Source organism: Rhamphochromis sp. 'chilingali' (genome assembly GCF_963969265.1).
Source record: "Rhamphochromis sp. 'chilingali' genome assembly, chromosome: 15".
Classification (NCBI taxonomy): Eukaryota; Metazoa; Chordata; class Actinopteri; order Cichliformes; family Cichlidae; genus Rhamphochromis; species Rhamphochromis sp. 'chilingali'.
The window spans coordinates 1,752,118-1,813,065 of record NC_137942.1 but is presented as its reverse complement, the minus strand read 5'-3'; the positions used below and the strand labels follow the sequence as shown (position 1 = coordinate 1,813,065).

At 44.6% G+C, this 60,948-nt stretch overlaps 5 protein-coding genes across 8 annotated transcripts; 3 read left to right on the top strand and 2 right to left on the bottom strand.

The window, feature by feature from the left end:
• Positions 1-6,537: 6,537 nt before the first annotated feature.
• amdhd2 (amidohydrolase domain containing 2) lies at positions 6,538-13,282 on the top strand. The gene is made up of 12 exons (XM_080904157.1): positions 6,538-7,037; positions 7,581-7,734; positions 8,069-8,205; positions 8,483-8,622; positions 9,046-9,100; positions 9,258-9,470; positions 10,092-10,180; positions 10,276-10,420; positions 10,619-10,726; positions 10,895-10,963; positions 11,119-11,220; positions 11,913-13,282. Exons 2-12 carry the CDS (start codon positions 7,652-7,654, stop codon positions 11,990-11,992), a joined length of 1,221 nt encoding a protein of 406 aa, XP_080760283.1. The 5' UTR covers positions 6,538-7,037; positions 7,581-7,651; the 3' UTR covers positions 11,993-13,282.
• Positions 13,283-16,519: 3,237 nt separating this feature from the next.
• Positions 16,520-33,598, top strand: LOC308412039 (calpain-15-like). Its single transcript, XM_080906110.1, has 13 exons — positions 16,520-17,562; positions 17,648-17,835; positions 24,060-25,110; positions 25,392-25,600; positions 25,708-25,891; positions 26,945-27,168; positions 27,262-27,387; positions 29,123-29,275; positions 29,594-29,755; positions 29,885-30,105; positions 30,726-30,871; positions 31,119-31,297; positions 31,583-33,598. The coding sequence occupies exons 2-13, from the start codon at positions 17,675-17,677 to the stop codon at positions 31,758-31,760; spliced, it is 2,994 nt and encodes a 997-aa protein (XP_080762236.1). The 5' UTR covers positions 16,520-17,562; positions 17,648-17,674; the 3' UTR covers positions 31,761-33,598.
• Positions 33,599-35,040: 1,442 nt separating this feature from the next.
• Positions 35,041-38,641, top strand: LOC308412040 (E3 ubiquitin-protein ligase CHIP-like). 3 transcript variants are annotated; one of them, XM_080906112.1, is made up of 8 exons: positions 35,041-35,239; positions 35,794-36,004; positions 36,156-36,354; positions 36,457-36,622; positions 36,717-36,804; positions 36,925-36,981; positions 37,075-37,191; positions 37,350-38,641. In XM_080906112.1, exons 2-8 carry the CDS (start codon positions 35,885-35,887, stop codon positions 37,473-37,475), a joined length of 873 nt encoding a protein of 290 aa, XP_080762238.1. In that variant the 5' UTR covers positions 35,041-35,239; positions 35,794-35,884; the 3' UTR covers positions 37,476-38,641. The 3 variants fall into 3 exon arrangements, with proteins under 3 accessions (XP_080762238.1, XP_080762237.1, XP_080762239.1); XM_080906111.1 differs by having other exon boundaries at positions 35,041-35,218; positions 37,350-38,640; XM_080906113.1 differs by lacking the exon at positions 35,041-35,239 and adding an exon at positions 35,262-35,490.
• Positions 38,642-38,949: 308 nt separating this feature from the next.
• On the bottom strand, positions 38,950-44,239 carry jmjd8 (jumonji domain containing 8). 2 transcript variants are annotated; one of them, XM_080906114.1, is made up of 9 exons: positions 43,950-44,223; positions 42,865-42,960; positions 42,724-42,772; positions 42,518-42,614; positions 42,372-42,440; positions 41,705-41,824; positions 41,427-41,494; positions 39,860-39,994; positions 38,950-39,426 (listed from the first exon to the last, which is right to left on the bottom strand). In XM_080906114.1, the coding sequence occupies exons 1-9, from the start codon at positions 44,045-44,047 to the stop codon at positions 39,346-39,348; spliced, it is 813 nt and encodes a 270-aa protein (XP_080762240.1). In that variant the 5' UTR covers positions 44,048-44,223; the 3' UTR covers positions 38,950-39,345. The 2 variants fall into 2 exon arrangements, with proteins under 2 accessions (XP_080762240.1, XP_080762241.1); XM_080906115.1 differs by lacking the exon at positions 38,950-39,426 and adding an exon at positions 39,438-39,720 and having other exon boundaries at positions 43,950-44,239.
• A 6,726-nt stretch (positions 44,240-50,965) lies between these two features.
• On the bottom strand, positions 50,966-57,620 carry LOC308411987 (tryptase-like). The gene is made up of 6 exons (XM_080906060.1): positions 57,474-57,620; positions 53,988-54,008; positions 53,232-53,394; positions 52,877-53,142; positions 51,846-51,988; positions 50,966-51,262 (listed from the first exon to the last, which is right to left on the bottom strand). The coding sequence occupies exons 1-6, from the start codon at positions 57,520-57,522 to the stop codon at positions 50,993-50,995; spliced, it is 912 nt and encodes a 303-aa protein (XP_080762186.1). The 5' UTR covers positions 57,523-57,620; the 3' UTR covers positions 50,966-50,992.
• Between the last annotated feature and the right edge of the window lie 3,328 nt (positions 57,621-60,948).

Below are 60,948 nucleotides of genomic sequence, written 5' to 3'. Positions count from 1 at the left end.
GAACAACAGTGCCAGCAGACATGTTAGCCCAAGCATCTACAATCCATTGGCAAATTGTGGCGTAACTCGCCCGGCGCTGCCTTCCACTCTTGGTGAAACTGTGGTCTCCATCCGTCATCCATCGCTGGATGTGTTTGTCGCCGATGTGTTTGCTGCAGTAGGAGTGGAGGATGGCCAGCTTTTCCTTATAATCCGCTGGAAGTTGCTGCGCTACCGTAGTCCTGGTCCGGATGGAAAAATGGCACCGTTTCATAAAAAGTGAAAGTGAAACTGCTTTTAGCCGAATGGTGACCGTCGAAACGCTTCTCCCGCTCGTTCTTTGCTCGATGATCCACCGCTCGAGTCTTTCCTCCAACTCGGGCCACCTCGCCTTATGTCCGCGGAAACTCAGCTGCGTTTTCTTGACCTGCCGGAGCTCGTTTTCTAGCTTCCTCCATTTGCGAACCATCGATTCGTTAATCTTAAATTCTCTCGCGGCTGCTCGATTTCCATGTTCCTCCGCGTAGCTGATGGCCTTCAGTTTAAACTGTGCTTCGTAAGCGTGTCTCTTTGCCACTTTCAGGGTTGTTAAAACAACGATGTCCTGCATAACGCACATACCTGTTCTTTTATACAGGTATGTGCGATAAAGTCAACGCACACACTTCACCCTTTAGCGTTCTCATGGTGTTCTCTACTACGTCCTCCTTACATCACACAGGGCGCACTGCGCTATAGGGCGCGCCGTACTTTTTGAAGAAAATCTAAGACTTTTAAGTGCGCCTTATGGTTGTGAAAATACGGTAATTGATCGCCAACAGGATAAAGATGGCCCCGCCCCTCCCCGTGCATGGCTCTGTTGGAGGTTTCTTCCTGTTAAAACAGAGTTTTTCTGTCCTACTGTCGCCCGTTCTTGCTAACAGGGGGATTTGGCACTATAAAATAAAACTCAACTGAATCAAATTGAGAATATGATGAGGTTAAATTCGTGCAGAGTCAGTCTTCAGCCCTCTGTGGTGAAACGCTGACTGATGCAGATCATTGGATGAAGCTGGCCTTTCGAGACATTTTTAGAATATGTTTTTGAAGTTATGAAGAAGAAGGACCGACACTGTCCAACGTCACTGTTCAAAGCTCTACGAGACACAGACACCCACTGGACACCTTGCTAGAATCCGACCTCCTGCTGAAAACATTTCCTCAGAGATTTTGGTCCATGGTGACATCATCACACAGCTGCTGCAGATGTGTCGTCTGCATCCACGATGAGACTCTCCCGTTCCATCTTAAAGGTGCTCTGTTAGACTGAGATCTGAGTACTGTGAACTCATCGTCATGTTTCAGAAACCAGTTTGAGATGATGACAAAGACCCTGCCCGTCACTGTGACTTGATTAACAGCCTAAATTGATCTGAGGTCAGAAAAAGTTATGCTGACCTCACAGTTGGGAAGCAAAAACATCCAGTTTTCCTTTAACTTAGCTGTGGACTTTTTCTTCCTCCTTTCCCGGATCTTCCCAAAATTAAGCCACAAGCGACATTTAGTTCCAGGTTTGGTTTAATATGTGATCTAATAACGTCTGCGGTCCTGGAATGATTGACTCGAGGAAAGCTAAACTGACAGTTCAGCTCCTATACAGTTTCACTGCAGGCCTCCGCCAGCCTGCAGCCAATCAGGAGGGAGTTACGGCCTCCCCTTCAAATCTGTTCAGCATGTATCTGCACGTCCGCTGCCGCCTGCCCGTTATCGTGATGTTAAAGTCGCCTTTACAGCTGGGTGAGCTGAGGAGGGGGGTGGGCTGCTGTGTTTGTGTGGGGTGATCTTTACACCCCCCGCCGGGGATCAGACAAACACTTATTAACTGAGAGGAATGCAAACAGACGCAGGACAGCAGCACGGAGGGCCGGGGGGAGTAAAAGGGGAAAGGGAGAGTGAAGACTCCTCCTCCTCCTCCCACATTTACTCCTTGTAAACCACCTGCTGATCAGGAGAAGCCTCCAGAGTTTTCCAGAGGAATGCAGTTTCAGTGAAAGACGAGACAAACAAGTATTCAGGTCTTTAAAAAGTCTGAATATTCAAACTGATGCTGTTCCAACATTAAATACCCCTAAAATCTTACTCCAGGCATCCGTCGGTCTAAAAACAAGACCAAGTAATCTGTTAGTGAATGAATTTACCTGAAAACAGCTGCAGAAATATAGAACAGTATATTCTTACACCTGCATAAAAGTGTGATGGTGTGTTTATTTCACACAAATCCTGAATTAAGAAACTGATCTGGAACTCCAAATGAACAATCTGAAAAGAAAAGATCTGAAAACACTGAAATAATTTAAATAACTTGTGATTTCAGTTTGATGCAAACTTCTAAATATAATAAGAAGAAAATCTGATTATTACAGACAAAGCAAATAAAGTAATTTAAAGAAGGAACATAAAATTCCTGCCTACTTCCTCCTTTGAAGCTTTGAATCTACATATTTGCTGACACCATGTTGGATTTTTGGATCCAGAAATGACCAAAAATCCTTGAACTTCACTCACAAACCTGGAGCTCAGCTTTGTTTGTCTGTTGCTACAGTAACCTCACATAGTATTGGTCACATGATGCCATTGTGGCTCCAACAGCACAAACACGGTCCAGAGGTCCAGTTCAGGTGAAGCTAGCAGCTACAGCCACCTGTCAGTCACAGAGGCCACGCCCCGGATGATGCAAACAGTTTGTGTATCAGGCTGTAAACATGTTTAGTTCTGCTGTAAAGTTTTAACATGGGAGTCTATGGGGACTGACTCACTGCTGCCTCTGCTGGACATCAGAGGAACTGCAGGATCATTGTTAAGCCTCTGAGGTTGCTGCCTCTGATCGTCCCGTAATAATAATCATAATATTACAGTTTAAAGCACCGAAGCAACCGGTTGAAGCACAGTGAGACTCAGAGATCATTGAAAGCAGCGCTGAATCGTCCGCAAACACACGTTGAGGGTTGTTGGGAAAAGTTAGAATCCATTAGCAAACAAAGATACGACACCTGACGTCCCGAGCGCCTCTCGCGCAGTCAGATCCTCCGGCACTGACCTGCTAAAGCTGTGGTCATTAGTTCTCCTTCAGCAGCCACCCTGACCCACGACGTCCAGATGTTTACGAAGCTCTGGACCAGCCGGTCAGGATTTCACATTTTCTGATGGACAAAGTTCAATGATGTGAAGATGAGTTTTTATCAGCCTCGCTCAGTTTTTCACCCACAGATTAATAAACACGTTGGAGTATGTTAGTCTTGATTTTTCACACAGAACAGATTCAACAGATTCCTCATTAAATATCAGAATCAGAATCAGAATACTTTATTGATCCCTGGGGGAAATTATTTTTTGTTACAGTGCTCCATTATAAACCAACATTAAGACAAGACAGACAATACGCTAACTAAGAATAGTACAATATATACATATATATACATACATACATACATAAGTCACTCATAAATAAATAGCTGGAAAAGAAACATGTGTAGCTGTAGCAGTAACCAGTGTGTTAAGTGGATGCGTTGTACAGGGAGCCACAGGCAGGAATGATTTCCTGTGTCGTTCAGTGGTGCATCATGGGTAATCTCAGTCTCTCACTGAACGAGCTCCTGTGACTGACCAGCATGTCATGGAGTGGGTGGGAGGTGTTATCCAACATTGTCTTTATCTTGGACAGCATCCGCCTCTCCGACACCACCTTGAGGGAGTCCAGCTCCATCCCCACAACATTGCTGGCCTTACGGATCAGTTTATTGAGTCTGTTGGCATCTGCGACCCTCAGCCTGCTCCCCCAGCATGCAACAGCATAGAGGATCGCACTGGCCACCACAGACTCATAGAAAATCCTCAGCATTTTCTGGCAGATGTTGAAGGACCTCAGTCGCCTCAAAAAATAGAGACGACTCTGGCCCTTCCTGTAAAGTGCTGTGGTGTTTTTAGCCCAGTCCAGTTTATTGTCAATGTGTACTCCAAGGTATTTATAGTCCTCCACAATGTCAACACTGACCCCCTGGATTGAAACAGGGGTCAAGTGTTTCCTGGTCTTCCTGAAGTCCACGATCAATATGACAGAAATATGACAGATGTTCAACGTCCTCTCAGACTTTTGGACCTTTAGTGTGTTTTTATTGTGTTACTGTGAATCACATCAGAGGAGGACGGCGCAAAGAAACGTCACAGAGACGTTTTACTGCTTACGAATAATCTCACGTTCATCTTTGTGTACTTTTAGTCATAATTGAATCAACTGTGTTTTCCCCACGTTATTCTAAACTTCTCTGTGGATATAAAAGAAATATGAGGAGAAGAAGAAAGTATGAAGTTATTTAAAACTGTGTTTGGAAACTTTCACAGTAATTTGTGTTGTAGCCTGAGCTGTGTTTGCACTCGGACTAAACGTTGGTTCCTCATCTTTTAGTTCCCATCTTCTGCTGCGCCGTCCTTTGTTCTGCTCCTTTGCTCCACGTGAGCAGCGCCGCTGACCTTTCGCCGTGACCTTGCTTGGCACTCTTTCCGCCCCTCTGTGTTTTAGTCACTCGGCGTCCTCGGGGCGTGTTTTGCAAGTCAACAATTCACATAAAGCAGGACACAAATGGCCGATTTTCTTCAGTTCCTTAAAAACCAGAGGATTAAGGAATCAGGGATGCTGAAAGGCCGCCACACAGCCCTCGGACTCGGGAGTTAAGCGGCTGTGAATGAGATGTGGCGACTCCAAAACAAAAGCTACTGTGTCACTCAGACGGGAACGCTGACGTCACGGCTCACAAAAGACGGAGGCTGTAAAACACCACCTCCGAGGGCTTCTTCTGGGCTTTTTTTTCTCTGTTTGAGCCAATCAAATATCCACGAGCGCTGCTGCCAAGTCCTCTCTCCAAGCAAACAGAGCTGAGAGCACGGCTACATTTTGATCCATATTGGTGGTAAAATATAGGCTCTCTGTCTCCTCGTGGGTGGCCCGGTTTGGCCAGAGGACACAGGCCTGCAGATTCTCGTAGTGGTCTCCATGGGGATGAGCAGGACGTGGGGAGGTATCTGGCTTACTGGAAACGTGGTTTATTGTTGACTTTCAGGAATGAGGAGGGGGCCGCTGCTCTGACGGCGGGGGTGGCACATCCCGGTGGAGTGAACGCTCACACAGTCAGGCCTCACTTAGACTCTGGACGGGTTTCTGTGGACAGATGTGGCCCAAACACCAGCACACACCAAACATCTGCAAAGTGGATGTGACGCTGAGCCACATGCAGACTGTATATAAAAGATGGATGCAGGTTTTTAGTGAGTCTCATTCTGCTCTCAGGTGTTTGCTTTGTCAGCCGCTCGCTGTCATGTTTGTATTTTCAGTGTCACACTGAGCTCATCCGTCAGTCCTGTTTCTTCTGTGCTGCTGAATTAATTTTAACTCAGAGCATTGTTGCAAAATCGTCCCTCTCGTTTCAGTCCATGAATGAAACGAAGGATCGCGCTAACATGTTAAAACCTGCAGAATTTCACAGCTTTTGAGTAAAAAGCAGAAAAAGGATCCTGAGAAAGCAGATGAGTCAAATCTGTCATTTTTCACCCTTCAACACCAACCGTCATCCGTCCACTTCCTGACTGAGCAGGTTTTCCATGTATGGATTCTTCTTTTCCTCCACGATGCTGTGGGAATATCCCAGTATGACACCGCTGGGATTCATTGAGCTCGGATTGCAAAGGAGTGGGTCAGAGAGCGTGGATCGGTCACGACATAGTTCAGCCTTTCACCTTGTGAGAACCTCTGGGATGACATGATGTCATGGTTAACGTGTTTGGAGTGTGTATGAGTGGGTGTGAAAGGTTTCACAGTGTGAGTGTGTTGAGGTGTGGGTTTGTAGGGTGTGTATGTATATGTGGTAGACATGTGTTCATGCAGCTTTTATAAACAAACACACAAACATCCTGACAGTCCTTCTGAGTTAAAGGCAATAAAAATGTACAACATAAGAGACGCTTTTAAATATTTTACTTTTGGTTGTGACACAGTGACGTCAGAGGAAGAGCAGCTCACAGAGCCGACGCCGAGGAGCTACACGCTGTGTCCCAGCGCCCTCTGCTGGGCATGTCAGGAAGTGACGTAAAGCTATTTCTTTTGTAACCTGCAGTCAGCGGGTGTTGTGTTGGGCTTGTATTCAAATAAAGACACGATCTTTATAACTCAGTGCTCTCAGTATAATCGATCCACTGCTTAAAGAGATGTGACAGTTCTGTAAAAATACATTTCTGCTGCCCTCTTTGGCCACATCTGTGCTGGAAAACTGATTTTTAACGTCACTGAATTATTTTCTCAATAAATTAAATTTTATTCGATTTTTAATTTATTTTGTATTTTTATTTTATGAAGAAGTCACGTTGCAAACACTGCGTACGGAATCCAGCCCGAAAGTTGTTCCTGCATCAAAATGACGTGAATTCATTTACAGCGGACAAAACTCTTTACGACACTTAAACCGAGCCAGCCTCTGGCGCCGGCGATGTGTACCTAATAAAGTGTCGGAAGACTGTGAGCAGTAAATATTTTGCAGCCGTTTTTTCCTGCAGTCATTAAAGGAAACATGGCTCCACTGTTCCTGTTAAACGTCTGAGAATAAACGCGCTTTGTCACCTCCAACATTTACAGATATTTTAAACGAACTGAAGCTTTTCGTGACGTGAAACTTGTTTTTCTGTGCTGATCGTGGAAAACTTTGGCATGTGTCAGCAAACCGCAGCTGCTCTCGTCCTGTTTTGATCAGCTGACCTGCCTCGGTCACATGACTCGGTCCTCTTCCTCTGCTCGGCTCCTCTGAGCACCAGCGCGATCACACACCTTAAAGCGCCGCTGGATCACAGCTGCAGGGCAGGTGGAGGCACCGCGGGTGGAGGCGCCGCAGAACTCCGTGTGAAAAACGCAGTTTTAGGTTTCGGCTCTGTGGCGGCTGGAAGAGATCAGCCTGTGTTCAAACAAGAGTCCCACTGAGGGTTTGACGGAGGCCGAGACGGAGGCGTGTTTCTGGGGTTTCACCACTTTGTGTGTCACGGTAGGTAAAGAGGAGAAAAGTGAGGACGAGTTAAATTTTAAATACATTTAAAAGCAGAGTCGGGGTAGAGTCATGGAGCTGACTACAGACAGGCAGATAAGAATAGTTTGGCTTATCTCAGGATGTTTCACAGAGACCATAAACAAGATCAGAGCTCAAAGTCAGCGGCTGCACCCACAGCAATAAGATCAGACCCTCATTACACCCTGCAGCTGCGCCTCACCTCACCTGCATGTTACAAACTTCTGCTTCTGCTTTGGTTTTCCATCGCAAGCTTGAAGCACGTCCTGCTCCTAATTCCTGTCATGCTGGACTCAACTAGGGCAGCTTTGCATGATTCACAGTTCATAATAATCCTCCTTTAGCTGGTTACTTTTTGTGAACTGTAAAGTTTGCTTCTCCACCTGAGATGCCTGTGTCAGGGGAAAACTGATAAACCGGAATAAGTGTGCTCGCACTGTAAGAAGCTGTGGTCGTGTTTAACATGAACATCGAAAGATTTGTGACAGAAAACGGTTTGATTTGTTCTGCTGTGTTTCCCAGTCGTCTGTGGCTGAGCGGGCGGTGTTTGCGGTGTCCGCCTCACCTGCTGAGAGGACACAACAACCAAAAGCATGCCGTCCAACAAATCGGTGTCAGACGCTCCCATCACTCAGTTCATCAACTGCAGGATCCTGAGGGACAACGAGCTGCAGAGGTACGACACACAAAACAACACTGCAAAGAGAGCCGGTCTGAGCCAGGAAACCCAGCTTCAACTATTCTGCTGAGACGAGCGCTCAGAGCTCCTGACAGCAGTATACTCAGAGCGCCGGGTCGCAGCTCGTGGGAGTGTTTGGGGTTTTGAGCCTTTGCAGCTCAGATAAATTCAAACTTGTGCGTCCAGTTTTGATTTGATGAAGTCATTAATGATGTATGCTGTACCATGGACCAGGATGTCGTGACTGTGGTGTGTGTGTGTGTGTGTGTGTGTGTGTGTGTGTGTGTGTGTGTGTGTGTGTGTGTGTGTGTGTGTGTGTGCGCGCGCGCAGAGAGGACCTGTGGGTGCGTGAGGGGAGGATTTTAGACCCAGAGAAGCTGTTCTTCGATGAGCAGGGATACGCTGACAAACGTGTGGACTGTGGGGGCAGCATCATCGCGCCGGGCTTTATAGACGTCCAGATCAACGGTACACACACACCCACAGACACACACCTTTGCATGTGTTTCAGAAGCTGCGCTGCTGCAGTAACTTTGATACCTGGTCAGACGGCGTGCTGGAACAAAGATGACAGAACTGCACAGCTTCAAACTCTTCTTAATATTCAGTCTCTGGAGTTGAAGGTGGTGTCAGTGGCATCTGAGCTGACGCTGCAGTTTTTCAGAGTCATAGAGAGCATTGTTGCTGCTGAGGGGGCGGGGCTAGTTTACCCCGAGGGGAGTAACGGCTCGTCTTCCTGCTGCAGGAGGTTACGGCATCGACTTCTCGCAGGCGTCTGAGGACGTCAGCGATGGAGTTTCGTTTGTGGCCAAAAAGATCCTCGAGCACGGCGTGACGTCCTTCTGCCCGACTCTGGTCACCTCCCCTCCCGAAGTTTACCACAAGGTCACTGCTTCATTTTTATCAGTTCAAGTTTAGACGCGCTCGCGTGTTCAGGGGTTCCTAGTCTCTCCTTCAAAGTCATCTTCTGGAGCATCTCTGGACAGCTTCTTCCAGGCCAGCTTCTGCTTTCAGTTCCTTCACTGGAAGGTTCTGCTGCACCGCCTCCACCCGCCATCTAAAACCAAACCTGGAAACAACCAGGACGGAGCAGGGAGAGCACTGAGAGTTAAACTAAAACTGGAGATCAGGGTTGGAGGCAGCAGCACTGGAAGGTTCAGAGGTGCATCTGAAGCTGATGAAGTGAAGGCAGGTGTGAGTCGTGCATCTCCCTGAACACGCTGAGCATTTACACGTCGGGGCGCTAACGATCGGTGACGTGAAGCTTCTACGTGTAAAATCACAGCATCATCAAAATGTGTGTTCCAGGTTCTGCCTCAGGTCAAAGTTCATGATGGAGGACCACATGGAGCTGGAGTTCTCGGTGAGGTTTTACAGATGCTGTTGGTGAATGTTGTTTATCCTCATTGATCAGAAGCTGCAGACGTGTTTGCGTAAACGATCACGCTGCAGCGGTACACGAGCGCCGACCGCGGCCGAAAATGGTGTCTGTTTCACTTCCTGTAAACTTCCGTGTGCAGGTTTTCACCTGGAGGGTCCGTTCATCAGCGCCGAGAAGAAAGGAGCCCACCCGGAGAAATACCTCCGCACCTTCAAGTCCGGAGGCCTCGAGCACCTGATGGAGGTCTACGGCAGCCTGGACGACGTTGCCATAGTGACGCTTGCTCCTGAGCTGCCCGGCAGCCAATCGGTGGTGAGGGAGCTGAGCCAGAGGGGCATCACTGTGTCTTTGGGTGAGCATCGTGTAGTCACGGCAACGATTATACAGCAAAGTGATGATGATGTAAATAATAAAACACGAAAGTTTCATTTTCAGTTTTATTTACATCATTTTTTCTGTTTCTGTAATATTTGACATTTTATTTCTTAATTTGTCTTTTTTTGCATCCTTGTATTTTTTAAAATATGATTTTATTTATTTTAGATTATTTTTATTTTCTTTAAACATTTATTATTTTTGAGTTTTTTTAAAATTAAAAAAATCACATTTTTAATTTATTATTTTATTTATTTTCATTTTTAGGTGTTTTTTATTGTTTGCATTATTTATTTTAAGTGTGCTTTTATTTTGTAGATTCTTTTTAAAGATAACTTTCTAAAATGTTATTATCCTTTTTTCATTTCCATATTATTATTCAATCCTTGTTTACTTATACACTTTTCTCGTGTGCTTGTATTTTTTATTTTAATGATTGATTTCATTTTTATTTCCTGTTTCTGTTGAAATCGTGTTCCGGTTCGGTGCTGTGCGCGGTGTTAGCGTGGGCCTGTCAGTCCTCTGTAGAGCACCTGGAGCTGCTGTAATCGTCTGAGAGCGCTGATGTGAACAAAGTTTGCTCGACTGGTTCTTGCAGGTCACTCGGCGGCCGACCTGTCGCAGGCCGAGGAGGCGGTGCAGCAGGGCGCGTCCTTCATCACTCACCTGTTCAACGCCATGCTGCCTGTGAGTCCCAGCTGCTGCTCGTCTCTGAGTCAGTTTCTGTTCAGCCCGGTCGGTTTCACGCTCTCAGTAATCCTTCTGTGTCTGCTGTGGTCCAGTTCCACCATCGTGACCCGGGCATAGTGGGTCTGCTGACCAGCGACAGGATCCCCGCAGGCAGGGCGGTTTATTACGGCATGATCGCTGATGGCATCCACACCAACCCTGCAGCCCTGCGCATCGCTCACAGAGCTCACCCGTCAGGTCTGCCCGAGGTTTCTATTTCAGATCAGCAGCCAAAAGCACGAAAATCTCCCCAAATCTATTCCTAAATGTATCAGAATTTTCTTATTTTGGTTCCAGAGGTTGGTAAAAGTCTGCAAACGTGTTTAAACGTGTGGCATCACCTGGGAGTAGATGGATTTTGGACTTTCCCGTGTCTTGTGTGCTTCATACTTTCAGGTCTGGTGCTGGTGACGGACGCCATCACCGCGATGGGTCTTCCTCCCGGCCGTCACACTCTTGGCCAGCAGGTCATCGAGATCCAGGGTCTCCACGCCTACGTGGCAGGTCTGATGCTCTTCAGACGTTATTAGCTAACAGGCCCGTGGTTTCCTGAGCGATGCTGCAGAAAGGAGCAAACGCATAACTAGAACCAGAGATCGGAGAAGTCAAATAAATCGTTCTCGCGACGGTTTCATGTGTAAAACTCTGTAACGTCACTCTTTATGTGTTCAGGCACCAAGACTTTGAGTGGCAGCATCGCCACGATGGACATGTGTGTGCGCCACTTCAAGCAGGTCTCAGGTCAGTTTGTGTTACTTTAATGACTAAAACCAGGAAGTAGAATCATAATGAGCAGTGGCGCGCTGCCTCATGTAAACTCCAGCAGGTGAGACCCGGTTGCTGTGGCGATGCAGGTCAGATCATCATTGCTCTCCACTTCCTGTTCTGTCCACCAGGCTGCAGTGTCCAGGAGGCTCTGGAAGCTGCCTCCCTGCATCCGGCTCAGCTTCTGGGAATCAGCCCCAAAAAGGGAAAGCTGGACTACGGCTCCGACGCAGGTCAGAGCCGACTGCATCTTTATTTCTGCCTCCCTGCTGTTAGAGCTGCTGTAGTTCCTCCTTTGTGTCCTCAGCGTTTTCTTGGGTGTTAATTTGGACTTTTTTCATGGTGGGGTGGGGGGGGGGGGGGGCTGTATAACAGTTGACCAAAGCCTGCAGTTCCTCTAGTGTCCAGCAGAGGCTCCAGCCAGTCTCCATAGACTCCCATGTTAAGCTTTACAGCAGAAATAAACACGTTTACAGCCAAACTGCTTCGAGAACTTCGAACTCGCTCTGTTTCAGATTTACAATAAAAGTTTTAATAAGAGTAAATAAAAAAACCATATGAATGTTGGGTGAATGTTTAGCCTCCATCTTGCACATTGTCAGTTGTGCAGCGCTTCAAAGGTCAACGGCGTTGGATTAAAGTTTAACGGCTGTAGCCGTGAGGTTCTCTGGGATCGCGCCGCCGCGCTCTGACCTTTCCTGGAGTTCATGTGCTTTCCTTTAAGTGAGGCCAGCGGCTCGATTCAGGCTGAATTTGTGAGACTTACAGTTTAACTGATCCTTCAAAGCATCGATGTTCGTCCAGATGTTCAGGAGGAAACCGTCTGCGACTGACAGAACTCCAACTTTCCACCGTCTTCTGATTCTTTTCTCTCAGCAGCGCTGCCTCCTGTCTTTCTTACACTCTGCACTATTTTGTTTTATAGACCTCGTTCTGCTCGATGAGGGCCTCAACGTCAAAGCCACTTATATTTCTGGAGAGGAGGTTTGGAGAAAAGGACAGTAGGAGATGAAGAAGGAAACTGGACCGCCTGTGCCTTTGTACATGATCGACATGTCGGGGTTTTAATGGACTGCCTGAGTGCACCAGGCACTGCCGGAAAACTGGACCAGAGTGAAATATTTCTGCATTATTAGTTTATTAAATGTCAGATGATGTGGAAAATGTTTTCCTGCTTTTCAAACTACCAAAGATTTCTGTTTATTACCCTGAAAGTCAGCGTGCTCATTGATCGTGTGTTGCTGAAAGTCTGTTGTGTTAAAGCAGCTGTATGACCTCTGCAGGGTCAGGGGTCACAGTGGATGTCACTGCACACCCTCAGTTTCTGTAAGCGTCTCTTTTTCTTTGTTGCAAATTTTACTGACACCATCAACAGAGTGTGGACAGACTGCTGCTGGTGTGGCAGCAGATTGTCTCATCGTGAGAGGGTCTGGTGGTCTCTGGTTTGAACGTTTTCAGCCTTTAAAAGAAGAAATAGTCACATCGTGGACTCATAACTGTCCGCGTGAGACCGACCTGGTGACAGGCTGTTCAGGAACTCAAAAGTAAGGGTGGGAAACTCCTGCTCAGGAAACTTTGTCATGAATCGCTCTCACGGGTGAAATGCTGCCCCCTGGCGGTGAAAGGTATAGTTAAAGGATAGTGAGAACCTCTTTACCCCTCAGGTGTCCACGAGGGTAACCCTCGTTTCTCTTTCCTGATCTGAACAGAAAGAGAAAAACCTGGAAATGAATCTGATGGTCGTCAAATCTGAGACAGATCGACAGACGCTGGCAGAGTTCAGGCTGTGCTCGCTTTAACCTTTGTGACACCAGACAGATCTGAGAGTACAAAAACTGTAACAAGCTGAGTGTTTACAGCAGGGTGAGCCTGAGCTCACTCAGATTATTCGTACACACTCAGAGCTCACAATTAGAAACACCGGACATGTTTAATCTGAAAATCCAGCACAGGAACAGGAGGGACGGTGGAAAGGACAGTCCAGTTTAATAATGACACAGTATGTAGGCTCAAACAGACACGATGTCCTTTGCAGTAACAGTGTGTGTGTGTGTGTGTGTGTGTGTGTGTGTGTGCGCGCGCGCGCGCGCGCGTGCGCTCTTTATAAAGTAAAAGTCCTGCTTTCATTCAGTGAAAGTAAAAAAATTGTAAAAATACCGAGAGACACTAAGCAGCACAGATAAATACAAACTGATGACAGACTAATCTTCCATCTTGTAGTTTTTTAAAATTCTAATATTGGTGAAAATTTTCAGGGGAAAGGTTTAAAGCAAAGTCTCAATAAACGTAATTTTTCCTTTGATTCCAGTTTTATTTTTATTTAAATGTTTTTTTTAGTTTGGATGATCACAGTGTGACGTGATTTACCTGAAGCACCAATGATCGAGCAGGATCAGGTGATCAGGGACAGAAACATAACTCACATTTTACTGATTTTGCGCATGAGTGGTAAAACTTCTCAGCGCGTGTAAAAACCTCTGTGTCCTGAAGTTACGTTTCCACGCTATGATTCAAATTTAGCGCCGAGTTACACAGGAAGCATCAGTGATTCATAAAAACTAAACTTTGATTGTCAGTGTTTCCGTGCCGGTGGGAGCTGACGAGGCTGATCACATTTCAGCGAGATTTACGGCGGAGGCTGGTGCGCGAGAGCTGGACCGGTTCATCCTCCAGGACAGCACTGCGGGAGGAGACGGTCATCTTCCCGGAGAAGAGGCGCCATGCCCCGGCTGGCTGGCTCGGTCGGTGTCCTGTCCTGAAAACGTCCCCGCAGAATACAACCGTCCACGAGCCAGAGCGAAATAAAGAGGAAGTCACTTTCAAAATAAAAGCTCAGACACATTTTTTTAACAACAAATATACATAGTAATGTAGTTATAGAAGGGTATGAAAAATTTCACAACTTGCAGTATCTTTTACAAGTCATGCATACAAATACAAGTACGTAAACAAAAAAGTATACTTTAAGAGAAAACAAACAAAATAAGCGATTAAAAAAGAAAGAGGTGCTCAAGGTATAAACAAACAACATATAAATGAAGTGAAACTGAACAGTCGACACAGCTCTTGTGTTTTACATGCTTTGGAGTCAGTGCTGTCCTTTAGATTCTCTAGATAATTGGAAAGCAGGGCTTTAAAAACAAATATGTTTGGACGCTGTTGAGAAAATTTTGTGCAATGTTTGTGAAGTTCAGCAAAAATAATCAGAAGACTGATAATATATTTTTTTCCTGGATTTATTTTATCGGTATGTGAGAGGCCAAATAGAATATGTTGAAACTTCAGTTTCAATTTTGGTGTTTATAAAATTATTTAGATCAATACAAAACATACGTGTATACGTGCATTCCCAAAGTACATGACATATTGTTTCCTCTGCACTGCTGCAAAAAGTACAAAGAGTATCAATATTTTTCTTAAATTTAACCAGATATGTCTTTACCGGATAACATCTATGGATCAACTTAAGAGTAACTTCTCTGACCTTATTAGTGATAATAAATTTCCTTGACAGAATCCAAGTGTTTTTCCAGTTTATATCATTGTAAATATCCAATAGAATAAAGCTGCAGGTTTGGAAACAATATCTCTTTGAATAATTTGTCTAATACATTGATTTGTGGCTTTATCACTCAATAAAGGACAGATGTTACCGATGTATATGTTAGTGGGATTTAGTTCTGGAATAACACAATTTCTACCTTTAGGAGCAGACACCAGTAACCTTCTCACCCCATCTGGAATTGCATCAAAAACTACAGCGTATTCTTTTGGAGTGACAGCAAAATCATAAACAGACAAAAATTCCTTATAAGAAAATAATTGACCTTTATCATTCAGTAACTGACTCACAAGTAAATTTTTTCTATCAACCCATTTAAAGCTCAGACAGATCACAGACGCTTAAAGCGTGCAGTGACGTCACTTTTGCTTATTAGAAAGAGTTTGAAGGGAGACGGTCCACTAAAGCACTGCAAGTAAAATCTGTCTTTCCAAGTAATGATCATTTACATATTGTTTTTACTTTATAGGACACAAATGTAATATTCCACTGAACGAAAAAGAGTTGTAACAGGGGCAAAAATAATAATATTAACACGCTGTACCTCAGAAAAAAGAAAATATTCATTCATCCCATTATTTTTTAACAGCATGTTTTTCTTGTAAATATACAAAACATATAAATTCCTGATTACTGAGAGTTATAACCAAGCAGTAACGTGAAGCACCAAACCTGCAGTTTCTCTGACGTCCACTAGAGGCTCCAGCAATGAGTCAGTCCCCATAGACTCCAGTGTTAAAACTTTACAGCAGAACTACGTTTACAGTCTGATATACAAGCTGATTGCATTGTTAGGGGCGTGGCCGCTGCGACTGACAGGTGGATGGTGACACAGGCACTGAAATGTTCTGGGCGGTCCCGGAAACCAGGATGAATCTTTCTTGTCATTGCACTGAGGTACAGTTCATTTCTGTTCAGTGATAAATCAGATGACATGTAGAATGAGGCCTTAACGTGGCTTCCTTCGCAGATTCCTACGCAAACGTTCAGCCTCCTCTCGGGGTTTAGTAATCTTCTTCTTGCTTTATTGGGATTTGATTTTGAAGGTGCGGAGAGGAAGTGGTTCTTCCTCCCCGCAGCTTGACGGTGGGGACCGCGAGGAGCTCGATGGTGACTGTGCACATCGCTGTGTGAATGACAGAGGATGCATGGAGGTCTCCGGCAGCTGGCAGCCACAGATCCGTGTCCCCCTAGGTGCAGCAGCGGCGGCAGCGGGCATCCTCTCCGCGGTGAGTCTGCAGCTCTCCTCCGGGCTGCTCTTTGTTTTCATGCCTGCAGTCTCTCAGCCAGCCACCAGCTGTACTGCAGGTACACCAGGTTACCTAAAGTCTGCATGTGAACTTCAGGTATCAGCAGGGAAGCCTCTGCAGTGAGGGACAGAGGGAGGCACAGCAAACTGTCTCTGATCACTTCATTTAACAGCAGACATCTGCGGCTTTAACGCTCGGAGCGTATCTTTATCATTTAGTCATAAACACCAAGGAGGAGAGAGACAGTTTGAGAGCAAAGCTTTCTCTTCTGGGAATAAAATCGGAGGATTTTGGTAGAAGAGCGTGCAGCAGACTCTCAGTCAGCGTTCCGATCAGGAGCATCTGGATCTGGAGCTCCTGATCGTATCTGAAGTCCTTGTTCAAGGACACAACTGTGGAGCGAGCAGGAGCAGCTGGAGCCAGAGACACACTGATGAGTCTGATGAAGATGAAGCTGCTGATTAACATTTCATATAATCCTCCTCTGGTTTAAAACTGAAGTATGAGGATAAAAGTGATTTAGTTTAAAAATCTGTTAATAGTTAATAATAATCATAACATCACCCATTATTTAATTTTTCATGTATTACACATTTATCTTATCATAAATATCATACGTGGATATATAAGATCAGTGTACGTAACGTAGTCTTCAGACGGCTCCAAACAACCAGTTTCACAGAGTTTTTTGAACTTTTGGATCTGCATGATGTCAGAGAGCAGACAAAAGCTCCACCCACCACCTGTTTAAATGTTGCAGTTGCCCTAAAAGGGGTGGGGCTAAATCTTGTTTCAAACAGAAGAACTGTGAATCATGCAAAGGTACTTAAACTTTCCAGCACAAACTCAGCCTGACGTGCTTACTGAGGTCATAAATCAACAACTTTATTCAAACTCATCGTTACAACAAGAGGAGCTGCCACCTGCTGGCCGTTACAAATAATGCACGATTAGAAAGCTTCAGCACTTTTTCCATCTTTTATTTTCAGCGCGACCAAAACCTCACAGTAAAACAAAGAAACGGTAATTACTTCATCCCTCCTTTACATGCTCAGCCGGCGTCTGTCCACTTATGCTCAGTAAGTAAGGGAGGGAGGCTAATGACTCGTTGCTATTTGTGAATGAAGCTAAATGTGATTTTCTCTCTGGGATAATCTTTCTCTTAATGGTGGAAGTGGTGAATGATTAGGTTTATAAGGATGGATCTGCATCAATCAAACGTGGCTTTTAAGTCTGCTGCAGAGTCATTCAGACTTTGCAAATATAATTTCTTTCTGAAGTCACTCAGAAAAGAGTTTAGAACCAAAATGTATGCACAGGAACTCCAGCCTGCTCTGAACGCTCAGTTTATCGCAGCTTTCTCTACTCTTGGATCTGTATGATGTCATAGAGAGCACATATTCCGACCCACCTGCTGTTTAAACCTTTTTTTTAATGATGAACAACCAATCAGAATAAAGATGTCTTAAAGGGGGAGGGGCTTAAGCGCCTCCTTTCAGACAGGATGAACCGAGGGCTGCGGTGCGAGATAAAGAAGGATTATTTTGCTCTGTGTTTCATGCAAAGCTGCTGTAAAACCCAACAATAAAAAGATGAATGAGCTGAATGGAGACACTTAAAGTTTTGTGACACTGGTCAGAAGTGACGCACAGAATCCCATCAGCAGTGTGTTCGGCCGGGTTAACGCTTCAGTCCCAGCAAACCAAAGGAAGGAGAAGCCTGAAGACGTGGAGGAGCTCGTGCACATTAGCAGAGACGAGACAGTCAGTGAACGCAGCAGCACTGTGTTTGTGTTACTGTCCTCTGTGCATGCTCATGCCCCCTCTGCCTCCCACTCTCTTTCATCAGGGCACTTCCACCTGAGCCAGCGGCATCATGGGAAGCTCCTCCTCCTCCCTCGCTGACGAGGCGGAGGACGATGCGGCGCCCCGGGGTGCAGCTCTGCCTCCCTCTCCCATCATGGGATGCCTGAGGAGCAGCCAAAGCACATTCCTCCCTCGGCAGCTTCCCAGACCGGGCCGGCACAGGGAGCGCAGGTGAGACACGAAGGAGGCGTGGCAAAGACGTAACGATGAGATGAGAACGAGACCGTGGCTCTTTTTCAGTTTGTAATATCTGCAGTGTAATATCCTCTGCAGCGGTCCCACTTCTGCTCTGATTTTTTATCAGCGAGCAGGTTTGTTTGTGCCTGCCGGTTTGCTGGGAATCAGAGCTGCAGATAATCAGCGCTGTGCAGCTCCACAGAGACCTGCAGAAACCAGAAGAGGCAGATTTAACCTCTCCTCATCCTCCAGGCTGTCGGCAAACACGCATCTTTGCTAGGCTGCATTTTAACCACATGCTAATGAGCAGAGCAGATTTAGTCTCTTACAAGCATTTAGTTCCTGCAGCTGGGGGTGCAGGGTTAGGGGGTTAAAGTGCAAAGCCGACATGAAGAGCCCTGAATATGAGCTGTAAGCCCAGAGTCTGAGCGCAGGTGCCGCCCTTTAAACTGGCCGATGGTGAGCTAAAGGTTATCAGACCTGCTAACAATGTCTGTAATCCTCCAGGTGTTCAGTAACCATCAGCTTTACTCGATGTCCAGACCCGAGGTTGGAAATAGGGCCAAATCTAAAGTTGTAGATTTGAGTTTTACAGACCGAAGAAGAATCATTTTATTGTTTCTGGGGAAAAATAAGATAAATCGATCTTGAGAAAAGTGAAAATTGTCCTTCTGAGGTATCCGTCAGTTCCCAGCACAGGGTTTAACATGCTGTGTTCAGATGCTCGCCAAAGAAACACATTAAACAGAATTTAGGTTTAAGTGGTTTAAAAAGGAAACGGGCCACAGAGTTGACGCTGTGTGGCCGTCTGATCACAATCATTACTAACCAGCTGGAACTATACGATGTATATTTCTGATCTCGACCTCAAAGTCACCAAACCTTTCAACAATGTTGAAATGTCTGGGATGCAATCTGGAAGTTTGAATCCAAAGAAGCAAAAACAAGGGAGGAAAACCACAGGAAGCAAAGCGGAGACGCGAGGCGGCGCGAGGGGAATAGGACAGATGGGCAAAGCATCGTCTGTGTTGGGAGTCAAACCCATAAAACGCTCAGCTCAAGGCTTCGATGTCACAGAGATGGACTCTGGAAGATGAACATTAAGATCAAAGGCGTGCAGCAGTCCAGACTGAAGAACTTCCTGTTGCACAGGGGGCGCTCTTACGCTCCTCCAGAATAAACCAATCTCTGTCCTAGCAAATTTTCATCATGCTGTTGATAGAAGAGTTCAAGAAGTTCGAAATAGTTGAGTTTTTAGATTTCTCAGAAGTTTCTGCTGTAGTAAGATGCCACACGCTGCTTTACGGCATCTTCCACTTTGATTTGGGGCATGAAGCGAAGAGGCTGCAGAGAGTTCGTAGCGTCACCTCCAACCACCTCAGTCAGCTGCTTCTGCTGGGCTTTAGCTGCAGCGGGCACCATCCTGAATCGTTAACCGACCAATCAGCACAGATTAGCAGAACGCTAAAAGCTGATTACTGTTTAATTAGGAACCGAGAAAAAATGAAGTCATGTTATTTGAGTTCAGCTGGATCATTGCTGCATGTGTGGGGGCTAAAACGTGAATCCTAAATTGTTTTATCCTCTGAGATTGATTGATTCCCGCTCACTGAGGTCTATTTTCTCCCCGCTAAATTATCCAGCTTCTCCTGCAGCACATGCAATAAACACACTCATACCATCCAGACACTGAGAGTACGTACACAAGCACCGACACACAGCTTCAGGAAACACACAACAAACAGAGAAGCACAGGAGACGAGAACAAAGGAGAAAAACATCTTCAAACCCACCGTGACCAGAACAGCTGGATCCAGCACCACCACAGCTCTCCCAGCTGCTTTTGTTAATGAGCGACTATAGTAAGGCTGAATCTATGTCCGTCGTTTAGACGTTACCGTGAATATTTCATGAATCGTTCGATATGAATCAAACCGCAGCCTTCCTTATTAATTATTACTGCATTTATGTCAAATAAACCACCGGCGCTCGGCTCACTGTGAGTCATCTTAGCCTTCGGGAGCCTCGGCCGGGAGTCGAGTTACTCGCTGACAGGAAACGGAGCGCTGATGGGGAAATCCCCGGTGGAAGAGCTGGTCTGAAGAAGCCCACTCAAGCTTTCCGCTGGGAATTCAGCTCAGCAGGCCACTGCACTCCCCGTCTGATGCACAGAGATCAAAATACCTTTCATAGATGTGGAGGAGAAGGAAAAGAGGCCGGCCGTGGCATCTGGAAACACACACAGCAGAACAGAAGAAGTTCCAGGGTTCTCCGAGGAATCGCCTCCTTAGAGCTGCAGGAAGTCCAGATCTCAGCAGGTTGTTCCATGATCCACAAAACAATCTGATTCAGGTTTAGAGCTGCCTGCACCTTCAGTGTTTCTCCTCCTTATTGAATGAAATGAAATCAGTTTTCTTAAATCATTTAAGAAAAATGAAATGAAATTATTTAAGATCAATAGCAGAGTACAGGAGTTGATAAGGCGCCAAAATAAAGTCAATAAGAGAAGTAAAAATTAAATTAAATAGAAGTGAAGAGCAGAAGTTAGACTGCTGCAGAATTTCATCATATCTGCAGCTCCGCCTTCTGTTACTACAGTAACCCCACAGCAGACATACGATGTCATTAAAAAGGCTCCAACAGCACAAACACGTCCAGTTCAGGTGAAGCTAGCAGACAGCTAGCAGCTACAGCCGCCTGTGTCACCATCAGTGTCGGGGAGTAACGGAGTACATGTACCAGCGTTACGTATTTAAAATAACTGTATTCTGTTACAGTTGAAAAAGGTGGTATTCAGAATACAGTTACTTTGTTTAAATAAATGGATTACATGGCGGTCTTTTCCTGTTTCATATGTTCGGCTGTGTCCTCTCTATTTTGGTGATTCCACGCCGGTGGAAACCCAAACAAACACGCATTAAGAGGCTCTAATGTCTGTGTCTCAGTTTCACGGCCCACGTCACCTCTACTTGCAGCCGCATAATGATGTGAAAAAATATTTATTCTGACAAGCCCAGAAAAAATATTTATTTAAATATTTTTTTAATTATTATTCAAAAAATGATTTAATATGAAGGCAATAGCAGAGTGTTACATGCATCGCCCTAAAGCACGCAGCCTGATGGGCAGTGTAGTCCGTGCTGCAGGGAGAATGGACTGCCATACCCGTGATGTGTCTGTGAGCGAGGAGGGAGAAAAAGGAAAAGTACGAACTGTCACCGAGCAGAAACGGGAGCTGGAAGCATGTAAATATAATAATAACCACTGCAGCCAAACAGAGAGCCTGACGAGCCCAGTTGTGAGTAAGCTGTTAAGACTCGACTGTACACTGTGTTCCTGTTTTCCTCTGAAACAATGAGCTCCGTTGCAGCAGCCTTTCAACGCCTCTCTCTGTCTCTGCTAGCAAAGTCGACCCAGACAACCAAGTAAAACTAGTTTTCAGCTACGAGCCGACACGAGCCCGACGTATCAGCCAGAGGTCCCTTTACTACGGTTCGGAGCCGCGGACCTGTTTTATATACGCGCTGAATAGTTTTCTACACGAGATCGCTGCAAAAAGTGCAGCCTTACCTAATGTCCACCTACTGTTACTCATTTATATTAAGATTTAAAACTTAACCGTCAGTAATAGTAATAAATCACAGCAATAGCTCATTCATGTAGTTGTAAACAGCATGATAATATATTAAGTAATCCAAAGTATTCAGAATACGTTACTCTCATTGAGTAACGTATTCTGAATACGTTACAAACTACATTTTGGGGCATGTAATCTGTCATCTGTAGTGGGATACATTTGAAAAGTAACCTTCCTAACACTGGTCACCATCCACCTGTCAGTCACAGAGGCCACGCCCCTAACAGTATAAACTTTAAGCCTTAATACAGTTGAAACAGGTGAGTTATAAAATCAGGTGTTATGAAGGAGGAAATGATCGACAGAGACCAATCAGTTTGTGTTTCTGGCTGTAAACATTTTTATTCCTGATGCAAAGTTTTAGCGTTTCTCAAACAATGTCATGAGAAGATGCTGCACCAAAAGCTTTGTGTTGATTGCTTTGGTTGTCATGGTTACGGTAGTTTTTCGCATTTGTCTGCAAATATTTGCTAACTGCTAGCCAAGTGACTCGCAGTTAGCTGTTCAGTGCAGCTCAAAGAGCAGCAGGAGGCTGTTTGCAGACGAGTTCCAACTACAGCCGCAGCAGTGTGCTGGCATCGAGGGTGGTTGCTGACAGCTCTCCGGGCCGTTCATTTGATTACATCCAACAAAACTTCTCAAAACCTGAGTGGGTGACTCACTTCTGGAGTCCCCAGTGGACGTCAGTGGAACTGCAGCCTTCACAGGTTGCAGGCCGTTTCCCTGCATCGGTTCCTTTTTCAGCCGCTGTAATTTGCAGCTAAAAGGCTCTCATTGTGTCCGGATTATGAGAAACATTTCCAGGAAATTGGATCCATCCGTCACTTTGTGCAGCAGCTGTTTTGGGACTACTTCCATCTGATTTGGTTTAAATTGAGTTGAATGAATGAGCATACAGCATTTATCTGCATGGAAATATGGGCCGATGAACGCACAGGGGATCTGCAGAAAATGAGCACCTCCAACTTTTATGACCTTAGAAAGTTCTCATGTTTATATCTTGTCAGTAAAAATAACTCGGGGTTTTCTGTATTGCACAGCCTTCTGCGTGGGTAACGAGCAGCTTGTTTCTCAAGCACACAAACAGCAGAGGTTCTCACGAAGGCCGGTTGTTGATTAAAAGTGTGTTTTGTCCCGAGCGCGGCGTGCAGCAGCCGTCACCTGCCTCTTACAGACAGCTTGTTCTGCAGTAAATCCTTCAGGTCAGCTGTGCTGGAAGTTTCAGGCTTCATGCCAAACTACTTAGAAAAGTGCAGCCAGAAAATGTGGGCCAGCCTGAACACGGCTGTGACGCTGGCTCCCGAGGTCTCGTTCCTCCCTGGACACCAGGGTGCAGATTATCTGGGTCTGCTTTACAGCCGAGCATGAATCTGAGATTAGAACCGTGTTTTTATTCTATATTCACAAAGACGCTGAGCAGCCTGCTCGCGATGAAGCCGGCGTCAGGGAGGCAAAAGTGGAAGAGCAGATTTTGTTGTTTCATTTGCATATTCGTGCATTTTAATATTTTCCCTCCAGCACAGCAAAGGAAACTGTTATTCACTCACTCGTTTATATTTGGATTTCTTCTCATATTTTCAGGATTTTTCTTCCATTTTCGTCTCTCGGGCTTTCACAGATAAACACACTGAAGCTCGATGTGGCTGTGGTTTGCTTTTAGCAGATACTCACGGTGGAAATTTTCACCAGTGTCATGAAAAACACGGCAAAGTTTATCTAACATTTCCAGACATCATTCTTATCTCAATGAAGAAAATGTCTGAGACTGATCAGCTACTCTGCTTATTTCAAGCTGTTCATTTAATTCTTGATCTCTAGATTCAAAATAATCCAATATGGAGGGCAGGGAGTGCAAAGATTAATATTTAAAATTAAACTAAACTTAACTAAATATAAGGAAATAAATAAGTAAATTGTTATACAGTGTTCCCTCGATATAATGCGGTTCACCTTTCGCGGCCTCGCTGTTTCGCGGATTTTTTTGGGTGCAATTATGCTTTTTTTTTTCTTACAACACATTGTATTGTCAGTTAAAGACACGCTGCATATGAATACTGCTGAAAAAAGCTGGAGAGGATGAGGACCCAAAGATGACGAAACATCATCCACCCAGGAGACGCTTTGACCAATATCTATTTTTAACAACTGGTGTTTGCTGATGGATTTTATTTGTAGGAATAATATATATTAATATATATTAGTCCGACTCATATGTTGATCGATATTAGCTTTTTGCCGATATAATAAATCTGCATTTGTAACGGCTGATAAATAAGAGGAAAGAAGAGACAATAGAAACACTCTTCAAACGTCTTATTAGTGTTGATGTTGCATAGTTTGTCCACCAGAGGGCGCTCTGCAACTTTTTTGTTTAGAATGCCTCAAAAAAGGAGTCAACAAGTAATTCATGACTTGTTGTAGCAATGAAACACGATTATTTTTTAGCTAAATTTTTATACTATATTGGTAAATCATCATAAATGGATTTTGATATCGATATCGGTCTCAATAATCTTACATCGGTCAGGTTCTGATGTTAATGTCCTCCCGTTTGATCACATGACTCTGTTTCTCTCTGTAGTTTCTCCTCTGGATCGATGCCCATCCAGAGGAGTCAGTGGGCGTGCGGCTGCTGCACTTTCCTCAACGCCGCCGGCGCCCCCCGCTGCTCCATCTGTGAAGCTCCTCGGCAGGGACCCGATGCCCGGTGGATGTGGCCCGGAGCAAGCAGAGAGGACGACGGTTGGGCGTGCCCACGCTGCACACTGGCGAACTCCCCTGACAGCCTGGCCTGCAACCTCTGCGGCTATGCCAGGGCGTCCGCGGAAGCCCAGCCCCGGCCTCAGCGCTCCAGCAGCTGCTCCGGCCCCCTCAGGATGTCCTGGACGGAGACGTGCCGACCCCAGAGCAGGAAGCAGCCCGGAGACGCCGACAAAAGCAGCCTGGCATGGGAGTGCTCGAGGTGCACGCTGCAGAACACGCCCACCTCTATGTCCTGTTCGGCCTGCGGTGGACCCCGCAAACTGTCCCTCCCTCAGATCCCGGCCGAGGCGCTCCTCGTGCCCGACGTCTGCGAGGATCACGGAGCACGGCGGGCCGAACCTGCAGCGGCGGCGCTCTCGCTATCGATTTCCACCCGAGGGGAGAGTTTACATGCAGAAGCTTTGCATCCGAACACCTCCTCCGTGCTGACTGCGCCCCCTGCTGGCCACAACAATCCAGTGCCCTGCAGCCGCAGAGAGGTGCCCCCTCCAGATGTTGGCCTCAGCCAGGCTCAGAGCACGTCTTCTCCCTCCATCCTCGCTGTGTCCCATCCCTCCACCCAGCCGGAGCTGCTGGCCGGCAGGAGACTCAGCATCCTTAAAGAAGAGATGTCCCCGTTGTCACCTGCATCAGACGCCTCCATGTCATTCTCGCTCGCTGTGAACAGGATGGAGGAGTGGGCGTGTCCGGCGTGCACACTCATAAACCGGCTGGAGTCCAAACACTGCCAGGCCTGCCACACCCCTCAGCAGCTAAAAGCAGAATTGTTCCCAAGGAGGAAGGAGAGCCGGCTGGTGGAGGCGCTGCGGCAGAGTGACGAGGGCACGGCCAAAGAGCTGTGGGAGAACATCGTCAGCTTCTGCAGAGAGGTGCGTTTAAAGCACACACCCACCTTTAAATTTAAGGTAGAAACAAGAGTTTATGCTGATGTTACTTCACTATCATGGAGGTGGACTGACAGTCTTCCTCAGAGCCAAAACGACCTCCACCCAGAGTGCAGAGCAGCCTGAACTTCGCTGTGTTCAGCTCTGGATCTGCATCAGAACCTCCGACATTAACGAGAAAAATTAAACAGGTTAAACAGCAGATGGAGGAGTGGGCGTGTCAGGCGTGCACATCTCATTGCATCATCGTCTTCTTCTTCTCCCAGAACGCGGTGACGTTTGTGGACGACAGTTTCCCTCCTGGTCCAAAGTCCGTCGGCTTCCCGTTGGACGACAGCGTCCAGCATCGGGTCAAGAAGTGGCTTCGTCCACAGGAAATCAGCTGCGCCGCCTTCAGAGACCGCGGCGTGAAGTGGACCGTTTTCCGCACGCTGCGTCCGTCCGACATCCTGCAGGGGCTTCTGGGTAACTGCTGGTGAGCTGATTATGCTGTCACAGAGTTTATTATTGATTATTATTCCCAGGATTTATTTCTGGATGATTGTTTAAGCACATTAAAGGAAGGCTGTGTTCGGGGAGCAGGTTCCTGAGCGCCTTGGCTGTTCTGGCGGAGCGGCCGGAGCTGGTGGAGAAGGTGATGGTGACCCGCTCGCTGTGCGCAGAGGGAGCCTATCAGGTGCGTCTGTGCAAAGACGGCTCGTGGACGACAGTGCTGGTGGACGACATGCTGCCGTGCGACGAGAGCGGCCACCTCCTCTTCTCTCAGGTGAAATTGTTCACGTGATGTGTGGTTGGTGTTGGAAAAAGGTCTCAGCTCAAAACACGGGGAAAAGTCCAGAGTTTTTCAAGGTAACTTTATTTATACCCAAAAGCAAGGTAAATTTGCTCTACAGAAAAATGACAGCATTTGGCATCCCTTCAAAAAAAACACACATACCTAATAAAGATATAAACCTCACTGTAGCACATATATAGTAATTTAATATCTCGAATCAAAAACAAAAACAGTTCTTATTTAATTCAGTGACAGCAACGGGGACAAAGCTATTTTTCTAACGCTTTGTCCTGCATCTCGGAAATAGAAACCTCCGTCCTGAGGAAAGAAGCTGAAATTCACCTCTTAGAGGATGGGAACCATTTTTAAAGATTGGTAGAGCCATCCTCTGTACCTGCTTGGAGCACAGGGAGGCTAAACAAGACTCCCATCTTTAAGTTATCCTCTTCTTCCTTTGTACTCTGCGGCGCCACCCAGTGGCCTGAATTACACCTTACACAGTGAATTACACATTAAAAGAAGAGGCGATTCCTGTAGCATCATGGGTATTCCTCCATATCTGAGGCATTTCTGTTTAAAGGCACTTTGTGTGATTGCCCGCTGCAGAATTCTGCTTCACCACCAGAGGGCAGCGTTTTATTACTGCCTGAGTTCGGATGTTTTATCTGTGGAAGAATATCCTTTAGATTTTTTACAGGTTTCGACTGCAGTAAAGTAATTTCTGTCCACCACACCGTACTTCACGGCATTTTGAGTTCAGGCATCAAATGAGCAGCAGTTAGCTAACAGATGTTTTATCTCTTGGAGTAGGTGAAGAAAACTATCCCTGGATTACTTTAATACTTTAATGCATCTTAGAATTTGGAGGTTTCTAATGGAAGTCCTGACGTGTCCACTCTCAGGTCCTGTTAGCCTGCTTTTGTCAGTAATGATGAGATCAGGATCAGGAACAGGCTTCGGGTTCTCTGATTAGCTGTGAGCACATATGTGCACTTCCTCTTCTCGTCATCATGTTCAAGCTTTGATCCTCTCCATCCTCCCCAGGCCCAGAGGAAGCAGCTGTGGGTGGCTCTGATTGAAAAGGCTCTGGCCAAGCTCCACGGTTCCTACTTTGCTTTGCAAGCCGGCCGCGCCATCGAGGGCCTCTCCACCCTGACCGGGGCCCCCTGCGAGTCGCTGGCCCTTCAGGTCAGCGCCACCAACCCCAAAGAGGAGCCCATCGACACGGACCTGATCTGGGCCAAGATGCTGAGCTCCAAAGAGGCCGGGTGAGACGTTTGTGGGAAGGTTGAAGCGCTCTGAGAGGACGGAGCTGTTTCTTTAAGCTCGGTTAACCCCGCCTCTGTTCGTGCTGCTGTTAGGTTCCTGATGGGGGCGTCCTGCGGTGGAGGTAACATGAAGGTGGACGACGCGGAGTACGAGTCTCTAGGTTTACGTCCGCGACACGCGTACTCTGTGCTCGATGTGCGGGACGTTGACGGCCACAGGTGAGGCTTCGAGGTCGCTCCGTTGGTTACCGTTCTCGTTATCTCATTATAGTTTAGTAAAAATAATAATAATACATTTTATTTAAAAATAGCGCCTTTCAGAGCACCCAAGGACACTGTACAACAAATAAGAGATATATTTAAAAAAAACCAAAAAAAAAAAAAAAACCCAGAGAAACTGGAAATATGCACAATAATAAGAGTAACAGGTAAAAGTTAAGAGCAGGTTTAAAAAACATGAACACAGAAGCTGAGAAACCTGCAGATCCTCCAGCAGAGAGCCATAGTTTACAGCCCGATGCTCAAACTGATTGAATGATAAAATATCTATAACTCACCTGTTTGAATTGGATTAAAGCTGAGTTTAGCGTTAATAGGGGTGTGGCTTCTTTGACGGACAGGTGGATGGGCGTTTGTCCCCCTCAGTAAAAACTGGAAAGACTTCCTTCCATATATGGTGTTGGAAACCTGGTGCCTGGTTTTGGAGTTTTTCCATAAACAACGTTTCAAACATAAATTAATGCAGAAAAATTCACCACAAATCAAAGAAGCCCCGCCTACTCAGCTCCACCCTCTCGTCCACATACAGTCATTCTGTGTCCAAAACACTGACGGTCAGACAGACCCGCTGATGACATCACTCTCTGAGTCTCTGCTTGAAGTTAACAGTTACAAAGTCGACCAAAGAGACGCCACAAGACCGAAAAGGAGACGCAAAGCAAACTGAGCGCAGAACAAAGTGCAGCAGAGACGAACTGCACAAACAGCAGAGACTCGATGTCTGCAGTCGTGTGCCTGCATCAGTCAGAGTGACTTGCTCCTGCGTGGGACAGGCGGGGGTGTTTTCTCCAAGCCTGAGCCCGGAGGCTCTGCTCTTATCATCCATCAAAACTCCCACAGTATAAATGCAGCAGGTCTGCAGACGAGCGCTGCCTTAAGGACACATTCAGAGAACAAATGTTCCTCTCAGCGTCACTCCATTAACCGCTTCATCATTCACACGCATACGGGATGTTTCCTCAAACCTACAGCGGCGACTGCTGCGAGCTACAGGGAGGAGGATCCGCAGGAGGAGGTGGCAGGAGTCGAACTGCAAGAGAAACCCTGGAGGGAACGGGAGGCTGATTACTCACAAACGGATGTTTTTCTGTCAGTGGGGTTGGAGGTGGAGTCTCCGTGGGCGTCAGACCCATCTCATTAACCCAGCAGCGTGAACATTTAGAAGACGTGAAACACATACCGCACATCACTGTGAGTCATCAGCATCTTCTTCATCGTACTCCTCGAAAAATTTAGAACCGCCTCTGACCGTGTGCACGAAGCAGTGATGAAGAGCAGGCTGTTCCTAAATGTTCACGCATCTTTAAGCTTTTATTAAGCGAGGAGCTGCATACACACTAAATCTGTTCAATTCAATTTTATTCATACGGCGCCAAATTACAACAACAGTCCTCTTCAAAGCGCTTTATATTGTAAGGTAGACCCAACAATCCTATGACCCCCTGTGAGCCAGCACTCGGTGACAGTGGGAAGGAAAAACTCCCTTTTAACAGGAAGAAACCAGGTGGAGGAATCAGTGCAATCTGGCACTTCCAGCTGGTTTTAAACCGCATAACCTGCTCCAGACCAGGTCACATGTTCAGCACCAGTTACCATGGTGATATAGCCAGGTTATAAAGGCTCGCCAAATCTGACTTTAAGCTAGCGAGCCTGTTAATCCCATTGTGTGTGTCAGGTTACTGCAGCTGAGGAACCCGTGGGGTCGCTTCTCCTGGACCGGAGCCTGGGCGGACGACTGGTCAGACTGGCCTCCGCAGCTGAAGAGGGAGCTGTGCGCCCAGCGAGCCGAGGACGGCCTGTTCTGGATGGACTTCTGGGATTTCACCAGGTGACGGCAGCAGCGTGTTTTTGATGTCTGCGTTAGTTTTATTCCCGGTCTGAGCAGGAAGACCTAAAAACAGAAGAAAACTTTACTCAGATGTAAAGTGGGAAAAACAAAGAGTTCATTTATGACAAATGACAGAATATAAAGTGTTCATTAACATCCACCCCGCCTGCTCTCTCTGCCCTCTTGTGCGTTGCTTTGTGTAATCTGTGACTGTAAAGTCGTCCTAACTCTCTTGCTAAAGGCTCTCTGGTGACCTGCAGAGTAAAGAAAAGCATCAAAACGCTGAACAAAAACAGACTCGCTGTTCTCTCCTGTCAGGTACTTTGACTCCGTGGACATCTGTAAGATCCACTCAGACTGGCAGGAGGTTCGAGTCCCCGGCGTTTTCCCCCGAGCCGCCGACGTCCCCGTGTCGGTGGTGTCGATCACGGTGCTGGAGAGGACGGCCATGGAGCTGGCTTTATTCCAGCAGGGCAGCAGGTAGGACGCGCACCTGTGCGGCTTTTCGTAACGTCACCGCTGTCACCTGAGCACCACAGAGGTGATAGTAAAGATAAATAAACGTCAGCGATGAAGTAAACATGGTGAAATAAAAGAGCCGTGTTTCAGGCGCTGGGACACGGCAGAGAGCCACCTGCTGGATCTGTGCGTGCTGGTGTTTCGGGTCGCCTACGACAGCGCCGGCACGCTGACGCTGGGCCGCCTGCTGGCTCACAGCCGCCGCTCGGTGAGGAGGTTCGTGGGCTGCGATGTCATGCTGGAGCCGGGCGAGTATGCCGTCCTCTGCTGCGCCTTTAACCACTGGCACAGCTGCATCACCGAGGGCGGAGGTAAGAACACGAGCACTCAATCTCCATGATGATTCTATATTTTGCAGCCAAAATGTGTCTTCTTTAAAAAGTGTTTTTACTCCAAAGGAGTCGGAGCTGGAAGATGATCCTGGTAGAAAATGTAGTTTAAATGGAGCTTCAACTGGTTCTGAGCAGACACATATCCCCCACATGCTGGTTAAAGCCCTGAAAGTTTACCCAGAATGCACTTTTTAAAGTTCTGGGGTTCGGCTGCTGAACAAAAAGCAGACTGCACCGTGGAGTGGACGTGAAGTTGGTTTCGTTGCAGAGCTTAAATCTGTTTTCCAGCCCTGAAAGTTTTGTGGCGATGGCTCCTGCACTCATCAGGTCATTAAGACTCAAAATGCAAGAAAAGGCTGAATTTTAGCCCCTCAGTGCAGAGCATCCAGCTCCATGTAAATGCTGCATGAACTCATTAAAGAGTTCAAAAGAGGTCAGGGGGAAACCGACTCAGGGGGAAACCGACTCAGGGGGAAACCGACTCAGGGGGAAACCGACTCAGAGGGAAACCGACTCAGAGGGAAACTGACTCAGGTGTACCTGAAGCGTCGCAGCAGGCGTTACACCGTCATCAGTGAGCCGCTGTTGTGCTGTTTCAGTGAGCTGCGGCAGGTCGGAGGCGCCTGGCTACGTGCTGGCGGTCTACAGCTCCAGACTGGTGATGGTGGAGCAAGTGACGGCCTCCAGCACCACCATCGCCGACGCCATCATCCAGCTGGCAGAAACCAAAGGCGAGCGGCACGAGGTGAGAGAATCTGAGAGCTTTGAAACATGTTTGTCACCTCTGACGTCCTCAAAGACTGAAACTCATTCAGATGTGTGTAGTTCATTCAGTATTTATGAGCTCTTAAATCTCTCGTCTTCATTTCATCGCTAACGATTTCAAATCGACTTCATTCATCATTAAACAACATCCACCCTGACATTAACAGGAAGTCTCTTTCATTGCTTCAAACTTTGACCTGTAATGGAGAATCACTGTTGTGTGTCAGGGTCGGGAGGGGATGACCTGTTACTACCTGACCCACGGCTGGGCGGGGCTTATCGTCATGGTGGAGAACAGGCACCCGAGGCATCACCTGCACGTGTCCTGCGACTGCAGCGACAGCTTCAACGTGGTGTCGACGCGCAGCAGCCTGAAGACCATCGACAGCATCCCTCCTCTGCACAGGTGCGCCGCACGCCGAGCCTCACGCTCCCACCCGGGAACGCCGCGACATTTCAGCGCAACTTTCAAAACGCCGCTGTACTTCATACACACTTAAATCCCAGCTGAGACCTGTTTGTAGTGGGACGCACCGAGACACGTGCCACCGTCCACAAACCTGTGGATCTGACTCTATCGGGAAATAGTCACAACTCAATTATGTGTTAATATTTAATTTCCTCGCTCTGAGAAATTAAAGGGGCGGAGCATGTTTGTACACCTGTGACTTGGTCTGTGTTTGTCTCTCAGACAGGTGCTTGTGGTTTTGTCTCAGCTGGAGGGGAACGCTGGGTTCTCCATCACGCACAGACTGGCTCACCGGAAGGCCGTCCAGGCCTCTCTGGGGAACTGGAGCCCCTCGAAGGCGACGCACAGTCCGGCTCTGAGCCCCGAGACCGCAGGTCTGCACCGGCCTCGGCCGCTATGACGAGCCGGGAGGAAGCATCTCGATGGACACAGGAACTCATCGGACCGCTGCCTTGATAGAGAACAGGGTTATTTCCCACGGACACCGAGTCTGTTAGAGTCAGAGCTCCTCATCGGCAGAAGTTATCAAAGTGAGGCTGAAAGAAAACAGGGTTAACATCAGAAAACACTTTAATTCTCCTTAAATCTAAGTTTAAACCAGTCTGAGATTACTTTAAACTGAATTTAATTAAGATGAAATTCATTTTCTACGAACTGTTTAAGGACCAGAGTTCACACATCATCTGTCATCACCAGAATAACACGCCACGTCTGATTGGATGACACGAACAGAGATGGCGACGCGTCACACAGCGACGTGACGGCTCGTCAGAGCGCGGACGAGCTCAATAATTCGGTTTCTCTTTCTTACAGATGTGGAACAGATGTTCCAAAGGTTCAGACATCATGTTGCTGTTAATCCCATCTGTTGGTTTGAAATGGAAGCAGCCCTCCCATTGGCTGGTTCACATTTGGTAAAAGGATGAGTATTTACTCTTTACTCTACAGACTAATTGCAATCATTCATCCACACACTTGTTTTTTTATTCTTTAGTTTTAAATATTTACGTAACTTCACATCTGGAGCAGCCAGGGATGAACCACAGGCCTGAGGAGCAGGTGTACCTCCTGACTTCAGTGGGAGTTTCTGTAGCCTGTCCGATCGATCTGTGTTATTATTTCAGAGGTTGAAGCATTTGTCTCTTCACAGATCTTTAAATGTCTCCTGCTCATTTCTGCCTCCATAGTTTTAATCTCGGACCTTCTTTATCTGCTGCTGACTCTTCGTGCAGCCGTTTGAGTTTCTGTCCCTTCAAGGCCCTACTGCCTTTACAGCCGTTTTGTTTCTCATTGGCCAGCTTCTGTAAGCCTGCAGAGGGGCAGCACTTAGTGTCTGTGAGCTGTGCTGTTCCTGTAGCAAAGGGAGAAGCTGCATGAGAGCCAGTTTCCCGTCTGCAGGGATGAAGCTTCTTCTTTTAAGCCAGTCTGGAAGTTAGTGCCGTCTCAGCTCCTTCAACATAAAAGCACGCTGTAACCTTTTCTTCTTCTTCTTCTGGATTATTGCAGGAAATCGTCTCAGTGTGAAATGCTATTTAATACCTTCCCTTTTTATCACTACAAACTGACACTACGTTTGTGAGCAAGCGGTCATGATCAACCTGTGAATGTTCACCTGTAAGGCGGGATTCACACCTGCACGCTGCTCCAACACTTGAAGGTGGAGCTCCTGATTGCTCTCTGCTTTGACTCCAACATTTTGATGCTACTCCCTCAGGATTTCCATATTGTGATTTCATTGGCTAGTGGCAGCACTGGAGTATTTGTATAAGCATGACTTGATTGGCTGACACCAGGTGAAGCTCGAAACACCTCCGTGTGAATCCTGCCTAACATCTGAAAGTGAAGGTCAGAAATTTGGTTTCAATTTTATCTACATAACACCAAACAACAACAGCCACCCCAGGTATTTGTATTGTAAGGTAGAGACTCTACAATAATACAGAGAAAACCCCAACAATCAGATGAGCAAGGACTTTGGCGACAGTGGGAAGGAAAAACTCCCTTTTAGCAGGAAGAAACGTCCAGCAGAACCAGTTTCATCTGCTCTGACCTCATAGTTGCACAGAGTTTAAATTAAATTTTGAATTTAGTCTAAAGTAACACGTTTTTTGGGGTTTTTTGGGGGGTTTTTTGCCCAACTCTGATTGGATGAGCTGGACCTGCAGGTGTCTCCCAGCCCAGGTGTCTGTTAACACTTTGACTTCTGCCTTGGGAGCCGCAGAGAAGTGAACCCGGAGCCGCACCCCCCCCCCCCCCCCCCCCCCCCCGAAACACCACATTTAGAGCAGAAATCACATGATGCACTTTATCCGTCACATCAGAGCATGTTCAGGTCCACGCTGTCTTTGCTGCAACCACTGACACGTGATTGGAGGGCAGCCGTGGAGATGACGTGGTGTCCGCGTGATGTTTGAATGTTGTGTTTTAGAGTCACAGCGCAGAGCTGCTGTGTGAAGCATTAGCACTTTATCAACTGTATGCTGGAGTCTCTTTTATTTTGAAGGACGTGTAGGAAACAGTTTTATTCTCGTGGATTTAAAACTACCATCGTGTTGACAGAATAAAAACTATGCAAATGTTTGAAAGCTGTCTTTATGCTTCAGAAAAACAAGTCGAGCTCTTTATCTGCAGCTTCTCTTCTCTGATAGCAGGGTGAAAATAGACGTGTATGCATTCTGATGTGGTTAGTGTTACACTGAAGCTTTTTAAACGTTCAGGTTGACTTTTACTCCGTATTCTGTTCGCTCAGTAGCTACTTTAATATAAAGTTTATATACTGTATGCATAGCAGTATGAATGTAAATAACAATAGAAAAAAATATGCGGGTGAACTGAAGGAAATAAACATTTGAAAGTTTTCACATCTTCGTTTTTTCATTTTTTGAGACGCAATCAGCAGAAAAGTCTTTTAATGCAGTATTTCACAATAAACAGTTGCATGGCCCTTTACAGTGTGGAGAATTAAATACACAGAATTATCTAGAGTTCTTTTTTATAATTCGTGAGTGCACTAACACCCATCACTGTGTCACTTTTGACACCACAATATTTTAAAATCCACTGATTCCCAGGAAAGCTCTGGATCAACTCTTCCTAGTACATCTTTGCTGTACAATCACTTTGATTTTATTTTTTAACCCTTATTTATCAATATATATTTAAAACTAAATGTGCCGAATACGTTATGAGCCACTTCTTCTTCTTATATATGCATTAATGTAGAGCTTAATCGATTATTTCTGTCCCTAAGTAATCTTAAAACAGGACTGAGAACCCATAATCAGCACGTTATGGCTTTAACACGTATTGTAACCTTTATTTTTACATATTTGTAGAATTAACAAGACCGAATTAGTTATGAGGAGGTTCTTCTTTATGTGCACCATTTGACGTACTGACATGTGTCACTGAATTACTTTGATGATGAACAAATCTTAAAACTCGAGTGATTCGAAGGCGAGTTTGGCAGCGTTCCGATTCCCGCCCCTAGTACACCACGGCTGTAATGTGAGTTTTGTTAATAATTTTAAACATGTATTTATTGACATATTTGCAGAATAAACGGCGCCGAGTTGTTTTGTTTGTCACGTACTCATCACTGTCCCTAAACACATCCATAAATTACTTTCAGAGAGAAAAATTATTAAAATGCGAAATATTTTAAGGTATTTTCTGTCCCAAAACCCACTTCCGGACGTGATGACGCGTTTCTCATCACGCTCCAAACCAAAACATCTGTTGGCAGCTCGTAGCTGTGAGCTTTATCTTGGCGTTTTATTTGATATAAAAACGGCATATTTACACGTCACAGAGGAAGCGTGAGCCCTTCGAGGTCCAGGTGGTTTTCAGCCTCCTCAGGTGTGTAGCCGTGACGCTCAGGTACGCTTTTAGCTAGCGCTGGGTGTGTGTGTCGCATCTGCTACAGCTAGCTGTGCTGGCTGATAGCAGACTTCGTTGATTAGCTTTATAGCCCCGTTTTAATTAAACAACGTGGCTGGAGACCAAAGCTCTGAAGAACCAGGTCAGAAAAAGAGGGAAAGAAACATTAGCATGCTAGGACTAGCTTCACATTAGCATTTCCTCCTGTATGGTGTGTGGGCGGTGAGAGCTCAGAGCTCCGTGAAAAACGGGTTAGTCATGTTTTCGGTGTCTGTGGTGATGCGCAGTAAGAACTAATAAATGCACTCAAACTGACATGGTAGGATTACAGGTGTAGTTTTGTTTGCCTGTGCACAGTTGTTTACCTGCACAAACTCAGTAATCAAAGTTACAGCATTGTTGCATCTAGTCAATAATATCCTGATTGTGTAAGCAAAGTCTGATCTCATCGTCCAGTCAGGACAGGATGCTGTTCATTAGGATCTAGCTCCTGCCAGGTAAAGGTACCAAACATCCTCTTACACTGACTCACTCCCTGGATCTTTCCCCTCCAGTTTCCTCTTCCTCCTGTTGGATCCCAGTGTCAGGATAGGGAAGCAAAGCAAAGCAGCAGCTGCTGGTGGTGCAGCCGGCTCGGGTGACAAAATGTCCGAAAGTCCGGAGAAGGACGCCTCTGTGTCGGCTCAGGAGTTGAAGGAGCAGGGAAACCGTCTGTTCCTGAGCCGCAAATACCTGGAGGCCGCAGCCTGCTACACCAAAGCCATAGTAAGGGTCAGGCGATGGGGAGCGTGCTCGCCTTCCTCCCTCCGCTCATTTTCATATAAACACACTTTTCCTGACTTCCATGATTTTCTCTGAGAAACCGAGGAATCAGTCTGATCAGTGCCGCCTCCTCCGTGTGTCTGTTCTCCATCAGAGCCACAGTCCCTCCATTCCGGCGTACTACACCAACAGAGCGCTGTGCTACGTGAAGCTGCAGCAGTACGACAAAGCTCTGGCAGACTGCAGGCAGGCTCTGGAGCTCGACAGCCAGTCGGTCAAAGCACATTTCTTCATGGGACAGTGTCACCTGGAGATGGAAAACTACGACGACGCCATCGGCAACCTGCAGAAAGGTAGGGATTTAGAACACGCCTGCTTCTTTTTCAGAAATGAAGAAAGCGAGTCTGCAAACAGTGGAACACTGCATTAAAAAACCTCTTTGTTTCCTTCTCCAGCTTATAATCTGGCAAAAGAGCAGCGGCTGAACTTTGGCGACGACATCCCCAGCGCGCTGCGCATCGCTAAGAAGAAGCGCTGGAACAGTATGGAGGAGAGGAGGATCAACCAGGAGAGCGAGCTGCAGTCCTATCTCACCAAACTCATCCACGCCGAGAAAAAGAGGCAGGGCCCGAGAGAAACGAGCCGTCGGCCGTTTGGTCGCTGTAACGAGGGCTCCTGGAGTAAAGTGTGTCTGTCTGTGTGGTCTGATCCTCAGAGAACTGGAACACTGCAGACAGAAGCAAGAGGAAAAATCCGACGACAGCAGAGTCCGTCAGCGTTTCAACGAGATCCACACCAAACACGTAGGCTTTTATTGTGAAATTCTCCTCAGTGACATCAGGAGCGTCCTGATAGTGCAAAACATTAAAGCTGAAATGCTGCCAGCAAACAAATTCTGATTTATATTATTTATTTATCTGCAGGACAAATACCTGTCGGACCTGGAGGAGCTGTTCTGTCAGGTCGATGAAAAGAGGAAGGTCAGTGATGGTCCGCCGTGTTTTCCTCAGTCGGACGAGTCCTCGTACAACGAGCCGGTTTAGGACAAATGAGTTTGTTTTGGTGTTTGACAGAAGCGTGAGATCCCAGACTTCCTGTGTGGAAAGATCAGCTTTGAGTTGATGAGGGAGCCGTGCATCACTCCCAGCGGCATCACCTACGACCGCAAAGACATCGAGGAGCACCTGCAGGTAAAAAATGCCCCAACTCGCTCACGGCTGCTTTCATTGACTCATTTTCAGCACGAAAAACTCATCAAATCCTGATTTTACCAGCGAATGAAGTTTAACCGAAGTCTGTAGTATTGTGATGACGACAGGACGCACGGCTCTCTGTTCTGTTCCCACAGAGAGTCGGACATTTTGATCCAGTGACGCGCACGCCGCTGACCCAAGATCAGCTCATCCCAAACCTGGCCATGAAGGAAGTCATCGATGCTTTTATTTTGGAGAACGGATGGGTGGAGGACTACTGACCCAGTTTGTTCAATTCAGCTTTATTTTAAACATCCCAGTCACAGCAGCCGTCACTCTGGGAGTTTTTATCATGAGAGGTAAAGACAGCTGCTGCGTGAGGTCAACGGGCCAATCATCTCCTCTTTATTTCCTGTCATGTTCCAGTGCTGGATGTTTGTATTAAACATGACGTTCGGTGTGTGCGCTAATCCCCGTGAGCCAAAAAGTTTAAACTGCAGATGTTTTTTTCCTGCACCGCTGAGCTAAGTGGGCTAAAGTCCACTCTCGAGTCCAGTTAATGAGCAGAGTGGGTCCACTTTAGTGTCCACAGAAACAAAACCCACCACTTCCGCTTTAATCTGATTAAATACAGACTGAAAACGACGCCCTGCGCTGATGGCGTAGCAGTCTGAGAACCACATGACCACAATCACGCTGCTGCACAACAATCAGAGGCCCAGGCTGCGACGCGAGGTGAGAAAAGAGATCAACAGGTGTGAAATCATCACTCGCCAGCCAATCAGATCTCTGGAAAAAGGACGTAGGAGAGAGCGCTGAGCCGACACCGTTCTTTATGACTGTACGCTGCTGAAGGTATAAACATCGCAGGTTAAACTCTGGTTTTACTGGTTCGCACCCACGTCACAGCTCCGAACGCTTCGGCTGTAGATCTTTAATGTTTGAGGAGACGAAACTGGAAAGTCCTGAAAGGTGGTGTTTGTCAGGCCAGCGCTGCATTCACTGACACCTGAGCAAACATGAGACATCGCACCATGCTCAGTATTCTGTACGCCGGCCCGTTTTCACTCGTTTCATCCTCGATGTTTTTGCTATTTTATCGTTTCTGCTTCAGATCAATCAAGTTAAACCTGCGCGGTTGTTTAGTGGGAGCAGATTTCACAGGGAACGGTTTTCAGATCCAGGTGATGCAACGTCTGTACGGGAAAACTCTGATCAACCTGCCGATGTTCAGTAGAAATAAATGTGAATAAATCTTTCGTGTTTTTGTATTTCAGCCTCAGTTATTCGTGCTCGTCTCGCTCAGTGACCACAAACAATCCAAAACCAGATCAAATAAAAGACAAAATGAGAAAAGCTCCAGAAACACTCACATCTTCAACCTCAGCTCTTTTTGTTTTACCCGGTGAGAAGCAGACAGCTACGGAGGCCTGCAGGGGCCAAACATATTAAAGGTTTTGCATGAATAAAATAAATGGGCACATTGAGAACGATTGCCTCAGATTGTTAAACTGTATATAAAAGATGGAAATGATTACTGACTCCGCCCACATCGGGGCCTCTGTATTAGCGTTTTGGCTTTTTGGCTCCAGATGTGTGGAGATTTCACAGCTGTCACATGCTTTTTGCATTTTGGAAGAAATTTTCCCCGAGTGCTTCCCTGACCGTTAGAGGCAGCCGGAGAGTGGGAGGGCTCAGTGTTAGAGTCATGTTACAGTTTGTTCAGATGTTCAGAATAAAAACATTTAAAACAAATCCAGTTTAGTTCCTCGGTTTAATTCCCAGGATTTTAAGTACTTTATTGCTTCTCCGTGACCCCTCGGGGTCGCCGTAAAAAAGTTAACATGACAGAAAATCAAATCTCATCAAAAAATGAAAAGATGTTTGCATTTGATTTCAAGTAAAACCTGTTGCAGCACACGGTGATCAGAGCTGAATTCAGCTTCCAGAGTGCAGAAACACAGCGTGATGGTCAACATTACAACAACCTGCTAAAATAAATGAGTAATCTGTGATTGTGATCCCCCGAGGTCTGCAGAATTAAACTGCAGACATCCTAAAATGACACAAATCTGTTATTTGCGGTTGAATCCCTCTGTGAGTCAGTTTTCTTAAAATGTGCCAGGAAATCCTTAAAGACGTCCTGAGAGCTCAGCCCAGGAAGGTGGAGATGAAGACGCTTGTGTCCAGGTTTAGAGTGGCGTGCCACCAACGGTCGGGGAAATACAGCACCTGGAGACAACCATGCAGAAACGCACCGTTAGCGCCGCGCTCACGATCCAGTCGTTCAAATGTAACAGGCGGCGCTCCGAGGGCTCAGTTTTAGAGCCGGTCTCCCGTCAGGGGCTGGAAAACCTCCAGGACGGCTGAAAACTTCAGAAGCATGAGGTGTAATTAAATGTCCAAGTAAGGAAACAGCCTGAGTATCACTGCTCTCACATCTGAAGCGTTGCTGAATCCCGTCTCTCTTAAATCAGCTGTTTAGCTGTGGCGTTCTGAACGGGTCACTGCTTAGTTCGCCGGCATCTGGGGTCAGAGTCCAGACGAAGCTTTTTACTTTACACACATGAACTAACTTTCATGTTTTTACTGAAATGGACGCTGAGATAAAGCGACCCTGCTGTGTGTGCTTGGGGCGAGTCGTGAGCAGGTTGGGCGGCGTTACCTCTCCGGGTCGGATGGTGCACTCCAGCGGGGCCTCGTCCTCCAGCAGGTTGGGGTACGTTTCTGTGACCCAGGACAGAGTGGTGCGGTTCGGGTGGAAGTGAGGCTCCTGATCGGGCGGGTAGAGGAACCACCGCTGTGTGAGGAGTAATTCAGAGGTTAACAGGAAACGCATCACTCTGTGAGGAAGCAGTTTTAGTTTACTTCAGTTTTATTTTGAAAATCTGACACTGAGACGCTGCCACATGACCCGCAGATTTAAGCACGCATTTACACAACCACACCTCATCCACTCCGTTACTGGAAATCCAGCTCTGAATGGCTGAGATCCACCAGAGGGCGCCACATGTCCACAAAGCCACTCCCCTCCCCACACAGAGCCTCTTTAATTAGTTTAATTAAACAGCTGGTTTCCTCTATGGGCTCAAAATGTGGTCATAAATATTTTGTACTTGTAAATCAGGATTTGTATGTGTAAAAAAAATTTGTGTGTGGACTTAGCCAAAAAAATCCTGCAAGTTACAAGTACGAATTTTGACCCTATTTTTCTTCCCGTCATGTGATTGGTCAATGTCATGTCAATCACAAATGTAACAATCCAATCAGAGAACAGATGGGTTTTGCTGTCGGAGGGGCGCTTTTTTTGAACTGCAGGTCCTTGAAGGGTAATACAGTTTGAAGCTGGAGGATCGCTATATAAATATCCGATAGCAGCTAGGTCCCCTAACTTTCAGTAGCTGTTGAAAGGATAAAGTTGTGCTATATCAGTGGTTAGAAACACCGTTATTACTTTAGGATTAGTTTAACACAAAGTCAGGGCTGACCCGGGACCATTGCTGTGAGTCACAGTGCGCAGCATAAAAGTCCTTTCACATCGGACGCAGCATGTGCTGCTAATGCTAACTGCTAACTAAAAGCCAAGGATCCAGGATTTGTTTCTGGCTGCTGGGCTCTGTGGGTTTTGCAGCAGCTCTACCTGTACTAGATGCACCTGCTCCTTGTCTTTTCTATCTCTGACTTTATGTCCTCTACAAGAGTTTGTGGGGTTTTTTTGCTGGTTCTTCAAATGTTCAATAAAAACATGTATGCTAATTCATAACGAAGAAAGCTTTGTAATGAAGACTGTCATTTCCAAAACACTGCCCGCCCCCACCCCTGCGTCCGCAGCGCTGTTGAAAAGGCTGTGGAAGTCCCTGTATTAAACACGTAGACCTGTGACACAAAAATCACCAAACTCGGACGACCACAGACTGTTTTCCTTCGTGGTGATGAAGGAAAACACTGGGTTGGCATGTAAAAGAGCATTTATTCCCTTCAAGGACCTGCAGTTCAAAAAAAGCGCCCCTCGACAGCCAAACCCATCTGTTCTCTGATTGGATCGTTACATTTGTGATTGACATGACATTGACCAATCAGATGAAAGGAAGAAAAATAGGGTCAAAATCCGTACTTGTAACTTGCAGGATTTTTTTGGCTAAGTCCACACACAAATCTTTTTTACACATACAAATCCTGATTTACAAGTACAAAAAGTTTATGACCACATTTTGAGCCCATATTCCTCCCACCTTCCTTCCGTAGATGACCTCGGAGTATCCCGGGCCGTGCCAGTGGAAGGGGACTCCTGTTCCAGGACCTGAAGAAGAAGAAAGCGGAGCTGCAGTTTGGATTCCACTCTCGGATATTTCTGAGATTTCTTTCATTTTAAAAGAATTTTCACAGTAATGGTCCTAAAAAAGCAGATTATCATAGAGAATTATGTATCACACGAGTCCTGTCAGGTTTATCAGATCTTTTTCCTTCTCTTGATTTTATGTCATTCCTCGTTTGTCTGCCGCTCTCTGACCTGCGATGCCGAAGCTGTACGCTCCGCTGGTGAGCGGCAGGACGTACGGCGGAGACTCGTAGTGCTCGAAGAGACTCTGCCACTCAGTGAAGTTATTGTCCCCGAAAAAATACAGCGTGTCTGCAGGAAAGTCAAACATTATTCAATAAATCTCACAGCATAAAAGTCACAGCAGCGTCCAGTCGAAGAAAACAGACGGAAACAGATTCATAAGGAAAACAACAAAATATTTTTTAATTATGAATGAAAACAAACCATGTTAATAAAAGCAAAATAGTAAAAATAGAAAACATTTAAAATAAAAAATAAAGTCTCTGACAGAAAATTCAGAGTAAAGTAAAAAAATAAATAAATAAACAAGAGTAAAATAAAACTAAAAAAAATGAAGTGAAATAAGTTTTAAAACTAAATAAATAAATAAGACATCACTAAATAAGAGGAAATACAAACAATTAAAACCAAAAAATATGAATAAACTAAGAAATCCTTTTTAAAAAAAGCAAAGTGACCAAAAATGTTTAGAATTAAACAAAAAATGACAAAACCTAAAAAACTTGAATAAATGAGAGAAAACAAAAAAACAAGTTTAACAAAGCAAAGCCAGAAACAGGAAACCAAACGAGAGCGTTTCCTGAACACCTGTCCCGGCGGCGGCTTTAAGACTCACCGCTGCCGAGGGCGTCCGCAGACTGAGGCCTCAGAAACTCGTCCACGTACTCCTGGAAGGGAACGTCCACTGAAACAGATCAGCACAGTCAGGAGCAGGAAGTGAACAGGTGTGTCTGCGAGGCCACACAGGTGAGACGGGCGTACCTTTCCTGTAGGAGTAGGTGTTGGCCGTGCTGAGCCTCACTCTGTGGGCGCCGTACTCTCTCAGTAAGCTCGACTTGGAGCACAGAAGCCTGAATTTCTGAAACAGATCCAGTGTGACCTTTCAGGCTGTTCACCTGTGCTCACCTGCCTGCAGCTCAGTCATGTGATGCTTACATGTAGATAAGATGTCTGTTTTCAATACGTACGGTGTTGTCAGTGAGGCCTCTGAGGATGACCGGCCTGCCGTACGCGTACCTGCAGGAAACACAGTTGAAGGTTAGTGCTGCTGTTTACACGGTGATGTCATCAGTGAATGTCTGCTGAGAAACAGCAGCTTACTCACGCACCTCTCCATGAACTGCTGGTACGAGAGCGACGAGCCGTGCAGCACGTCGATGTTACACCGACCTTCATCCTGAGACCTGACGTCTGAGGCCGAGAACCTGAGCAGAGCGGGGCGCGCAGGTAAGAGCAGAGCTCACCTGTGGAGCTGCTTACACGCTCTAACATTCATTCAGCAGCTCCTCAGTCATTTAAATCTGTCTCCCTCGTTCCACCTTAAAAACCCAACATTCATGTCACATTCGAGCTGATGACCTCCAGGATGCGAGGAGGAGGAGCTATTAAATAAAACTGAGGCGTAGACTCACACCCAGAGATCGTCCTTTTATAACATTCCTCAGACCTCATAGCAGCCATGTTATTGGTCACATGATGTCATTCAAAATGCTCCAACAGCACAAACACGGTCCAGAGGTCCAGGTCAGGTGAAGCTAGCAGACAGCTACACCTGTGTCTCCATCCACCTGTCAGTCACAGAGGCCACGCCCCTAATAATGCAAACTTTAAATAGGTGAGTTATAAACACAGGTGTTATCTACAGGCTGCAAACATGTTTATTTCTGCTGGAAAGTTTTAACCTGGAGTCTATGGGGCTGACTCACTGCTGCCTCTCCTGGACGTTGGATGAACTGCAGCCTCTCAGCAGCTCACTAATCTGAATCCAGAGTTTATCTTTAAACGATAAAATAATGTTCTCGTTTTAATTTCCACCCTCGGATCTGCTGAAGTGCAGCTGGAAGCTAAGATGGGAAAATCTGAAATTGTGCTTTTATATTTTATTAAACAATAATAAAAATAACGTGAAATGATTTTATTTATTTATCTGTGCGGGGACAAAATCAGCTGCCATATGACGTATTTAGGAGCACGCGGACAGTTTAATACGGTTATATTATCGTAGTCATAATCGTCTCTGACCGGGCTCGTTCTGCATGAAACGTATGACGTCATCAGTGCCACTGAAATCGCTCCTCGTGGACACAGCTGTTAACTTCACAGGTTTTTGAACGGAGTCTGGTTGAAACTACAGCGAGGGTTGTTTGAATGAGTTTTATGCAAACGTGTCAGGCTGAAGCAGAGTGTAGCTCACCATCCTCCTCCATCCTCATCTTCCTCCTGCTGCTGCAGCTGCGCAGTCACTGCGGCGGTGAAGAAGAAAAAAGCGAGCCGCACCGCTTTGATCTCCATTCTCCCCAAAAGCCTCCGCGAGCTTCGACCGAGCTCAGCCCCACAAATCAGCCTGTTTCTCCTCAGTGTCCCACATGAACGTCAAGTAAGCGCCGACTCCTACTTCCTGGACGACAGCCAATCAGAAAGGACCACATTAATCAGACCGGTTGATGCGTTCGAGGTGCGTGGAACGTTTGAGCGCCTCTGTAGATCGGTTTGTAGTCCTCAACTCTTTATTTATTTCAAGAGGCCCGTTTCCCTGCAGCACTGCTGTGACTAGGGTTGCCAACTCGCTGAAAAATAAATAAGGGACACCTCGTGGCCAGGGCCGGGCAACCCAGTTGTCTTCACCCTTCCCAGTGTGGTAGCTCTTTTTTTTGTGTGTGAAATTATTTTTTAACCATTTGACTTGAATTTGATTTAAGTAGATGCATATTCTTTGTGATATGACCATATGGGAAACAAATGATCATTTAGCCATTTATTTTTAGCTCAAAATGACAACATTAACACAGTAAAACAGGTCTCTTTCTTAAACAGAAGCCTGTCATGCTTAACTTTTGAGAATATAAGTAAATCTTTCTTTAAAAGAACTCTGTCCTGCTTAACTTAAAATTATATAAATTAATAGAAAGCAATAGAACAAAAAATATTCTTGTAACAGTGCACATATAGTGCATATAGTACAATTGGCTTCAGTTGAGGTATTATTTCAGCTTTTCTGATGCTAATCAGCTGCTCCTGTTTGTAAACCCACTTGTTCCCATGATTACGCATCTTAACTCATCATCATTATTCATCTATGTATTACTTTTATGTATTAGTCATCTATTTGTTGTAATCATCCATCCTTGCAGTTGTTTATTACACAAAATAAGTTATATTATCACACTTCTGGCCACATAGCGCTGATATTCACTGCACATGCCCATTTTAACCTTAACCAGAGGGTTTAAAAAACAAACCAGTGTTTACATACCATATCTGCTTCTGCCGTGGCCTGGTGGACAAAAAAATGGTTAAGGGTTCCCCGAGCTTTCACGCCCCTCATGTTCTTCATGTGCCCACCACTAGAAGCATGCCTATGGAAAAAGTGCGCCGGCACACAGTGCAGTGCGCTTTATAGGTGTTATCGTGCACTTTCCCAGCCAGGTGTTTTCCTTTTCCCATTCCTCCCTGTACTTTTGCAGCCTTTTTTTTCTTTCTCTGAGCGAACAAACATTGCTGCTCTAACGCTGGGCTCACACTGTGCGGTTTTTGGCCCATTTTGAGCCGATTTTTGAGTCGTGCGACCGATTTGGTGATCGGCCCGATTTTGGCCTTCATCGTGCGTCGTGTAGTATACGTGGGGTAACGAGAAGCGATTAACACCTCACGACCAGCTCCCGATCATCAATCGCTCGTGAGGGTGTCACGCGCTAACACGTAAACGTCGGTGAAAAAGACGGTGCAGCTCGGCTGTGCAGCGTGTGATCTGGACACAAGCGATGGAGGCACAACTTGTAGAACTTTGGAAAGCTCATCCGAGCCTTTTCGATGTGGCCTCACAAAATTATCACGACCACAACAACCGTGAAAATAGTTGGATTTACACTGCTGCTCAATCACAGCTGATCATGTTTTTCATTAGCAATTTAGCAAAGTTGATGGTGGTGGTGTGTCTGTGTGAGTGAGAGACAGAGAGAGAGAGAGAGCGACAGATTTTCTGTTATAACCTTCATGTTATGGAGGCACAGTGTGAGCACTCAGGTCGCATCAGAGCATCGGGTGGTATAGTGTGAGACCTGCATCGTGACCTACCAACTTCTAACCCCTGCGAGTCAATCGTGCAGTTTGAGCAGGAGCTGAATAACGTGACTGAAAAAATCGCACAGTGTCTGCCCAGCTTTAGGTGTACTGTCGTCCAAGACCGCAGTGTCGGCGTTTGTTCCCCTGTTGGCCATGCTTCTTGTTGTGGTCATCTGTTGTCTTCCGGTATTTTCTCCGCAAGCGACCTTTCCTCGACCAATGAGATGAGCGGTAATCTGAATTGTCATACTCGAATTGTCATAAGTGTGCTGTCAGCTCATTGGTCACAAAGCAGGAGAGGGGCTGGGAATTATGTTTTCAAACAAAGCGTTAATTCCATTAACATTTATAGACTACTTTTGATTCTCACTGTATTACGGGACAAAGTGCGTCCCTTATTAGCTCAATACGGGACGTGTACTTTTGTTTCGAAATACGGGACGATTCCGTTTTTTAAGGGACGGTTGGCAACCCTAGCTGTGACCCACCTGGCCTTGATAAAGTCCTGCTGTTTGTTGCTGCTCTCATGCAAAACAGCACAAACTGCAGCACATCTATTTGCATTCTTGTTTGACTAAACAAAAAATTTGCTTTCTAATCTGAGACCTAACCATCGACTGCACGCCTCCAATTTCTTCCTCTATAATCTGTTTCCTGCTGGCTGCTCATTTGCATTTTGTATTTCTTGTATTGTGTTGTTCCAATACACCTGCTTTACATCTGATAAATACAGACTGCAGTATTTAAACATCAGCCGCCTGTTCAGAATGAAATTAAACACATTACACATCAGTTGAAATGTCTCATGATTCAGAGTCAAACTTGTTAGGATACAAAACCAAAGCAAGAACCATAATTCTATATTTATTACCATGTCACTATTTATTTAAATGAGTTAAACAACATGTAGCTGTACTGATGACAGAGGAATGTATATTTATTATACTCAAATAAATAAAAGGATTTCTAGAGTCTTAGCTTGCAAATTAAACTCAGGACTGTAAGTGCAGTCAGAGCCGTGAATGTGTGGACAGGGACAGCTTTTGAGTTTTACACTCAGGATGCGATTAAAGTTCAGACCTTCAGCTTCAGAGCTTTAACACAAATGTTCAGCAGTTACAGACATTTTTATACGCAGCACCGTTTCAGAGACTCGGACACGAATGAAAAATTGAGCGATGAGCACTTGATGGGCAGGTGAGGCCTGTCGTCATCACACAGCTGAAACATCCATGAAAGTTAAAATCTTTGAGGACCAACAGAAACATCTTCCTTAAAATGATGCGAGCTGCAGAAGAACAAAGTCTGTTAAATGAAGAAAAATTGGAAATATAAAAGAAAAGTAAAAGAAAAGAAGAGTGAAAGTAAAACTGCAGAGAAAGAAGGAAATGCAGAGGAGTGTTCACCTGCGTGCTCACAGGAAGACGTGCATCTTGCCTCCAGGCTGCAGTCAACACAGAGGCTTTTCTGTTTCTCACTCTGCTTATTGATTCAACAACTCGACAACCTCTGCTAACGGCCAGCAGAGAGGGCCATACGTCATCTAAACATCTTCGTACCTTCATAACCTGCCGTGGACAGACAGAAACTGTGATTACATCTACAAAAACACCTGGCAGCGCCTCTCCCTGCTGACAGCAGCTTTCCAATAGAAAAAAAACAAAACAAATCAGAGCAAAATAACCAGCCAATCATAAATCAGCACAGTCATACGTGACCTTTCACCTCATCAGGACCCTGATGGAGTCCCTGCAGCTTGGACCCATAAAGAACTGCTGTTAACGTGATTAACCACTCGAAACGACATTTGATCTTTCTGTGTGGAGCTTCTTGAATAGACTCAGAGACATTTCAGACACATTTTCACAGCTCTGTGATCGATAATGACGTTTATCTGATTTTGATGATCTGCAAAACATCAAACAGTTTATTTAACAGGGAGCCACAGACGGTATCAAAGTATGAAGGCCACACAAAAACCCACAGTTTAACAAGTCTTTAACAAGTACACACCGAGAACAGCAAAGAGGCGGAGCCTTTTACAACAGGTAAACTCAGGTGTGGTGGAAGAAAACAGCAGTTGTTCCTGTGATCACCATTAAAACCTTTACTGGGAAAAACTGCCGCGCGTCCTTCATCAAAGCAGCCGATGAACAAAGTCCGACATGAAGGAAAACAAACTTCCATCCACCGCTGTTTGTTACAGAGAAACATCTGCACCAGGCTCCAGGAGCTTATTAAAGCTGATTCATGTTTAGATGATACAGCTCAATGACGGCATATTTACACGGAAGCAGCAAACAGGGAGAGTCGTGAGGTGTACTAGACCAATGTTAGGGTTTTCACAACATTTTTCAGATTAAAAGTCAAATAATATAAAATACTGTATTCATTTTAAAAAATTCTTTAAAAGAATAAATGTTATTTTAATATGACATGTACATACAATCAAAGCATGTTTTGAAAGATTTTATTTTCAGTTAAACTTTTAAATTGGAAACCAGTTAGAAGTTCATTTTCAAAGACCTGCGTTTTGTCCTCTGATAATCCTATATTGCTCATTAATAACACAAAAGCATTTCTTATTTGATTCCTCAATTAATCGATGGAATAATCGATGGATTACACTGAAATAATGGACAGCTGCAGCCTTACTTCAGATTGAGGTCAGCAGCTGTATCTTACTTGCAGAGAGAGGTTCAACTCATTTAACATGGAGGACCCAGTCAGCTGACGCTCGCTGGGCGAGTGATGCTTTCCTCTTCCTGCCAGTGTGATGACGTTTCACTGCACATTTAATCCCTCACATGTCTCCGTTTGACAAACATCATTTCATCAGTGTGTCCCAGTTTTTCCACATGATGCAGAAATGTGTGAAATTATTAATAAAGTTCTGACAGCTGCCCAGAAAGCTTTTCTTGATTCACAATTTTATTTTATTTTTTATTGTTGTTTTTTTATTGTTGTTGTTTTTATTTTTAGACCCATGGTCTAAAAAACAAACAAACAAAACAGCAACTTTTCGGTCATGTAACTGTGTGACATGTATGAATGCCTGCATGGAAGGAACTGTGAAATGCATAAAAATGCCGTTAAACTCCAAAATTGATGCTTTGCTTCACATTTTCTCAAGATAGCAGCGTCCTTCCCAAGAGGCTTTGCGGGGCCAATTCTGGCCACAGGGCCTCATGTTGAAAAACGAGGGTTCACTAAAAATTGGTTCCACACATAGCGGGTGTGTGGCAGTGTGGGCTTAGCTGTGTTCAGTGGAAGCATCTTCCTCCTCTGACTGTAGTTACTGTGACTGTCATGAGATGCAAAACTGAAACACTGAGGGAGGCGGAGCACAGCTCAGGGTCAGCCACTACTTTTTGGTTACTGTTGCTGCTGCACGTCACTTTATGATGGGTGAGGTTTTATCTAAGGAGCCGCTCACATGATGATGTCACCAATGGTCGACTTTGTTTCCGAGGTAACATTAGTTAGTCTGATGAAGGCCAAAGTCCCACATCCTCTCGATTATCATGCAGAATGAAATGATTACAATACATTATTTTACAGCTGCACACAGAATCCTGCACGTTAGGAAAATATGTTTTATTCAATAGAATAAAAGAGCACAGATATCACGCCAGACAGTTTTTCACTAACATACCAAACAAACAGCAGCAGGTTTAAACACAGGCCACACAAATATCCTCGATTATTTTAATAAGATGTGCAAAAGTTAATAATAGTAAATATTCCTCCTGTTTATTGGACTTAAACAGAAAATCACAGTTACTGGCACTTGGCTCAAACATTTTAAAACATTAATGTTAATCAACAAAAAGAGAGATGAAAAGAGATAATAAAGTCAATAAAATGGCTTTAGTTTCTTCATCATGGTTGTACAAAGACTGATTTGTGTTTGTGCAGGTCTGAGATCAGCTTGGTTCTGTCTGAGATTCCTTCATATTTAGAGTTTTTCCTCCTCGCTGTCTCCGAGTGTTTCTCTCTGCTTCGACTGCTCTGAGACAGTCCGTGTTTGATTGAGCACAATGTAAATAGTGTGTGAATGTGTGGATGACGTAAAGCGCTATACAAATACAGGCAAATTACCAAATAAGATGAAAGTGAATTAAATCGTTTCAGAATGTGAAACGACATGGCAGCCTCGCCTCTGTCAGTCTGCCCCAGGACAGCTGTGGCTACAAGCTGCCTCCACCAGGGCGTGAATGTGAGAGTGGATCAAAAGTGGTATTGTAAAGCGCTTTATAAATGCAATCCATTATTATTATTATTGTTAATATTATTATTCTAAATATAATCATTGGTTGATTTTATATATTAAATTCTAAAAATCAAATAATACAACAATAAGATTTTTTTAAATGTTACATTTTAAAATGTCATTTTATCAATTTATATTTGATATATTCTGTCTTTAAATTGTGAAAATATATTTTAAAATCTTAATCTTAATAGTTTTTTTTACACCAGTGTTTTATCCAAACATATTCAAGATAAGAGTTGTTGTAGTTATTATACGGCATTGCTAATTTCTTCCTTTTGATGTAGTCTATCATACTGGGGTTTTTAAATTAAATTATTATTTGAGATATATATATATATATATATATATATATATATATATATATATATATATATATATATATATATATATATATAAAGTGATGGATGGCACAGTTTTAATTCAACGAAAACATTAATCAAATATAAAATAATTCTGCTAAAGCTTTTTTCAAATTGTTCTTTGAAATCATTTAAAGACTGATTTTCTTTTTCAAAATAAATGTATTTACAACAGTGCTCAGGCTCTATTGACGTAAAATATTTTATTTTTTATAAATATGCATTGTTAATCAGTGATACTTAAAAGTTTAAGGGTCATTATTCTGCAGTTAAGTTCATGTAAGCATTGTTTTTAAAGGAAGTAATCAATCTTTTTGGGGGGGGGATTTGTTGTTTTTTAAGCTGTTTTAATGACTTGACAAACAGAAATAAAACCAAACATTCCCAGGATTCCCGGTTTGTCTAATGTTATCAAAACAGCAAAGTGAACTGGAAACAAGTGTGAACTTTTGAGCCTTCAGGGAACATTTTTCTGTTGTCTGAGAAACTGATGATGAAAATACAGTTTTTCCAGTGATGTTCAGCAGAAATGATGCATTCCTATGAGAGGACAAAGAGAGAGAAGAGGATGGGGAGGAGGGAGAGCAGCAGAGGAACTGAGAGGTAGATGAAGTGAGCCGAGGAGGGCACAAAGGTGATGAAGCCCGGCTGGTTGGAGGTGATCTGTCTGTTGATCCAGGACTGGTACTGTGATACCCGAGTGTAGACTCCTGGGAAATTGGGCTGAGCGCAGCCTATCCCAAAGCTCACCACTCCAGCCTGGACCCAAACGGAGCTGTTTTTAACCACCAGTGGGCCTCCAGAGTCACCCTGCACACACCAGACATGGTGGTTATAGCACCAGCAGCCATGTGGATGCATATATGGATATATTTACATCTGTTCAAAAGTGACAATATTATATTTGTATAATTGTGTGTGTGTGTAAATATCAGTCTGCCAAATGAATTTGCTAACATTTGCGAGACACAATTTTCACCAAAAAAAGCACAAATGTTAAATTCTGTATGAAAAAGATAAATAAATCAATTACCAATCAATCAATGGTAAACATTGTTGTAGTTCTTGTTACTGTGTTCATTTTTATATAACATAGTTTTTTACGCTGTTTTTTAGCATTTACACTTAATTTCATTTATCTAATTTATGTTAATAACTTTAAAATACTCCAATTCCTCAGACAGTTTAAGTTGAGCCAGTTTTTCAATGTGATGAAAACATCTGGACACAAACTCAGTCAAGTCAAACTGATCTTCACAGTACGACAAAAGTGTGAACAAATACATGTTTCATATTTTGGGTCCTTCAGAGGTTCCACTGTCTGCGTTGTGATTGGTGCTTTACGTCGTGGCTTCAGACTCATTTGTAGGTGTTCACATGGACCCACACTCACCTGGCAGGAGTCCTTTCCTCCCTGAGTCACGCCGGCACACATCATGTTGCTTGTGATTCTACCATTGTAGGCATCGTTACAGTCGGTGTTGGACACGATAGGGATGCTCACCTCCTGTAGAGTCCCAGGGGAAGGAAGGGAAACTGAAAAAAACCAAACAGAAATGTGTAGTTTGAGGCATGAATCCACCACGTGTGAAGAAGATGCTTGGATACTGACATATATTTATCTTTGATATCGTTAGAGTTGGTAGATCAACACTTGTAGCCTGTGTACACTCATTCACTCACTTCTGTTAAACTTGCTGTTTTAGTTAGCCTCAGAGTTGCTCTTCAAAATGTATTTACTTACATTTCCTGCAAAGTCAGAGACCTAATGTCATGGTCCCGTGTCTGCCCGGACGGCTCCACAAGGCCACATGTGTTTCTGTTTACTTTCTCCTCTCACCTCCCCGCCGGGGCGGAGCTCATTACGGGCTCCCGCCCTTGGCTCACACACCTGCTCTTTTCCCGGACCCTGCGTGGGTACCCGCTGTGTGAATTTGAGTGAAGAGGAGGGCGAGTGTAAATTAGATTTTTCCCTTGGACCCCGCAATTCCCCCACTGTATATATCTCCACTTGGTGATTATATAAATAAGATCATTCCTTGTATTGAACTCTGCTCTGTGCTTGGTTCCTCCCCTGAATGTGACAGAATCATCCAGCCAATGAAATGGACTCAGCAGACCCAGCAGCTTCCGCTCCTATCCTCGCCGCCTTGACAGCAATTTTGGAGCGCCATGAGCAAATGTTTGCTCGCACCAGAGGTGAGCTTTCAAGCCTTAAGCATATCAGCTGTCAACTGCATCATAAAGATCCAAGAGTAGGAAAAAACTGCTCTAAAGAGTTTTGGCGCACAGGAGTTACCGCAAACACTGACCTCATTAAGATCACATGGATACGCCAGGAAATGAAGAAAAGCAGAAGCTGAGTATGATCATAATCCAACTATAACAGTAAAGGTTAGTAACTGTCGCTGCTCCAGTTCTTACCGCCGTCTCGGATGTCGCCCCAGCCGGTGACCCAGGTGGTCGTCTCTGCAGGGAAGACGCTGCCCTCCTCCGCCAGACACACAGGTCGGATGTAGTCCGTGAAGTCAACAGTTGAGGACAGCCGCAGCAGTGCGATGTCATTGTCGTTGGAGTTGGAGTTGTATTGTGAATGTATGATTATCCGTGACACTGACCGGGAAACCCCATTAGTATTAGTGCTTTGCAGTGACTCGTATCCGAGGTGAACAGTCAGTTGTGATGGGGTGCTGAAAATAGCAAGAAGTACTGACTGTTAGTGCTTAATTGATAGTTGACAGGTGAAGAGGGTGGGTCATATGACAGGGTGAGAGCTTACTTGGGGAAACAGTGGGCAGCAGTCAGGATCCATTCATTGTTGATCAGGGAGCCTCCGCAGAAGTGGCGACCGGATGCTTGCAGACTGACCTGCCAGGGCCACGCTCCCGCAGGAGCATCCTGGCCTCCTACAATCTTGGTGTTAAGTGGAGCTTGTCCACAAACTGTAGGCAAAGACATTTATGCACAAAGAAAAATTATTCTCAAACGTTCAAAGCTGGAGAGCAGCTTCAGACCAGATAACGCCGTGTCGGCCCATAAACAAAGCACGAGTGAATCCAGAGGTCAACAAATGAAACCTCATCAGTCTGTCCCGTTTCAATGAGCCCAAATTTCAGGAACATCTTAAGAGACTTTGGAAAATTCAAAATCAAAACTTAGTGTATTTCAAATTCCTCTTCATAATGAATAGAGGAATACGGGACATCAGACTACTTGTTCTTATTGTTTAACGATGAAGAACTGCCGTGCAAGGAAAAAAAAACCCTGAGAATAATACAGCTGAAAAGCATTTTATTCATACATGTTCTTATCCATTACTATTACCTACTATATTGCAAGGTTTGTGTCCTGGCCATTTGTCCCAAACTGCATCTCAGTAAAAGAAATTCAATCTGCATTTTATTTATTAGAAACTCCTCTGCTGCCTCTAAACTTGGTTTACAGTGTTCAGAAAACACAGTTTATAGCCGTGTGTGTGTGTGTGTGTGTGTGTGTGTGTGTGTGTGTGTGTGTGTGTGTGTGTGTGTGTACTCACCATCGAGCTGTGCGTTGCTTCCTGTTTAGAGACAATAGAGACAGAGACATGATGTATTTGTTAGATCTCCGTGGACTGAACAGGCTGGTTGTTCTTAACGTGCTGTTGGAGTTTCTGGGTGGGGCTGGAATGTGCGGCACGAAGCCAAACAAAAGACGGAAACGATGTCTTTGTCTTTGTCTGAGACAAGAAAACGATGATCTTGAAAGACAGGACATATCAGGAGGCCACAGTAAGAACACGAATGTACGGAGAGGTTGTGGTATGAAGAAGCGCGGCATTAAAGATTTTATCTTTCCACGGTTGATGGTTTGACTGACAACAAATAGCCCTATTACCAGCCTACTTTTGAATGCGAACATTTACAAAACATTCTGCTTTATGCTTCATTAAATTTCAGAGGGAAATCAGCTACTTCCTGTCATTGTGGAGATTTTAAAAGACTGTCAACAAAAACATTAAATTTAAAGAATGAAAAACTCGATCTCATTGCAGGCCGACATGGGCAACTCTTTCTTTTTTTACTCATCTGCGAACCCAACAGGAAGTCGTTGAATAAACACTTTGTTCACCAGCGTGGTGTTAAGAGGAGAACGACCCTGGAAATGTCACATTTAACACATCACTGAAATACAAAAGTTTAAATAAAGCTTTCAATGAACTTTTGTATTTCCATAGTCGGTGTTTTTTCTCTACAGTACTTCCTGTTTTTATGGTCATATGGTTTTTACCAGTGATGCTCGGTCTATACCGATATGGGGTCCATGCTAGTGTAACCATGGCTGATTTCTGCTTGCAGTGACATAATTATTGTTTCTGATTCAACCTGTGTGAGAGAATGCCCTCTGAGACGAGAGCGTTCAGTGAAAGGTAAAACCCACCCACGTGTCGATACCTCAGTATGAATCATCAGCAGGACACCGAGAATCAAACCGGCCAGCCTGGTTTTTTTAAACCGAAAAAAGCTTTGACGTGACCTGAAGCTCCTTTAACCTGTATGACTTCAAAGCTCTTTGACTTGTTTACTTTAGTCTACAGCTCTTAAATGAGCAGCTGACATCATGTTTTCTTTTCCAAGAATTTGTTTGTTCTGTGGGACACGTCGGGAACATCGGAGCTTCTACAGTCTAAAAGCATGATGTGAGAAAACCAAAGAACTTTATGGTGAAAGCACTTTTCTGGTTCCTTTTAATGTTTTAGCAGGAAGATTCTTTTAAATCATGTCTAAAATAAAATGTATTATTTTTATTATTACTGAACTGCATTATTTGATGAATTAAAGCTGTTCTTTACTCACAGCTTGACTCCGTCTGAACTTTGACCTGTGATGTAAGAGGAAGCAGGAAAACACGCTTTTGTTGCTTTTTATGTTTTAAATGATTACAGGGACGATCTGTTTTATTATTTTATGATGAAGTCATGATGGCGTGATCATGTTTGTTTGTTTTTCTCAGCTGATTTCTCCTTGTTTTGTAATTAATGTTAAATTAAAATACTCTTAAAAACTTTTATTGGAATCAACTTTCAGTCCTCGACAGAGATGAGGAAGCCCCCATCCATCAGGCCCTCAGGGCTGAGCAGCTGACTGTCACCATCAGTAAAGCACAGCGGCGCTGTCATCACGCTTTAGAAACTCATTCAGTGTGCCCGATGCTACCAGTGCATGCGGGCATCTCATAGGTATGTACACAATGTGCTCTGGCATCATCACTATGACAATCTGGTAGAAGGTTCCGCATCTTCCGGGCAAGGACAGAGAGACTCAAGAGGAGCTTCTATCCCCAAGCCATCCGGGCCCGAAACACACACACCCGCCCTCTCACATCATCTATAATTGACTGAGACAGGACTCTTCCAGACACTAAACCAAGGCACAATGTACATTTCAATTCCTTTAATTTTAAATATGCTTATATTGTCTATCCTGTAAAATAGTCAGATGTCTATTCATATTAATGTACAGAATTCACCTGCTTGCTGCTACTACTGCACATTCACCCAGTGTATATACTATATATATATATATATATATATATATATATAATGTTCTTCCTCTACACCCCCCCGCTACATTTCACTGTGTGTTATACTTGTATAACTATGCATGTCACAAATAAAGAACCTTGAACCTTGAACATATTAATTAGTTCCTGATGGTTTCTGTTCAGACTGAAAGAGGACAAAGTTCACAAGATTGTTTCCTGCGGGTGAACTTTATTTCACTTCCTCTTATTCTGCTTTGTTCGGCTAGCTTCACACAACGATCTTCGAAGAATAACTAACTAAAGTGAAGGCAAACGGTAGCCGACAGCTAGCAGCCGTGCTGTCTGTATCCATCACTCACAGCAGCCCTCACTTTAAGAAAACACATCTAAAGGCTACAGTTGTCTGTGGGACTGACTCGATGCCTCAAGCAAATAGAGAACTGCAGTTTTCAGTATTTACACCAAAATAGCCCCAAATATTCCTGTCAGAAGCCACGTGCCGACCTAAATGTAAACGTCAAAATATTTGACTTATTCTTTGCATATTTCCACGACCCTTTATCCATAACACATTCATAGAACCTACCGTTGTATATACTGGATTATCTTATTTTGTATTTCTTGAGTTTATATTCTGGTGCACTCTTTGCATTCTTCTGTTATCTGTACCTGAGCCGTGGGGTCTGTAAAATCTTATCTTCAAACTGGTACAGTTTACAAGAATTCACTCCCATGACTGCCAATTGAAACTACCACAGATCTCTTACAGGACAGTCGCCTGAGAGCAGGAACTGTCAGCAGTGAAGTGGAGGAAGGGTTCAGATATTTAAAAGATACTTTTACTGAGAACTTACATTAAAAAAAACCTGTAAACGTGTGAGCAGAAGGATAAACTACAGCAATACAAATTGTATGCTTTTTATTGATGCTGAGACATTTCCATGTACATGAATTGTTAATTTTATTAGTTGAGTAAATTTGTGATGTTTCACATCCTTCTAAACTTTATACATTTAACATTTATCTCTGAATTTAGTGAAATAAAGTACAAAGTATTAAAACGATCCTTCTAACTTTAAGATCTCAGGTTGTTGAAGCTGGTATTGTTGTGGCTCTTTTCATTTGTTCATTTATTTCTGGTAATCATGAGTCAGCTTGTTGTGGGACTAATAAAGGTTATCTTATCTTATCTTATCTGTAATGAGCAGTAAAAGCAGCACAAGAGCCCGGCTCAGGTCTCTGAGAAACACGGAGTCAAACTGACTCGTCTGGATGTTCGTGTTGGTGTAGCAGTGAAAACAGGAAATTTACAGATTTAAAAGCAGACTTTTAATTTTGTTTGATGTTACAACCTGAACAAATGTGTCCACGGCCATTTATAACTTACAATATTGTAAATTATTACAATTTTGTAAAAAGAGACGAGCCGAATTTCTTTGTATCATCATTTAAATTGCAAAATAAATGAGATTGTGAGTCTTAAATCTCAGGTGAGACTCACCTGTAAGCGTTAAGGCCAACAGCAGGACTCCACATGAAAACAGCTCCATCCCCACAGAGTCTCTTCTCAAAGTGTCTCCCAACTCCAACGGCAGGAGTCTGTAAAGCACGAGGGCGTGACCGCCTGCATCATACCTGACCGTCAGCCAGCTGAGCACACGCCACAAACACACCTGACACACCTTCTTCTTCTGAAACCAAAAGCAAACACAGATGCAAACAGACCGCACTGCTCACGGTGCTAATGTTGTTGTCCTGATTTGTTTTTATTGATATGTTTACATTCATACAGATTTTCCACCAGTTTTCCTGTGAAAATGGTTTCATTTTTATTAATTTGCCAACAAAATATGTCAAATATTAAAAGCATTTCTGTATTTTATTTTACAAATATTATTACTTAGATTTTTATGTTCACTCTTCTTCTGACAAATAAAGTCATCTAAGGAAAGAGAGCTCCTTCGACGACGATGACCTGGATGACTGAGAACCTTCACCGACAAATAAAGTCACAAACACTTTTCTTTATATTTATATTTTATATTTCATTCCGCACCGATCGACCTCTGCCCCAGTTACTAACGACTGTGCTGGCCTTAACGCTGCACCTGAGACCACAGACCAATTGTAAAGTCAGATGTGACGCTGATGGAGAGATCGGTGCAGGGCGATGGAGATGCAAATCGTTTCAGTGAGATCTCATTCATGGAAGTGATGTGAGACACACGGAGCAGCCAAAGCTCTGCGATGGCCATGCTCGGCTTGGACTTTAAGGTTCTGTTATTATGAAGTATTTTCTTTTTTGATTCTGAGCTTAATGATTGATCGTTTATTGATCCTCTGTCGTGAGTTCTTGGTTGCCGTTGTATATTAGAGGTGAAGTCCTGTGTGAAGTTGGAGGTTTCCTGATTTAGTTACTTCCTGTCTGGTTTTGGTCATCATTTGTTTCTTGTGTCTTGTATTTAGTCTTATTTACTTGTCTTGATTAGTTTCAGCAGTTTTTGTTCCAGGCTCCTGGTTAGTCCTCGTTGTGTCCGTGTACATACAGCCTGTGGTTTCCTTTGTTCCCTGTCAGAGCTTCTGTTTCTGTTCGTCATGCCTGTGTTCGTTCGCTTGTGTATTGAATTACGTTTCTGGACTTTCGTTTCCCAGGAGATAAAGGTAGTGAAACACTGAAACATACGAAGCTTTTGTGCCAGAACAATCTGAAACCATCTCTGCTGTGACTCCTGCTGCCAGTTTGTTATCTCTACATCTCGAGGATGCTTTTCTGTGAAACAGTGATGCAGGTGAGCTCTTTTTATGCCAGACTGTCAGTAACTATGATTCTCACGTCAGGCCAGCGATGATCCAACAGGATGATCAGTTTTTAGTTTACCTAACCATGTATATTTAAATTTTAAAAACTGACAACATTTGTTTTTTTTTAAATAAAAAGGTCAAATTAATCACATTTTCAGGGGCTGATTCTGACCAATCGTCACATCTTTACCTGTAACCATGAATAAACTTTCCTGAGCGATGCTTCGTCCTGTAACACCTACATGATGTTTTACTGAGACTGGAGCTTTGGTCGTGCCGTCCCAGCACAACTGCTGTTGTTTATGAAATATTCACAACAGACACGTCGGGGGAACGAAAGAAGGAAAGACAAAACTCATCTGCCAAGAAAATATGTTAAGAAAAAGATTGCCTGTAATTAATGAGTGTTTCTCTGTTGACAGTATGAATATACTCTTCATGGTGGCGTGTGTTGTTGTGAGGATGATGTCATCTAATGCAGCAAATACAGTTTTCTGTTGAAAGTAGAAAAAGGTAGCGAACAGACGGAGTCAGAGCTGAGAACTTCTGTTGAGCAGAGAAAAACTTTTTATTGACACTTTAATGAATTTGCAGCTGAGTGTGGCGCTCTCGCTCTCTGCTGATAGGAGTGGATGGAGCTCATCCACCTGTCTCTCTTTCTCTCATCTATACACTGTTAATCATTCCAGTGAGATATTTATGTTATTTATATATCAATATATTTACTGGAGTCTGTTGACTGACTGAATAATCTATACTAGTCATCACAATCCACAGCAAAAACAATGAGTGGCATCAATCAAAGCACTCATCCAGTAACTACAAGGCCCGGCCCAAATGACTGTGTGTGATACAAAATGTGAATCGTTGTCCTGGCCTTATCGTAGCAGCAGGTACAACACCTGGTTTGGTTGTGGTCACGTGATCGCGGTGTTTCGAAACACATGAGCTTCCCATAAGCAAAGTCTGGAGCTGGAAGAGACGAACCTGCTCAGCCGAGTCGCTGCCTTCACCGACGCACAGAAGCTTCATGGAGCAGAGTCCACGCGCCTTCACATCAGCAGTGCTCAGTGGTGTTTTGGTGGCTCATGACAAATGATGTGAGATTTATGAAGTGTATCATATATTTAATATCACACTGGGCAGATTTACCCGTGTACGGCTATTTTCAGTACATGTTGCTCATTGTAAACTTTCCGTGTAACATTCACGATGATATTGTTGATGGTAACGTGTATGATTCCAGCGCAGCCGACAGGCACTTTGAATTTGTAAAGCTCCTCGCATTACATTCATAATCAAGTTCACTGACTGACGACCCTGCAGTGCTGTTTTCCTGTATTCCTGTTTCATCCACTTTAATAAAGTGTCCTGTGTTACAGTAACTGAGTTGTGGATTCGCTTAATGAACGCCTAAGTTGGGCTTCAATCTGCCTTAGACTCACTGACCTTCTTTGAATCAGCATCACAAAGATCCGAAGTCACTGACAAAACATACACGTATAAATAAATAAAATCTATAGAGAGAAACATGTTTGATATGTTTTTTATTAAGTTACACACAAACAGTGTTTTCTACCAACAGGCTCAGACAACACACAACAGACCAGAAACAAAGAAGCAATGTGTACAAGCAGGTGGCAAACACCGGTTTTTGAAGTAATTGTACAACAAATGCCTCCCAACAGCTTCAGTGTTTCCTGGAATTGATTCAGAAACACCAACAGAGCTATTATCCATCTCTTATGTCAGGCAAGTTTCCCCCAGATAGTCCTGGTTGAGATCTAGTGACTGTGAAAGCCATGGTGTATGATCACACCATTTTCATAATCAACTATTCAGTGACCCCTCTTCAAATACAAAACATCTCTCATAGCAACTTTGCACTGATTTTAAAACTCTTTCCCCTTTGACAAAGGGACCCGACGCAGCAGCAAAGTCCAACACTGACTCTTCGTGCAAATGTCAAGAGTAATTTCAGGGGATTTTCCAACCTCTTGGTTCACAAGAGCCAAAGAAAAATCCTCATCAACGTTGGAGTAAAAACTAGATGCTTTTATTGTATATACACTGATAATGCTTACTGTTGTGTCAATAAATAACACGCTGAAGACCACAGACAGCAGTCCAGGCATCAGGAGCTGGAAACATCACCTGATAAAGAAAAAAAGACA

What these genes read in the sequence shown, in the direction of transcription:
- amdhd2 (XM_080904157.1), top strand. Translation starts at nt 7,652, where the DNA reads ATGCCGTCCAACAAATCGGTGTCAGACGCTCCCATCACTCAGTTCATC. An exon ending in ACATGGAGCTGGAGTTCTCG is followed by an intron (nt 9,101 to 9,257) that starts GTGAGGTTTTAC and finishes TTCCGTGTGCAG; the next exon opens with GTTTTCACCTGGAGGGTCCG. An exon ending in CCACTTCAAGCAGGTCTCAG is followed by an intron (nt 10,964 to 11,118) that starts GTCAGTTTGTGT and finishes TCTGTCCACCAG; the next exon opens with GCTGCAGTGTCCAGGAGGCT.
- LOC308412039 (XM_080906110.1), top strand. Translation starts at nt 17,675, where the DNA reads ATGGGAAGCTCCTCCTCCTCCCTCGCTGACGAGGCGGAGGACGATGCG. An exon ending in CGGGACGTTGACGGCCACAG is followed by an intron (nt 27,388 to 29,122) that starts GTGAGGCTTCGA and finishes TGTGTGTGTCAG; the next exon opens with GTTACTGCAGCTGAGGAACC. An exon ending in CTGCATCACCGAGGGCGGAG is followed by an intron (nt 30,106 to 30,725) that starts GTAAGAACACGA and finishes GTGCTGTTTCAG; the next exon opens with TGAGCTGCGGCAGGTCGGAG.
- LOC308412040 (XM_080906112.1), top strand. Translation starts at nt 35,885, where the DNA reads ATGTCCGAAAGTCCGGAGAAGGACGCCTCTGTGTCGGCTCAGGAGTTG. An exon ending in CCTGCTACACCAAAGCCATA is followed by an intron (nt 36,005 to 36,155) that starts GTAAGGGTCAGG and finishes GTTCTCCATCAG; the next exon opens with AGCCACAGTCCCTCCATTCC. An exon ending in AGGTCGATGAAAAGAGGAAG is followed by an intron (nt 36,982 to 37,074) that starts GTCAGTGATGGT and finishes GGTGTTTGACAG; the next exon opens with AAGCGTGAGATCCCAGACTT.
- jmjd8 (XM_080906114.1), bottom strand. Translation starts at nt 44,047, where the DNA reads ATGGAGATCAAAGCGGTGCGGCTCGCTTTTTTCTTCTTCACCGCCGCA. An exon ending in GATGAGGATGGAGGAGGATG is followed by an intron (nt 42,961 to 43,949) that starts GTGAGCTACACT and finishes CGCTCTGCTCAG; the next exon opens with GTTCTCGGCCTCAGACGTCA. An exon ending in CACCTACTCCTACAGGAAAG is followed by an intron (nt 42,441 to 42,517) that starts GTACGCCCGTCT and finishes GATCTGTTTCAG; the next exon opens with TGGACGTTCCCTTCCAGGAG.
- LOC308411987 (XM_080906060.1), bottom strand. Translation starts at nt 57,522, where the DNA reads ATGGAGCTGTTTTCATGTGGAGTCCTGCTGTTGGCCTTAACGCTTACA. An exon ending in GTTGGCCTTAACGCTTACAG is followed by an intron (nt 54,009 to 57,473) that starts GTGAGTCTCACC and finishes GTCTCTAAACAG; the next exon opens with GAAGCAACGCACAGCTCGAT. An exon ending in GCTGCCCACTGTTTCCCCAA is followed by an intron (nt 53,143 to 53,231) that starts GTAAGCTCTCAC and finishes TGCTATTTTCAG; the next exon opens with CACCCCATCACAACTGACTG.